The 72,089-nt window shown below is 38.9% G+C and overlaps 1 long non-coding RNA gene across 6 annotated transcripts; it reads left to right on the top strand.

Moving 5' to 3' along the window:
- The first annotated feature begins 7,726 nt into the window (after positions 1 to 7,726).
- Positions 7,727 to 41,844, top strand: LOC121826577 (uncharacterized). Of its 6 annotated transcripts, XR_013044792.1 has the most exons (9): positions 7,727 to 8,030; positions 11,547 to 11,628; positions 23,820 to 26,192; positions 28,113 to 28,201; positions 34,211 to 34,271; positions 36,227 to 36,338; positions 36,509 to 36,711; positions 38,282 to 38,757; positions 40,662 to 41,844. It is a non-coding gene; the product is annotated as an uncharacterized LOC121826577 (long non-coding RNA). The 6 variants fall into 6 exon arrangements; XR_013044791.1 differs by lacking the exons at positions 36,227 to 36,338; positions 40,662 to 41,844 and having other exon boundaries at positions 38,282 to 39,964; XR_013044795.1 differs by lacking the exons at positions 23,820 to 26,192; positions 36,227 to 36,338; positions 40,662 to 41,844 and having other exon boundaries at positions 38,282 to 39,964.
- The last annotated feature ends 30,245 nt before the right edge of the window (positions 41,845 to 72,089 follow it).

Here is a 72,089-nt window from a genome sequence, read left to right on the forward strand (position 1 = left end):
TCCACCCAGACCATACTGCCAGAGGCACTGGCCCTCACCCACTTCCCTCAACTCTACCTACCCACCCCCCTCCTATGGGGCCACATGCTCCATTCAGTGGCCAGCATTCCTCACATTCCTCCCTCTATCCACCCCTCCCCCCTTCTTCCCCCTCAGGGATAAAGGTTGAAGACCAAATTCCTCCTTCTTACCTGCCTTCCTGTCCTCCTCTCTCCTCATGGCTCCCCCTCCCCCCCCAATGCCTCAACCTACACACGGACCCGATGCCCCCAATCTTCCCCTGCTTCTTCTCATACTCGGTCTCGTCAGACCCCTGCCCTACTCTGCCCTCTCCGAGAGGTAGCTGGAGCCCATGGAACTGTCCTGTGCTCTTCTCTCTTCAGGACCCCTCACAAAGAGAAAAGCAATTGGGTTCCTTCTCTGCTAACCCCTTTGTTTATATCAGGCAGTTCTGCTATCTGTCCCAGCCCTACCATCAGACCTGGCATGACCTTTATGTGATCCGGGCCTCCACTCTCACTCCCAAGGAGCGAACTCGAGTTCAGGCAGCAGCCAGGCAGCATGCAGACCAAACCCACCTAGTGGACAGTACAGTCCCTGTGGGTGACATGGTGGTGCCAGCTACAGAGCCCTACTGGGACCAACAACCAGCTCAAAACGGCCTACAGAGAAGAGGCCTCGTGGTTCACTGCCTCCTCCAAAGTATGGTGATGGTCTCGGGACAAAACTGTTAATTTTGATAAGCTCTGAGAGATTATACAGCTCGCTGATGAAAGCCTGGCCATTTTTCTAAACCGGTTACAAGAGACCATGGTTCAGTATACTTGCCTTGACCCAGCCTCCCCAGAGGGAGCCATGATCCTGGTTACCCATTTCATTTCTCAGCCAGGGCTAGATATTAGGAAAACATTTTAAAACGCTGAGGAGGGTCCCCAAACTCCCCTACAGGAATTGGTGGAAATGGCTTTTAAAGTTTTTACTGCTTGAGAAGAGATAGCTTAAGTCAATCCAACAGACACAACTAAAAACAGAACGCTGTGCTCCAAGCCCAAGCCTTAGCAGCTGCCCTGAGGCCACCAGGGCCCCCACAAAGGGGACAAGCAAGTCTACCACAGAGGTTCCATCCCGCTGGACCTCAGCCCAAGTCAACTCTGCCAGAAGGCTGTTTCCAATGTGGCCAGCCCTGAACACCCCCACCCCAGCAGCCTAGAAGGCCATTTCCTGTCTGCCAACAGCTTTGGCACTGGGAAATCAGAATGCCCTCATGTGGGCTTGTCCTCTATGCCATGCCATGGAGGTCCAGACTCACCAACATCAGCAACTGGGACTCTTCCGGCCTTTGAACTCCTCAGCCTGGTGGAGGACTGACGAGGCCTAGACTTGGTGACTCCCATTGCCCTCTCCAAGCCTAAGGTGATGCTGCATTGGGTAAGTCCTAGGCTGAGTCCATTGACTTTCTTTTGGACATGGGAGCTACCTATTCTGTTTTAATGTCTCACTCGAGTCCTATAGTGCCCTCGCTAATTTCTCTCACAGGGGGTGGGGAGTGGGGGTGGGGGTGGGGTGAGGGTGGAGGGGTGGGAGAGGGTGGACGGGATCCCTTCCTTCCCACTTAAGACTCTGACACTTCTCTGCCTTCTTGCAGGGCGATTTTTCTCACACTCTTTCCTGGTCATGCCTGCTTGCCCTGCACCTCTGCTTGGTTATGATATTCTCAGCCACTGTGGGACCATACTCACCTTGGTTCCCACACCCTCTCCTGAGTCTCACTTTCTTTCACCCTTAATAGCCTCACAAGTTCCTACATAAGACTGTCCTATCCCTATCCTCCTTTATCCAGTGGATCCTCGAGTATAGGATGCTGTGGGATGTTCTGTATGTCAAATGTGTTGCTCTGATTGGTTAATACATAAAACACTGGTTGTCCAGTAGCCAGGCAGGAAGTATAGGCGGGACTAACAGAGAGGAGAATTGAGAGAACAGGAAGGCAGGGAGCTGCCATGACAAGGAAGATGTAAGGTACCAGTAAGCCACGAGCCATGTGTCAAAGTACAGACTAATAGAATTGGGTTAATTTAAGATATAAGAACAGTTAGCAAGAAGCCTGAGCCATTAGGCCAAACAGTTTAAATAATATAAGCATCTGGTCTGTATGTTTATTTTATAAGTGGGCTGTCGGACTGCCAGGCTTGGTGGGACCCAGAGAGAAAACTCTCCGGCTACAATAGGATACCTCAACTCCAATGGTGGCTACTCACCACCAGCAGGTTCTAATTCGCCTTAAGGACCCTTCTTCTTTTCCTTCCAGACCCCAGTTTCCTATTTCTGATACCCATCGCCAAGGCCTTAAGCCTATTATCACCTACTTGTCTTCTATCTCAGAGACTTTTAGTACCCACCTGTAACACCTGCATTCTTCCTGTGCATAAGCTCTCCAGGACTTACCATTGAGTTCCAGACCTCTCCCTCATCAATGAGGCCGTTATTCTAATACACCCAGTGGTTAACAACTCATACAACTCCTGTCTAAAATTCCTCCTGCCACCTCCCACTTACTGTTCCGGACCTGAAAGACGCCTTCTTTACTGTCCCTTTGCACCCTTACTCGTACTGGGAGGACCCTGACATGGACCCTTGCGTAGACTGTTCTCCCACAGGGTTTTTGGGACAGCCCCATTTCTCTAGCCAAGCCCTGGCTCAGGATCTCTCCACCTTTGACTCTGGTCCTAGCACACTCATTCAATACGTAGATGACCTCCTTCTCTGCAACCCCACTCTGCCTCTGCCCCAACAGGCCACCTCTTTGCTCCTGAACTACCTCAGCTCCCTGGGACATCATGTTTCCCCATCTACGGCTCAGCTGTGCTCTCCCACTGTGGTGTATCGGGAGTTCAACTCAGCCTGGGGCCTCAGACCCTCACCTCTGACAGGGTCCAGTCCCTACGGGATTTACAGCCCCTGACCACCACAGACCAGATTCTCTCATTTTGGGGCCTGATGGGATTCTTCCGTCACTGGGTCTGTAAGTTTGTCATTATAGCCAAGCCCCTAGAGAGACTCTCAAGGGGCCCCTCACCCACTCTGGAACTGTCCGACGCCGCCACTTCTCTTTACTTCGAGATGCCTTTGTTAGAAAGGGTTGTCGGGTGGTGGTGGTGGCGGCGGCGGCGGCGGCGGCGCCGGGGGCGCACGCCTTTAATCCCAGCACTGGGGATGCAGAGGCAGGTGGATCTCTGTGAGTTCAAGGCCAGTCTGGTTGGCTGGTCTCCAGAGTGATTTCCAGAAAAGGTGCAAAGCTACACAGAGAAACCCTGTCTTTCTCAAACTTATCACTTTTATACAGATGAAAGGTTGGGAGTGGCCACCAGGGTTCTAGTCCAAACAACTGGACCCCACCATCTGTGGATGGCAGCCATGCTTGAGAGCCCTAGCAGCAGCTGAAGTCACTTGGCAGGCTCTCAAGATCACCCTGTTCCAGCCAACTATGGTATACTCCACCCACCACCCCTCTGACCTTCTGAGCCATTCTCTCTCCCTCACTGGGCCCTTAAGAGTCCAAGTCTTTCACTTACTGTTTGTAGAAAACCTTCAGATTACCTTGGCCTCCAGTTCTGTTCTAAACCCTGCAGCCCTCCTTTCTGTTTCCTCCCCCTAGGGACACCTCCTTTCCTTCCTGCGCAGAGGCTGCCTATGGGAACCTCTCCACAAAAGGCCGAATTAGTCACTTTGACCAGAGCACTCCAGATAGCCAGCTGTTTTAGTGGAGGTGACCACTGTGCATGCCCCTGGCGGTTTCCTGATCTGTCTATAAGAGAAATTTACTTTGTTTTTGGAATTCATAAGCCAAGCCTATATAAGTGACAAAGTTATCTCATAGCGCATTTAAGAAACTGAAACCAGCTGGAGTTTCCTGTCCCTGACACAGGTATTGTTTTACCCAATAACCTTCTAAAATGGATTCATTATCAGATACAGTCAACACTGTAACTTAGGGGATATTAGGGAGGAAGGACTGCTATGGGATATCTTTCTGTATGTTGTGAATATGTGTTGCTCTGATTGGTTGATAATAAAGCTGTTTGGCCATTGGTGAGGCAGAATAAGGTTAGGCAGTACATTCCAACTGGAGAGCCATTAGGCCATATAGTTTGAAAATAATATAAGCCTCTGTGTGTTTACTTGTGTCTGAGTGGCTGCAGGACTGGGCAGGACACAGGAAAACTTGCAGCTACAAAGGACGTGTGGCCAGGATGTCAGATCAAGCCAGGGTATCTTGGTCTAATCAGTAGCAATTTGTTGGGTGTCAGCATCATGGAGGCATAAAATCATTTGGGTCTAATCGCCTCCTCATGTGTGTCTAGTGGTTCTCATAAAAACAGATGCTTCTAATGAAAGCTCCAATCTTTTCTTTGTAAACTTCTCTTAAAAATAATTTTCCGGCCGGGCGGTGGTGGCGCACGCCTTTAATCCCAGCACTTGGGAGGCAGAGCCAGGTGGATCTCTGTGAGTTCGAGGCCAGCCTGGGCTACCAAGTTAGCTCCAGGAAAGGCGCAAAGCTACGCAGAGAAACCCTGTCTCGAAAAAAACCAAAAAAAAAAAAAATTTTCCTTTTTTTCCCATCTCAGAAACATTGTTTTCTGTTTTTAAACTTTGCCCTTTCTTCAACACTTCAACAGCAGCAGGGTTTGTCCACTTTCCATGCACAGAATGCTTCGGTATGGACACCAGTCTTCATCTCCATTACCTCTCCCTAGAATATACTTCTGTCATTTCCTCCTGGACCTTCCTAAGAAGTAACCATAGTAACCATGCTTCTCTCACCCACCCCCCCACCCCCCGCCCCTGTAGTTCCTTTCTGGTTCAGAAACCTGTAGTTCAGCCCCTCTTAGGCACTGCTTTCCCATAACCCCAGAGATAAAATCAACTCCTCTCCATTATCTTCTAATAATGTGTTGTCTGTCTCTTCTTGTCTGTCTCTTCTTGTCTTTTTTTTTCTTCTCCAGCAAACAACAGTCATAGCCATGCTGACACCTCATCCCTTGGAGTACCACTTCCCAGTTCTGTGGCTAACTCCTTATATGACATGTGAGTCACTTGTGATGCTATGTTGTAGTGACTCACCCCTATAAACCCGTCTACCTAAGTCCCATGCAACGGCTTTGCCCTATGCCTTCACAGTGTCAATCTCTATTAATCATTTTGTCTTATTTCCCTTATGAACCATTATGAGGCAGTTACTGTCCACCTTCTATAATGTAAAGTTCAATGAATAGAGACTTTGAATTTTTATAGCTGAGTGTCTAATGCCAATAACACATCTAGAGCAGGTAGGAACTTAATTTGCATTTATTAACTTTATTCTACTATAATAAATGATGTTTCACATTTTGGAAAATAGCAACGAAGCTCATGAAGATAAGGGTTTTCTTATAGCTTTGGAAATTTATAATACTGATAATGAAAATTATATTTAAAACCTCACCATAATAATTTGTCTAATGAGTAAATACCATTAAGCAAAATAAAATAAACATAAAGTAAAATTTAAAAACTTAATAATATTAATCATTCACTTAGTTATGGTACTTAAGAATAAAATAAACTAAAGGGTTCATTTCTGAGTTTTGAGTGGCTGAATTAGCATGCAAGCTAAGTAAGCTTAAAATGCTTTTTAAAAATTAGCAAATAAAATAAAACAAAATCTCCAACAAAGACCAGACTGGATACTTATGCCATTAGAGTCCCATGAATGTATTAATAAGAGCTAAAGTTCTGTACCTACTGTCCCAAGGCTGTAATTTAAATTTCACAACAGTTCTCTAAGGTATAAATTATTTCCATTTTAGAGATGAAAAATTTTCCCATGGTTTTCACCACTCCAGTAGGACCTTGAAAAGATTGTAATCCAACCCTTTCCTTAAAAGTTTGGAGTTTTCATTTGTCTTTTTATACCCCCACCCCCACCCCATTACTCTGATGGGAGAGACTTTTTGGTAAAATGAAGCCTCCCGTGGTTTTCTAAAGACAGGATTAAAGACTCAGGGAAATAGCAAAGGGCAGCCAGACCACACACTCCCACCTCATGCTTCAGCTCTGGTTTGTTCATTCAATATAAGAAGCTGGATTTTTTTTTTTTAAATCGAATTGGGTGATAGGAAGACCATAGATCTTTCAATAATCGTTCAGAGTAAGCGACATCCAGAGCTGGCCTGGGGCACTGTGAGGGAAGCACCACAAACCTCATACAGAGTCAACACTGAGGCAGCTGAGGCCAGAGCATCACAGCTGCCATTTCACTGTGGGAAAGAGTTCAGAGGTCCCTTCTACTGTGCATTCCCATGAACTTGAGGTTCTCAGAGGGGCACTCTGGGAGCCGACGCTCCATTTTCTGTAGTAATGTGACCCAGAGCATGATAGATTGCTAGTAGTTAATCAACAGGTTATGATAAAAGGCCAAACCTGATTTATTTCTTTTGCCTAATACTGGCTGTATTTTCACACACAGACAGAGCTGGCTAGATCTCATGGAGGCTGGTCCAAACTATCAAAATGGCATTTTCCAGCTCCTATCTTACTGTGTAGAAAATTTGTAGAAATTATGGAAGTTAATTAAAGATTTTGAGTTTCAAAATAAAAGTAGCCTCTATGCACAGACATAACTTTTATTTATTTATAGAATATAAAGTTTATGAAAAAAATAAAACTTAGGAGAAACCTATTTGGGACCAACATAAGACGATACATTTCCATCGGAAAGACTGTGGATGTGGGTGAGAGTGGAATTTGTGTGTTTCAATCCTGCATTACTCTGAAGATGCCTTTGAACTCCATGAACCTGGAATATTTCAATTCTTCATTATCGGCAACTTGTGGTAAGATTTTTGTGGTTTTGGTAATGAAGGTGTCAATGATAATGATGGAAATGATAATGGTAGAACAGGAACACTTACTGATTCAAGACATGCCAGGTACAGTTCTGCTTTTTTAAAATACTTGTTAACACATAACAAACAAACAAACAAACAAACAAAAAACCCTCAAGCAGCCTGATTGCATAGGAAAACTTCTGATCTCCAAATTTTAAAACACATAAATTATGTAAGTTGCCCAATATTTTGAAGAATTAGGATTCAAATTCAACCAGACATCCTTTCAAGTTGTACAGTATACTTCAGAGAATGTATATACACATCTATAAATGATTTTTACATATGTGTGTAATCTAATTTTATACTACAATATTCTCAAAAATCAGAAGCCTGCCAAGCTTGGCATGAGTCAAAAGTTCTAACTACTCAGGAGGCTGAGGCAGGAGGATTTCTTGAGCTCAAGAATCCCAGGCCAGCCTGAGCAACATAGCCAAACACAGTTTGCTGTATTTCTAAAAAATATAGAATGCAGCACTATTCTGATGTGTAATTCAAGTAGGATCATAAAAGACTCATATTTAAAAAGGAAGCTTCCAGAAATGAAGGTGCAACTTTATGATTTTGACAGCTAATCGGCAACAATTGTGGTACAGGAAATGATGCATTGCTTGTATACCACAAGAAAAGCAGTTAGTGGGTGGATATGGTTAGTGGAAGAGACCTCTTCAGAAAGTAAGTTCTTCCACCAGGGTAGCTAAAGAACTGCCAGCTAAAGAAAAAAAATAACTTGTTTTCATATTTATTACAACTTTTTAGTACTTTTGGTCTTGTTATAATGTAGATTTAATATAATTAAACACACACATTTACCACTTACTTCCTGTTCTGTGCTATGTGTTGGGATGTGTATCATTTTAAAGCCACTGGATCTGGCGGAACCGGAAGTCTGTTGATTTGAGGAACAACAACGAAACGAGCCAAGCGTCGTGTTCTCCAGGATGAAGGCTGAACTGTTTTCACTGCTCTTCCCATCGGTAACCTCTTTGTGTGCTATCCCCAAAGCCAAGCATCAGGGAATCAGTATTTTTAAAATATCACCCACGTGGAAGAACAAGTGAAGGCAGGTAGCAGAGTGAGGTCTCCAGCCGACAGTTTGAAAGGGTAACAGGCTGTTGCGTGAAAATGATTGTTTTGTGGTCTTTAACTTAATAGCGGGAGGATGAGGATCGTTCATGACCCCTATGGAGAAAGAAGACACTCTGCTGTGGATATCATTCTATATAAATAAAACACTGATGGCCAGTGACCAGGCAGGAAGTAGGTGGCCAGGCAGGAAGTAGGTGGGACAAGGAGAGAGGAGAATTCTGGGAAGCGGAAGGCTGAGGAGGAGACACTGTAGCCGCCGCCATGACCAGCAGCATGTGAAGACGCCGGTAAGCCACCAGCCACGTGGCAAGGTATAGATTTATAAAAATGGGTTAATTTAAGATAAAAGAACAGTTAACAATAAGCCTGCCATGGCCATACAGTTTATAAGTGATATAAGCGTCTGAGTGATTATTTTATAAGTGGATTGTGGGACTGCGGGGCTTGGGGAACCTGGAGAGAAGCTCTCCAGCAACACACTCAGCAGTGATGTGATGCTGAAATCTTAAACGCTGTCTCTGAGTTTTATGGCGTGCTAGCTAATGAATGATAACAAACCATGTTTTCTCCTTAGCGCATTTTGAATATACTTCAGAGGCACAGGAGCATCTCTTGGCATGTTTAACTGTGCTAATTGTCTTCTGAAGTAGTTCCTCCTCTGTCAGTAAATCTGGGAAGAAATGACACTCTGCCCGTTAAGCCAATCACTGTCGATTTATAGGTTGGTTCTGGTCATTATTATTTAATTTCTCCATCACATGAAACTTTTCATTCTCATCTCTGGGTCATCAATAAAGCCCAAGTTAACTCTCAGCTTCATGAGACCAAAAAATTAAAGTGAAGAAGTCCCTGTGCTCCATGGATAACTGGGAAGTTTTTTTTTTTCTTTTTTAGAAGTTAAATAAATGTTGACTACATTTGTTCCAACCACACTGGGTGAACATAAGCTCTGTCTGCCCCCAAACTATGAAGTTGCTTTCTCTGTTTTGTATGTTTATTTATACTTTAATATTTATCTCTCGTTCTCACTAAACAGTTCTTAGAACAGCAAATAGTCAATTGGTATTTTGGGAAAGTACTCATTGAAAATGCCATGTGGCTTTTTTTGCTGTGTTTCTGTACACACATTGTATGTAAGGATGGAAATATATGTGGCTGTACTATTTCAAAAGCCACTCATGGTTCTACGGGTATTTCAGTCCACTTGGGTGTCTAAGTGAATTGGTAGGCATTCAGAAGTCACTAATTCTGTAGTTCTTTGGTGGTAGGCCTGTACACATGTTTACAGTAGGGATGGCATGCTATATTTATTAAGATGCAGACAGTCCCCCCCCCCCAGGACTTCAACAGCAAAACCACAATGATACTGTAGAAAGAGACAGCTCTTGTCCGTAGCTTTCATGCTATAGCCTTATGACACCCTTGGTTTTTTCAGTTCATTAAAAAAAAATAGTATAATTTATCTTATTTACCAATCTTCTGAAAAACATTAAAGACTTTCTCTGAAATACACAAATCCAAAGTTAGCTGACAAAACACCTCAAAATCCTTCCAGAGCTCTTTTGGTAAAACAAATTAAACCAGGGCTATATTTGGTCCTGACACTGACATCTTCAAACAGGCAAGGTAACATGAGCATTAGGAGGTTGGTATATAATCAAGGATAAGGAAAAAAAAGAACTAGAAAAGTGCCACTAAAGTTAGAAAGCAGTTCAGACAAGAATTGTCATTTTTTTCCCCTTTTAGCTTGTAGGGACTTTAAAACATCAGAAGTGCCAAGACTCTCAGTCCCCTGCGGTTGGGCTTCTAAGACTGAACCTTTAAGTCTCTCCTGCCATCCTCTTCATTCCCTCTGCCTCTTGTGTTGAAGTGGTTTTTCATGTGTGTACACTGTGTATTTATATGTATGCATGTACATATGTACTCTGTGCCCCCGAGGCTAGATTGCTATCAGCTTCACATTTGATGGAGACAGTGAAACGGAAGAGCAGAGCTCTGCTTTTGGCAACTGTCACAGACAGAGTGGCGCACTTCACTCTGTAAGGTAGAATTCTGCAATACAGAACTCACAGAATAAAACTGGGGATACTGCAAAATTAAACACTGACTAATAAAGCTGCAAAATAATGTTGATAATTTAAACTCAACACATGGTCCTTGCAGGTCAAGAAATCATGGAGTAGACTGTATCAGCCTAGAAGAGGTTGTGAGCACTACAGTTATAAACTTTGTAGCTGGACATCATGCTCCACTGAATAGAAATAAAGTATCTACGCACAAGAATTTAGCAGCATATTTTAATATAAAGAACATTTGATTATATTAATTATAACTTGGTCTGATCCATTTGTTTAAAAATGCACTTCATTAAGGAACTTGAGTAGATATTCGTTAAGATGAGAGTGTGCATTTAGAGTTACATTCACTGCATAAGATAATCATGAGTTGCTAGGGAAGGATTAGATGTTCATTAAAAACTACTGTTGGCAATTCAGTAAAAAAGGTGTATATTAATTATCCAAAGATGGAAACGTGTAGATGGAAAGTTGTCTGAGAAGTGCTAAATACATTCAGGTCCTCTTCTGATAGTACTAATTTCCTTATCTATCTATATCAAATACTTCATATAAAATTAATTGATTTTCTGGTTATAGTATAAAGGTCTTTACTGATTGAAAGTAATGCATCTTCAATTTAGAAAAATAGGAAAAGGCTAAGAAAAGAATTTAAATCACATTATTTCACAAATGTGAAAATTTTAATATTTTGCTTCTGTCTACTATATGTATGTATGTATGTATGTATGTATGTGTATCTACACCCATGATGGTGATTTTTTTAATAAGAAAGCTAAGCCCCTTTATCTCTCACTTGCCTTTTAATTCCTCTCTCTCCTCATCTCCCTTTCTCTCTCCCCCTACCTTCCTTCTTCCCTTTTGTCTTTCTAAAGGTTACAACTTTATTGCTGTCAAAATCTTGACCTAAAGTAATGCTCCCTCTCAACCTCTGAAACGCCTGGGACTACAGGCACACCCCTCCTCCACATTGACGTTGTTCTCGTCATTTGAGAAACATGCCATCAGAGCTATAGAAATGTGCTTGTATTAATCAACAAAGCGTAGCAAAGAGCACAAACAGAAATCCATCTATTACAACTCGGTAGCATTCCAGCTCTCTAGACTGGTCTAAGTGTCTGTCCAGGTAAAAGTGTGCACCCGGAAGCCAACTACATGATCAGGACCAAAGAAAGCTGAAAAGGGGATCCCCCCCGCATTGATTCCTAAAATTAATGTTAGGGTTTCTTCTGTTTTGTTTTGTTTTTATGGGACACCATTAGCTGGATGTCTCTTCCTTCTTCCTGTAGTGAGGTGGTGATTTTCATCTTTGATCATTACGAACTGTGGATTATAAGTGTGATCTGTGGTAAAACTAAAGTCAAACAAGTATAAAATGTGTTTGTTAAAGTAATGCGATCTTGATAATACTTGAAATCAATATGTGAATTACACTATTGATTTCTCCCTTCTCCAGCTTCCAGGAAAATGCCAGTCATCCTCTTCTAATGCTACTTTGTTGTAACTTTTAAAAAAGGCCAAGCCCAGTGGTTTTCCAAGTACTGCCCTTCTGTGTATATAGTCATTTGAAAGACAGTTCTGTGAAAAATTACGAATGCTTATTCGGTGGGACAACAGACCACCCTTAGATGGTAAATAAGTCCTAATGTGATGTTGTCAAACCTGAGGCTAATCAAAAAGGGGTAGGTTTCTTGTTCTTATGGAGTCCTATGCATGCCGGGCAGCACTGCCTTGTACCCTGTCACTGGAGCGCAGGCTGCTTCTGCCTGGTGCATTGATTAGCATGACTTGTGGCTTCAATACTGTCACTAAGAAATGAGAGACAGGAGACGCTTGTACCTGGACTGTAGCTGACTCAGTGAGTGACATACTATGCTCTCACTTGTGAGTTCCTGTATCATGAGGTTTAACCTACGAAAGTGTGTGTGTGTGTGTGTGTGTGTGTGTGTCTGTCTGTCTGTTTAGTTGAGTGTATCAGCCAGTTTTAAGCCAGAGAAGCAGAGCTAGTAGCAACAGGTTTATTAAAGGGAACAAGGTGAACTCCACAGAGGATGCCACAAGTACAGAGAGGTCTTGGGGAGCCTACACGGGCTGTCACAGGCCCAAGCTTCTGGCCGCAGGAGGACTTCTTTTCTCCTGTTAGTCAATTTTGATTAATAAGGAGAAATGGGTTCTATTAGTGATGTTCTTTCCAGGTAATCCGGTACTGTGACATTCCCTTCTCCAGTCTCCTTCATCTTCTGTTTCCATGTGTCCCCCACATACGAGGACAAACAAGTGAAAAGTCTTTTTCTGGGTCTACCTTAGTTTGTTTCATGTAATGACCCCAGTTTCACTCTTTCCCTGGAAATTCCGTTTTTCTTTATGATTGACTAAAACTCCATTGCATGTATATGCCACATTTTCTTTTTCTCTTCATTTGTTGATGAACACCTAGACTCATTCTGTAAGTTGGCCGTTTGGAGTAGAGCTCAGGAACTACGGATGAGCAGGTGTCTGTGGTTGTCAACTAACAACCTTTGGGTACATTCCTAGGAGCGGAGTAGCTGGGTGATACGGAGGCTGAACTCATTAGTATACCCACCAGCCTTGTAGAAGGGGCTTGCCCAGACTTGCAACAGCCTCTTCAGATTTTGTTCTGTTTTTGTATCCAATATTTTCTCAGTCTATAAAAAAATCAGCTTTCAATGAATTAAAAACATTAATGTAGGATCTGAAGCTCTGTAAACAGCTGTAAGAAAACAGTGAAGACACTTAAATATACATGTATATCAAGAACTTTCTGAAGTAGGACTCCAGTAGCTTAGAAAAAGATTTCAGTAACTGACAAATGAGATTACATGAAGTTAAAAAGTTTCTTTACAACAAAGGAAACAACAGAGTGAAGAAATGGTCTATAGGAGGGAGGAAAATCCTTGACAATTACACACCTAGAGGGGAGAATTTTTAGAGTACACAAAGAACTTAAAATGAAACACTAGCCAGGCGATGGTGGCACACGCCTTGAATCCCAGCACTTGGGATGTAGAGCCAGGAGGATCTCTGTGGGTTTGAGGCCAGCCTGTTCTATAGAGCGAGATCCAGGACAGGCACCAAAACAACACAGAGAAACCCTGTCTCGGAAAAACCAAAAAAAAAAAGAAAAGAAAAAAAAAGAAACACCAATAAATAGTGACTGATAAACAGCCAATCACTTTTCAGAACACAAAGTAAGGAGAGCCAGTAGAGGTGAAGGGAACATAGCTTTCTTCCTCATGAAAGCCTATGCTCTGCTCTTGAAGTTTTTCTAACCATAGATAAGGATGTCCGGGATGATCTTTGGGCCAGAAGTCAACTGGTTATGGATTTATTATTACTTTTGTAAATTCCCTTCATGTGACACCTCGGTTGATATTTAATTGAATAGTAACCAAAAATTTTGACATAGCACATCATAAAAAAGTCATTGCAAGTGAACATCTGGAGAAAGAGGTGACTGTAGAGTTTCATGTAAGAATATGAGGTCATTATTCTGCATTCATTGAAGACTACTACAGTAGCAAAACACCATGATGTCATGGATAACATCAAGGATAACGTGAATCATTGTATGAGAGGAAGAGAATGGCTCTTCAATACATACTGTAGTTAATTATGTAACATATTATATTGCATTTCATCATATAGGATGGATTGATATGTAAAGATATTTAACACAGCAAAAAAGTGATTCTTAGAACCCTGCCAAGAACTCACAAATATGTCATACTGACTTATCCTGGAAGTTGTTATGACAGTTCCTTTAATTGTTATGTTAACTAAGGTTTGACTCCCATTGGTCTTATTTTCTGTTCCTTTTACTCTACTATGATACAGTTTTCTTCTAGGCATCTCACACACAGTTGTCAAATTCATGTTAATAGTTAATTCAAATTGGCCCGGATCCTTATTCTTACTGCTAAAAATTTGGATTACATTTGAAGTTTAAATTCTACCTCTTAATTATCTCCCTTCTTTTATCTTACACCTCTTGGCACTGCCTTTCTCTTTCTCCTTTGCTTCTCATTAGCAACCCGCTGAGATGCACCACCTTCCTGCTTTGGCAACAAGCAAGGTAGCTGCAGTTTAGTAACTTGACTTTCTTTCCTCACTGCCAGCCAGTTGGTCTCCATTGTCCAAGTCACAGCTGCCATCACTGTTGTTGGTATCACCTGGTAACGTCGAGTGTGTTTCATGTTTCTTTCTGTGTTCAACATAATAACTGCCAAGATCTGGCAACACTAAATATATAGTATCAAGCATATCTTCCAAAGGCTTCCTGCATGTGTTTTCTGTATGTATGCTCTGCATACTACCTAAGCAAGAGGGAGGGAGTGAAGGACGAAGGGAGGAAGAGAAAGAGAGAGATAGACAGAACAGAGAGAGAGAGACAGAGACACACAGAGAGACATAAATAGGGAGACAAAGACAGACAGAGACAGAGACAGAGACAGAGATCGGACATCCATTATACCAGGTGAGGAGCCAAAAGCAAGCCCTTTCTGGGCCAGGTTATGCTAAACCTTCTCTGCTGGAAGTTTCTCTGCCAATCAGGCAATAAGTCAGAACTAAAAGCTACAGGAGACTAAGTGATGCAGAATTAATGAACTTCTTTGTGCCAAGGTACAAAAATAATATGTGAGCAGTAAACATTTTAGCTCTGGATTAGTAAGTGATTTATCAGTCATAGACAAAGCTGTCTCAGAGGTTCACAAAGCAATCGTGTTCACCAAGCTGAAGTACATACCTTCCTTTTTCATCTAATGAGCCGAGACCTCACCTTATTCTAACATACCTGGATATGGGTTTCAATTGCAAAACATAATGATTGCATGGTCTATTGGATAGGCAATATGCATTTTTGAAATTGTATAAACACCTTTTTACATGCCAACCTTGGTGATAATTACCAAATGTCTATATCTAGCAAAACAGGCAATTCAGAAATATGAATTTGTGCTATTATTTATGATACACATGTGCTACTTTTCTCTAAATATAGATATTTGGTAATTATCACTGAGACTGTTCATTATAATTCCAAAGTAGATACCAATGAAATAGAAATATAAGTTATTTGGTAAAAATGTAAATGCTAAAAAATTCTCATTATCTTTTAGCAGAGTACAGTTCTTAGTTTGCTATTCATATTTCATGTAATAATTTTGGATTAGCCATCTGGTTTGTTGAGGGTTGAAAATCTGTTTAACACCAACGCAGAATTTTTGTTAAAAACTAAAACAAGCCATACAGAAATCACAAATGTTTTTCAGGTATTTCACAATGCTAATAATGAATAACTTTTAAACATGGCATGTTGTCAGTACTTTTATCTTTATATTCTCCCTCTATTTGTGTAGACTTTCTATTGCATGCATTTTGAAACCCATCCTTAGGATGTGTCACTGTGAATGGTTGATACATGGTAAGTCTTATCAAAAGCCAGTGCTGGCCTATCTACATTTTTTTTCAGTACCAATCTTTCCCTTGTATGAATGGTTAGCTCTAGAAACTTAATAGATCATTTTCTCAATGATGTCACATCTATTCCTGAGGTTGAGTTGCCACCTCTCTGCTTCATGGCTGCAGATTGATTCTATTCTATTATTCTGTCTATCCTGGATGGGAGCAATTAACCCACAATGGGAGACTAAGAAGCAGGGGACAAAGCTTGTCATCATCGATCATTCCTTCATTCATATAAAGGCTTTGAAATGTGTATTGCAGGTGACTTCCATACATGGCATCAGGGCTTACTTTGAAATTATAGTAATCAAAACAGTATGGTATATGTGAAAAATAATTGAATAGATCAATGGAACATACTAGAGACCTATGAAAGGGTTCACAAGAATCAAGTAACTGATCCTTGATAAAAGAGTAAAGAGAGAACAGTAGGTGAAAGACAGGTGAATGGTGCTTTTCCAACTAAACATTTTAGCTTTATTAAATATTTATAGACACAAACATACCCTTAAGGTAATTCAAGATGAATCACATAATCAAATCCAAAATTCAAAAGTATAAGACACCTAAAATGTAATATTGGAGAAAACATAGATAATGTAAAATAACCTTTTAGATGTAGTCAATGCCAAAAGTATGATATATGTAAGAAGGAATATTAAGTTGAACTTTATTAAATTTACATTCTGGGTCTGTAATTGATGTTGTCAAAATAATGTAAAATGAAGCCACACATTATGAACAATATTTATAAAAGACTTATCTGATGAACTTTTTTCTAAAACATGCAAAAAAAAAAAAAAACAACTATAACTCAACAATAGAGAAACAAGCAAGATGCCTCACTTATGATGGAACAAGACTGGCAAAGAGCGTCCTCCTGACATGCCTTTACAAAAGTACCAGTGAAGATGTGGTGCCACTGCATGACTATTAGGCAGAAAATCTAGAAAAGAGACAACATTAAACACTGGTGGATTGCAGTCTTCGCTGATTAGAAGTCAGGCTGTAGCCACCTTGAAAGATGCCTAGGAAAAAACACAAGATGGAGAACTTGGTTTCTTTTCATTTGGTTTCAAAACAATATCTTATTTCACTTTTACAATTTTTAATTTATATGCAAAGTATTGGGTTTCATTATGGCATTTTCAAACACTTTGACATTTGCTTACAAAACTAAACATACTCTTTCTATATGATCGACTAATTATATGCCTTGCGTTAACTCAGAGGAATTGAAAATTTTATCTATACAAACCTGTAAATCGATGTTTCTAATAGTCTTAATCATAATTGCCAAAATTTGGAAGATAACCAGATGCCTTCCAGTAGTCAAACAGTTAAATAAACTACTATACAACTAGGTAATGAAACATTTTTATCACTAAAAACTGATTTTAAAGCCTCGAGAAGATACAGAGAAAATTTAAATTTCTATGCTACTGAATCAAAGAATCCAGCCTGAGAGGGCTATACACTGTTTAATTGCAACTATGTGGCACTCTGTAAAAGTCAAAATTGTTGAGGTCTGGGCATCATGGTTCATGCTTATATTCTCAGCATTTAGGTGTTGGAGACAAAATAAAAAATTCAATATTCTCCTCTGCTATATAGTAAGTTACAGAACATCCTATCTCAAGAAATAACAACCAACCAACCAACTAACTAACCAACAAAGAAAACACTAAAGAGATATTACAGAGATCAGTGTTTCCCCGGAAGTTGCTGGAAGAGAGATGAACAGGCAGGAACAATGGATTTCAGGTCATTGAAAATACTATGCATGATAATGTAATGGTGGGTCTATGTATTTACACTCTTTTCCATACACAACAAATACACAGCACCAAAGTGAACCCTAATGTACATTATGGGTGATAATGACATGTCAGCACAGGTTCCTCAGTTGTAACAAATGCACCACTCTGCCATGGGAGGAGATGAGCAGAGTAAAGGAGATGCCACATATGGAAGCACAGATAACATATGGGCTAACTCTGCATCTTTCTCTCAATATTGCTATAAACTTAAAATTCTTCTAAAAAGTGAATTGATATTTTATATACATATTTAGTAGGAGATTCTCTCTCTCTCTCTCTCTCTCTCTCTCTCTCTCTCTCTCTCTCTTTCTGTGTGTGTGTGTGTGTGTGTATGTGTGTGTGTTTATTCATGAATTTCCTTCTACCCATGGTAGGAAATGATGGCTACATGTTCATATCTACTTAATTTATGTCACATCACAGTGTCATTTAGGAAGGACTGTGATTGGACAACAGTTCTGGCAGCATTAGATCCATGCTGAGTAAGACATCATAACAGTCATGTTTCAGATACATTGGAAAACATTGAGAAAGAAAACTGGGCTGTTTTTTCACTTTGTTTTGAAAGAATATCTGACTTCACTTTTATTATTTTAATTGGCACAAATGGCATTAGTTATTTTTTAATTGAAAGTAGATTCTTCTGTCATACAATACATACTCACCACAGTTTCAACTCCCTCCACTCCTCCCAGCTAGCCACCACCTCCCATCTCCCTGGATTCACTCATGCTCTGTCTCCCATCAGAAAAGAGCAGACCTTCAAGAGACAACAACCAAACAGGGTGAAACAAGATACAGTGCTGTGGGATGTATTTCTGCATGCTGTGAATGTGTGTTGCTCTGATTGTTTGATAAATAGAACACCTATTGGCCGGTAGCCAGACATAGGCAGGGCAAGTAGATGAGAATTCTGGGAAGAGGAAGGATGAGTCAGGAGTCACCAGCCAGACACAGAGGAAGCAAGATGACAAGGCTGACCTGAGAAAAGCTACCAAGTCATGTAGCTAAACATATAGAATTATGGGTTAATTTAAATTTAAGATCTAGTGAGTAATAAGCCTGAGCTAATGGCCAAGCAGTTATAGTTAATATAAACTTCTGAGTGATTATTTTATAAATGGACTGTGGGACTGTGGGGACCAGGCGGGACACAGGAAAACTTCTACCTACAATACAACAAGACAAGACAAAGGCCCTCATATCAAGCCTGGACAAGACAAACCAATAGGAGGAAGAGAGTCCCAAAAGTAGGCAAAAGAGTGAGAGATACACACGCTCCCACTGATAGGAGTCCCATAAAAACCCCGAGCTAACAGCCATAACACATATGCAGAGGACCTGCAGAGGCCTGGTGCAGACCCAAGCAGGCCCTGAGCTTGCCCCTGCAGTCTCTGAGAGCCCAGATGAGCCCTGCTTAGTTGATTTGGTGGGCTGTGTTCTCCTAGTCCCTTCTATTCCCTCTGACTCCTACAATTTTTCCTCCTCTTCTTCTGTGTGGGTTCGCCTATCTCTGAGAAGAGGGACCCCATAGAAGTTTCCAATTTAGACTTTCTCTTTACTGTGGGTCTCTGCACCTGCTCTCATTGGATGCAGGAGGAAGTCTTTCATGACAACTGGATAAGGCACTGATCTATGAGTATAGAACATTAGGAATAATTTTATAGATTTTTTTTCTTTTTTTTTCCCTGGCTGGTATTGTTCTACCCTAGGTCTTTGGGCTAGCCAGTGCTCAGTTCCCAGCCATCCAGGCAGTGTTGGTTCAAATTTTTTTTTGTTGTTGTTGACTCTCCCACTTTTTCCCCATCCATCCTGTTGATTCCCTAATATCCCTCAACTCATACTAGTATTCTCCTTAAGACTTCTTAATATTTTACAATTTAGATTATCTACTGAATCTGTTGTTAAAGTGAAGAAAACACAAGATTTTCACATGTGAATCTATTTGGGTGGTACTGGGGATTGAACCCAGGCCCTTCTACACACTAGTCACTCTGCCACTGAGGGTGGCCCCAGCAATTTCATTTTTATAGAAAGAAGAACACCAAGCTTTGCTCCATGCCCTCTTATTTAATACTAGAACCTCTGACAAGGACTAGTTCAATGAACTACTTCTTCTCTTGGAAGAGTGTAATTTAAAAATAGATCTACAACTACATAATGCATCAAGAATGATTTTCAGTACAGATCCACAGATCATTAACCTTCTGAATTCTTTACCATATTTCTTCCCCAATTTTTTTATCTTAATTAACATTTTGTATGTGTGTGTGTGTGTGTGTGTGTGTGTGTGTGTGTGTGTGTGTGTGTGCATGTGTGTGTGTTTGCCTGTACAAGTGCACTTGGAGGTTAGAGATTAACATTGGCATCTTTTATTCATTTACTTTTATGTTTTTGAAACAAGGTCTCTCCCTGGACCTGGGAATCACTGTTTTGGCTAGACTGGTTGGTCAGTCTATCCCTGGGATCCGCTTGTTTCTAAGCCAGCAGTTTTTACATTGGTTCTATGGATTCAAACTCAGGTCTACACAGTAAGCACTCTTCTCTGAGTAGTCTCTCCCGCTGTGCTCTATGTTTTCCTTACAACACAACTTTTGCAGGAAGAGTCCATTTTTCAGGCTGAGTGAAGAGAAAAAGGATAATAAATATGCATGTTTGCTGAGTAAACCTTCCTTCCTGTGCTACAGACATCACAGGCTTCAGACAACATTGACTGTTTGACAAGAGACCACCAATTACCACTAACTTAGTGACTCTCTGCAGGTACGGCATGCGGAGCCCTCTGAGTGCATCAAAAGATTGTAGCCCAATGTCTCAGAGAAATATGTTGAAACACCCATGCTGTATTAGAGAGGCTTGCCTAATGAAAGACATTCAAAATCTTCATATTTGGATCTCCTCACCCCGAAACTGTTTTTTGTCTCTAATGCTTTTATTGGAGGTAACTCTTAAGACGGATTAGGGATATGAAGAAGCAAACATCCCTGAAAACTATGATCAAAGCTTTCAATATCTCAGGTGATGTTTGAACACACTTGACAATGAATATGAATGAATGCATTCTACCCTTCATACTCGTTAATATTTGTTCAGAAAATTTAATATAGTTAATGTACATTTCTGTGTTCCTTTCTAGAAAGTGATCTTATTGTCTCACCTAAACAAGGAAGCAATTAGAACAGAGGGAGACTGACATGACTAGGTATGAAGCAGCTTGATTACAGACCTGGACTTAAAGAAGAGGGCTCGACCGTTCAGTTTTCCGGAAGGCCTCCTGCCTCTTACGCTGTGTTTGTGCACTATTCTTTGCTGCTTTTCAAACAAAAGTTTGACGTTTTGTAGACAGGAAGAACTGTGTATGTATATGGTTTAAAGCGATGTAAAAGGCATCTAAGTATAGTCAGGTGTCTTTTTCAGAATGGTAGTCCCGGGCCACTATGTTGGTAATTCTTGGGTGCTTTATTCAGCACAGCTCTTTCATTGTGATTTTTCTCTGTCATTTTTGTGACCTGTAACTTCTACACTGAGCTGTTTCTCCAGATGCAGAAGTTTCTGATCTCTGAGCCTGGGTAAAGCCCTCTCTCCAGGCTTTGTTTTAGGGGAAGCTTAGATAGTCAGCTCTGGAGAGTCCACCAGGGTACAACTCTTAGAGATATCTGTATGTCAAAATATATTTTCAAAAAATCTGCAATCTCCAGTCCTCTGCCTCAAGGCTGCTAGATGCTATCTTTACTGAAGACTGTCCTTTTTTTTTTTTTTTTTTCCGAGACAGGGTTTCTCTGTGTAGCATTCTTGCCTGTCCTGGATCTCGCTTTGTAGACCAGGCTGGCCTGGAGCTCACAGAGAGCCACCTGGCTCTGCCTTCCAAGTGCTGGGATTAAAGGAATGTGCCACCAACACTCATCTGAGGACTGCCTTTTTAAATGTAGATGTTGGAATCAAAGTCTCAGGGTAAGACAGAAGCCATACTTTCACCCCAGCTAGAGGGTTGGTTTTTCCAGCATGTCTACCATAAGGCTGCATAGGCCAGCAACTTTAGCCCTTGGATGATTAACAATGAAATAACATTAGGAATACCTGTTGGGGTGACCACAACATCACACCACAATTGTCTGTATTCACACACACTGGTGCTAAATACTAGTGTTGGGAGAATAAAAATCCGAAGTCCCTATTCACAAGAAATACAAGGCTCTTCAAAGTGATCTCTTTGCAGCATCCTGGTGAAGCATCTCAGAAGATAATCTGATCTGCATTTCCTAATGAAACACTGCTGTTCACTGAATCCAAATGTGCAGCTAGCTCCCAGAAGTCAGAGCTTTTGACTCTGGGATGAATATTCACTCCATTTAGAGTAACTCAAGGGAAACGAGATAAAAATCATAATTTTATCACCCCTTCTAGTATTGTTCCTGTCTTTACACTACTGTCAGAATGCTTTTTACAAAGAAATGCTATTTCTTCCTTCTAAATTTGAGTGGTAAAGCTAGAATCTAAAACCCCAAGTGATATTATTGAAGCCACAGCAAAGCCCGGGACTCTACAATCACGTGGAGGCAGCATTTTCATAAGGTACAAATGTTCTTAAACTTTGTCCTACTCGCCTCCATTTTAGAGATGAAACTCTGCATACATAGGATTGAAATGGTCAGTTCTTTGGGATGCTGAGGTCAAGTTAAAGACAAGAGAAAGGAGACCGAGGAGTGGTGTATGCACACATTATCAGAATGTTCTCTCTCCTCTATTACATCTTCAAATCGAGTGCCATTAATGCCTAGAATTAGTAACCTCAAGAGGCAGCCTGCACTAGATAGGACTCTGCTCCCAAGGTACTGCATGATTATGTTGTGAGATATTTGCAGAGAAGTTTATTTCGGGCTGGGTGAAATTAGCATCTTTGTTTACAAGAATACCATCTCACTGATCAACTTAAAGTACATGCCTAATAACCAGCATTTCTCAGGCTTTTGTGTTGCCCTTAATTAGACTCTTCAAAGTTAATTAGGGGAACGAAGGGTACTTTCTGTTCTTTTAAGTCCCCTTTAACAGAGTCTTGCACATAAAGTGTTCTCACTCTTGTGGGTAGTTTGGCTTCTGTTTTAAACCTACTGGTTAACTGTTCATTGGTTAACTTGTCCTTTGTTTTCATAGTATAACCCACTTTATCATCCTCAGTGCTTTGGATGCTTACCTCTTCCTCTTCAGCCACCGCACAATTTAATTTTTAGATATAAGATTTTACATTAATCTTTAATATTTTATTCAAGGACTAGAAACTGGCAAAACTGAATTTTTGGAACACCAGTGTGCAGAGACTAGGATAGCGTTGACCACAGATATTTTGACAAAAATAAAAACAAAACAAGCTGAGTGTTTAGATTCGCATGCCTCAGCAAATGGGTAAGGGCTTGGTGGTGTCGGATATAATACAAATTTCATCTGAATCCAGAAAAAATCATTGGCTTCATTTTGATACCTATTCGCTTTTAAGTAGTTTAATAATTTGTATTTATAAGAACTTGGTGCATACAGAAAATAGGAGCACAGAATAAGAAGCTAATCCCAAGAAAGTGGGTTTTGCAGCCATGGCGCCTGCCTGCTTTGTGCCGCTAATAGTAATAAGAGACCATTAGAAGGGAAGCCAGTAGATAGGAAATAGTCTCTGCATTAGAGCGGGAGTCTGTCACTCTCCTGGCAACCCTGCCGAGAGCTCCACATCAAAGCCACCACACTGTGTTAATGGTGTCACTTATCTCCCAGCCTTTACACTGTCCCATATGCAGTGACTTTGCAGGGGGTGTGCATATGAGGGTGAGAGGGGAGTTGACAATGTGCTAGAAGAAACCGTAGGAGATAAACCGACTGTGACTTATCACCTCTAATCCTTGCAATGGAAAACATTTAGGAAGAGCAAATAATGGAGGTTTTTCAGAAACCCACTTTTGTAAAAAGCCCCCTGATTTAATTAGGGATCTAAAAATGGAATAATAAAAATAATTTTAAAAAGTCATGAGAAAATCCTTGCTATGTTTATATAATTGGAAGAAAGAAATCATGCTTTAAAACAATTTCCTTAAAATGACTTGATTATATTCTTGAAAAAATGTGTGTGTGTGTGTGTGTGTGTGAGAGAGAGAGAGAGAGAGAGAGAGAGACAGAGACAGAGACAGAGACAGAGAGACAAAGACAGAGAGACAGAGAGAGGGAGGGAGAGAGGCTTTCATTATTTTTTAGATGGCAATTACAATCATAAATATCTACATAACAAGTTGCTGAAACAAAAATGTTTCTATTAAACTGAAAGCAATCAATGATAATGTACCTACTCACTGCTGTCTCCCTTTCCTGGCTAATATTGCTGTCATTATATTTGTTTTTTGTTGATCTTTTATATCTAGTACTCACTGACTGATACTTCTTGACAGGTGGAGCAGCATGTCCAGGCACATGAGGCCAATGTCCTCTCTCTCATTGCTCACTGGGACTCTGCAGGACATCGCTGCTATCTGCCCTGTCTCTCTCAGTCCTTGGCTAGACACAGTAGCCTATGTCTAGGATGTCTTCTCAGTAATTGTCTTAGTGTTTGAGCTGGCTGGAATACTCCTGGAGCTGTCCACAGGCTTTGGGAGAATTCAGAGGAAGAAACAAAAATGGCTGAGTTGACCCTGGACATTCCAAATGTGAATAGTTAGTATAAATAGCACATCAAAAAATAAAATACAATCATTTCAAGGGAAATACTGCTAATTAAAGGATAATTAAAAAACAAAACAAAACCAACCATGTCTATTTCCTTAAATCATATCAAGACTATTTAGAGTAAAGTCCTGTTATTTCTGGAGGTAGAAACAGGAAATTTCAATACACTGTGATAGAAGCTTTAATAAGTGATTAGTAAAGAAATCGTAGCAGAGACATCTCACTGACTGCATATCTGAAATCCGGAGAGTCTCCGCCTCCACCTTGTGCTTTGTGTTTAATCTCAGTTCTGTTGCAGACCATGTCAGTCTCTGACTGCACAGGGCAATGACATTGATGCTTTCTTAACAGATTGGGAAAAGGAAGATTTGAAAAGCAGAGAAGGGCCAAGGAGATGGATGGGTCAATCAAATGCCTGCCGCCAGAAGCATGAGGGCGAGAGATCAGATTTCCAGAGCCCACATATAATGCCAGCCACAGCTGTGTGCACCTGCAACCCCTTGTACCGGAGGGAGGGGCGGGGCGGCACAGAACAGGTGGATCCCTAAAACTCACTGGCCGGCCAGCCCGACTGAACAGATGAACTTTGGGTTCAGTTAAAGAAACTGTCTCAAAATACATAGGTGATGTGTCATTGAGTAAAGACACCTGATGTCAAATTGTTTTAAGGGATGTCTTGAGAGATGTCTTAGCTATTGAGAGTGCCTGCTGCTCTTGCTCAGGTCCTGAGTTTGATTACTAGCACTCACCAGGCAGCTCCTAACTCCAATTCTAAAGGATCTTACACCCTCTTTTGGCCTCCAGGAACACATGCACACATACACATAAACACAAAGCTAAATCTTCAAGGATACCTGGTCCTTACCTCCAGCCTCCACACAAATGCCCACCTTCAAGCACAGACGCACACACCCACACTAACAATTGCATCATAGCACATACACATAACACCAGAAAAACAGGGAGGGCCCAAAAAGTCTGTATAGTTATGATGCTTCCATGTGGGAATGTAGTATGCAAATGAAGTGCATCTTATCAACTCCAGAAATCCATTTTTCTCCTCATTCTCTCACCTCCGCTAAACAGCACTGAAGTCAAGCCCTGCTGGAGCTTTACGGAGATGTGGCTTTGCACTTATTCTCTCTTTTTAACTCAGCCGCTCACGCTCCCTCTTTAGTGTCTCTTCATTTCCAACCCCCATCCTGGCTGCTGCTGCTGGTTTTAGGGGCAACTCCACAGTTCTACATGTATTCTTCCTTCTAAATCATCATCAGAGAGTCCCGCAGGTTAGAGAGTGTTCAAGTGTGACCTCTCCGTGCATGGCAATCAAGACCCTCTACTTGATTACTTTTCTGGAAACTGGATATCAGTTGGTTTTACTTTCTAGTCTGTCTGAACTTCCAGGGGACATCTCAGAAAGCACCAGGTGATGCTAGCCAATGCCCTAGTCCATCATCCCCAAAGCCTGCTGGGGAGGTGCTTAACATCCACAAAGCCTCTCCAGCCTTTTCCTCTGAAACTTGCTATCTTCCTGTCTTCTCCTCTCCCACGTGCCCCCTACGCTTCAGCCACAAGGCATGTCTCACTGCATTCTGAATATGCCACTCTTTGAAACTCTGTCTTGTCCCAGATGCTGTTTCTTTTCCTGGAGTGCCCTTCCTTCCCTTCCGTGCAGAGCAAACTCCCACTCACACGCAGTAGGACCTAGCTCAAATGCCATCTCTTCACTGAACCCCCCTCCAGTCCTGCTAAAGCCGCATTCTCCCATTCACGGGCACACTGGCCTCTTGTGGTGTCTGAGGGAGAAGGGCCCTCCTTAGAAATCCCTGGGCTGTGAGCTCTGGGAAGGTTGTGGAACCTTTTGAATTTTTTATTTTGATCGTTAATCAAAAGTTCAATATCTCATCTGGAGGAGTGATGGATTTCTAGCCCCTTCCTGTGTATCTTCCTATAGTCTGACTCCATCCAGTCCCTCTGTCTCTGAGCCTCAGTGTCCTCCAGGAAGGACTTGCAAGACAAGATGGGCACAATGTAAAAACCATGTGGGAAGTTTTGGAGAGCCTTTGTCTCTGCAAGGGAACCCCTTTACGCCAGCCAAGGTATGTGGCTAACACTCTCACTAGATTTTACTGTATTTTAGAGTATTGTCCAGAGAGAATTTGGGGGCCTTATTTTCAATTAAAAGCATGCTAATATTAAGTACTTGTGAAAAAAGTTGTATCTCACTTTGACACAGAGCAATTCCTTAAATATATATTCATGGATGTACATAATTATATTCATTAATTGGCTAACGTTCAGACTTGAAAACATAATGCAAGTACTATTATATCGAATGAACAAGTTTGTTTCTGTATTTAGGAATATATATGTATATACATGTGTGTATATAACAAAAACTAATAAAAAAAAGTGGCCCTGATTTTGAAAGAGAGCAAGGGCAGATATATGGGAGCGTTTGGAGAGAGGAAAGGAACGGAAAATGATATAATTATATCATATCTCAAAATGTAAAATGAATAATTATGAAAGAATTATACTTATAATAATACTAACTGTAAAAGGAGGAGTGTGTATAACACATTTGAAAGATTAGTCAAGTTGGTTAAAGAAAAAGAAAGACGCCTTGAAAAAGCCTTGGGATGAATTGTTGCTCTTCAGGTAACAAAGGATCAGAATTTGCTCTGCAGATGTAAATGTGAAAGATGCAGCCAGTGAGCTCCAGAACACGGCCTTTCCCACGGATGCTGCAGTCTTTGTAGCCAGCAATAATGCGTGCATCCTCCATACACGCTGTGGTGCCTTTGCATGGCGGTCCAGCCACCTCTGTGTGTGAAAGGAGAAAGTGAAAGAGGTTAACAGAAAACATCTGCACCTGATAGACTCCTCCACCTGCCTTCTTATCGGCGTCATACTCCCCGGGCGACCACAGTTCAGTGTAGTATCATTAACCATTTTTCAGAAAGTAGATAATTATGACCTAGAAACCGTCAGTAACATTCCCTTAAAACCTAAAGATTTGTTACAGAAAGAGCCAAAAATTAGCCCCAGGTTAAAGGCCCACCCAGTTCTTCGGACTTGTCTTAGCTGCCATCAAATTACTGATATGAATTTGCTTTGAATAGTGTCCGCACTCTGGTTCTGATGTTTGTGTTTCTGTGGGGACAAGTATTAAGGGCATATTGACAGAAATGTACCAGCCTTCCAGGAAATAACAATTTGTATGAATTCTACTTCTCATGTACTAGGCCAAGCTCTCTGAAGAGCTGTAGAGGAAATAAATCCATCCATCCATACACGTGTATAAATACTTAACTTTGAGAACGGCAGGAATGATGTCTCCAGTGTTCCCGACACACCTCAGCTTGGGCCTGAGCGTGAGTGGTTTCTAGCTTCAGACGTCAGATGTTCTGACTGTGTTCACTCAGTCTTTGAGTCAGTTTCTTTGCTCACCTTCATCATTCTAATCACATCCTCCGTTCTGGAAGCCATCAGATCTTCCACTCCAAGGATGTAATTCCTTTCAATCGGAAGCTATCAACAGGCAAATAACAAGCAAATGTACAGAAGAACAAAACTTGGATAAATATGAATTTCAGGTGCTATTTGCGGGTTGAGTAGATAAAGAAGGAAAGAAATAATTTCAGAGTACACATAATCATTCAAAGCACAGTTTGAGGGTTTTTAGGACATTTGATCAGTTACTCAAAATTTCAGTAATTTGACCTATGTCAAATTCTTTCAGGGCTACTGACTGAACATTAATTCTGAAGCCATATGCCATTTGAAGGGTAATGAGACAACAGTCTTTTGGAAAGAGAAAGGTTCAGTTGTCAACCTCCTTTATAAAGACAATATCTTTATCATTTCTTTAAGGCTTTCACATACTGTAATTTAATCATATTCACCTCAACTGCTCTTCCTAACTCCTAAGTGAACTACCCACCTCCCTAGCCCCTCCAATCCCCGCCTCTTAAATAGCACACCGAGTTCAATTTCTGCTACTCCTCTACTCCTAGATGTGGTTTGGCTCATCCCTGGAAGCCTGATCAACCCACCAGACCAATTTATATAAAGAAAACTCTTTCTCCTCTAGAAGCCACCAACTGTGAGTATCCCTGCTCCATGCTAGAACACTGATCGGTTTGATCTGGTGCAGGCCTTGTGCAGACAAACACAGCTGCTATGAGTTCATGAGTGCAGGGCTACTGTCCTGTCCAGAAGACACTGTGTTGCTCTGGTCCTTTCCATCTCTAGTTCTTTGATTCTAGTTGCTTTTTCTGTTTTTATTTCATTTTCATAAACATCTATTAATTTTGTATAAAATAATGGGTTTGTTATCACATTTCATACCCATATATATTTTGATCACCTTCAATCTCCTATTATAACATCATGCACGCCCTCCCACTGTTCCCTTCTAACCTAAACCCTCCTTCCACCTTTACGTGTTAGCTCTATTGTTCATTTTTTATAATTATTATTGCTGCATCTATAACTACATATAAGCATACACATACAACCTGCTGAGTCAATTTAGTGTTGATGGAATAAATGTGTTTTTAAGGCTCACCGTTTGGTATTAAATAAACAATTAAGAGACTTATTGCAGAAGACTGATTTTCCCTCTTTCAGAAGCTGGAATTGGCTATTGTTCTTCATCTAGGTAGGGGTGGGACAGTGTGAGATTTCCCTCATTCTCATTCACATGTCATGGGAAAAGTCTCATTTAGGTCGCCATATTGTTGAAATTTCATAGGTGCAGCTTCCTTAGCCTGAGTAGAAGACACAGTCACCCTGCAGACCTCCTAGCCATCTGTCATCTGTTACTGTCGTCTTCCCGCTGTCTTTCACATGTTCCTGGAGGCCTATGTGTAGGGGTTGTGTCGTAGATTTATCAGCTGCGGCTGGACACCTCACAGTCAGTTGTTCTCTGCAGCTTGATCTACTGTGGTGTTCTGTGACGGTCTCAGTCTTTTGCAAATAACAGCTTCTATGATGAATGGGTGAGTTATACTTACAGTGATATATTGTGTACCACAATAAAGCTTGGCAGAGGATCAGAGGACAGAGCCAGGCACTAGATTAGACATAGAGGCCAGACAGTGGTGGCACACACACTTAATCCTATCACTCGGGAGGCAGAGATCCATCTGGATCTTTGTGAGTTCAAGGCCACACTGGGAACAGAGGCAGGCAGTGGTGGCACACAGCTTTAATCCCAGTACTGGGAAGCACACAGGCCTTTAATCCCAGGAAGTGGTGGCAGGGTGGAGAAAATTATATAAGGTGTGAGGAGACAGGAACTAAGGCAGTTCAGCTGAGATCCTTTGATATGAACTCAGAGGATTTTAGTCAGAGGATTCGTGGAGTTGGTGAGGTAAGAGGTTGTGGTTGTGGCTTGCTATGCTTCTCTGATCTTTTAGCTTTCACCCCAGTATCTGGCTCCAGGTTTTTTATTAAAAGACCATCTAAGATTCGAACAACATATACTCGTCTACAAGTATCAAGATAAATATTTAGAATATTGTTAGAATCATGGTGGTTTAGGAAAGGAGCAGTAGTAGGTTCTTCTCTCGGTTCCCTGGCCTACCCAGCAGAGCTATTTGTCTGGGTTTACAGTATTACACATGAACTCTCTCTCTTCTTGAGTAGGCCTTAGTCCAATTAGAAGGCTGTTAATTACAGACAAAACTCAAAGGCCAGTACTGCACCTTTGAAAATATGGATAGATCTTGCCATGCTTTTTTTCTTTCTTTTATTTTTTTAAACTTTCTCTGACATAAGTTTGTGAAGTGGTTCTGGATTCATTCATTCATTCATTCATTCATTCATTCATTCATTCATTCATTCATTCAGTGGATGACCTGAGATCTAGTGACTCATTGAATAATATGAAAATGGGTTAATTTGGAATAATGAGACAGAATGCCACAAATAGGGTAACAATGACTATTTATTTCACACAGTTCTGCATACTATCTAAGATCTAGGAGTTGGCAGATTTGGTTCTTGGTTAGGGCTATCATCCTGGGTTGCAGAAAAAAGCTATCTTTTTGGTTTATCCTAAAATAGCAAAGAGATGGCACTCTGTTCTTCCTTTTATAAGAACACTAAACTAACTATGTGGGCTCTGGCCTCATGGACTCATCCAAGCTTAATCATCTTCCAAAAGTATCATCTCCAAATACCATCACATTGGGGATGGGTTCTTCAGTGTCTGGTTTTGGAAAGGCAATCATTCTGTGAGTAACAAAGGACCTTTCCAGAACTCTCTCAGCCAGAGAACCAGCCATTTTGTAGGAGACCAGTCTCCTGTTACATTGAAATGATCACATTAGCTTTCTTCTCATTGGATGAGAGTGTCTGGTGTAAATAACTAAGTGGGGAGGGTCTACTGGAGCTTCTGGTGTCAGTTTGTGATGATTGTGTGGTTCAGCTATGATTGTGTGGTCCCATTATTTTCTTCCCATTTGTTCTTCCTCTCCAACTTATTAATATAAATTCTATTTTGCATGAAGAAAATAATCAACATTCCCATCAATATGGTGCCACTGAAGGAGAACTATGGATATAGATTTATTATTCAACTGTCTATTGGAAGTCTTTGCATCTATTTAACAGTTTAATAGCTGAATTGAAACACTACATTGTCTTTAAAACTGTGAATTCAATATAGTCTTATGGTCAATATGAGGGTGTAGAGGTCCGGAAGGTAAAACAGCTTTCCATTAGTCAGTGTGTCATATACGAGAACTAGAATTGAGTTCTCTTGGTTTCAGGACTTTATACTTCACCCAATCATTATTGCCATGCTTTGTTTTCCCCCCAACTTTTTTCTCTTCCAAATTAGACATCCACTCCCCTTAGAGATTCTGGGATTAAATGTGAGTTTCAGGTACATTTGCCTGGGTACATCAGATTTGACCACATTAGTGATGAAATTAGCACTTGTGTATGCTTTGGAATTAAAATGGAAATACTCCAACGAACCAAAATTTGAATATTCTTTTCTATTTTCTTCTTTGGTTGGGAGTAAACCTCTATATCTGATGAGTTAGAAGTGGATCTAAAATAGCTTTACATTCTCTGAAGCAGCATTTTAAATATAAAAGCACAATGTAGATGATTAAATTCATTTGGCCATATTTTTCATGGTCTTAAAATATGCGATACACAACATACACACTTAGAGCAACACACATGAACTTCTATTTTAGTACATGTGTGCATATGTTCATATGTATGTATATTAAAATAGAAGTGTGTGTGTGTGTGTGTGTGTGTGTGTGTACTTAAGATATCAAGATATCATGGACCATGTATGCATCAACTTAACTCCAACCATGAAGAATACAATAGAAATAAAATGTGAAAGAATTGCACATTCATGTAACTAAATTTAATTTTGGTAGGATCATTATTGGTACACAGGAATGAACTATTTTGACTAAGATAGGCTTCCTATCTTCCTTTATATCTTATACCCAAATTTAGTACCTCTTGATTGAATCCAGATTGTAAAACAATTTTGAAATGATAGAGAGTAGGTACTCTGGAGCAAAGTTTTAAAAAAGCATTAGATTTTATAATTAATTGTTCATAAAATTTCAATATAGCAAGTGCCTAGTACCTGACAGATTTGCTGACTATTGCAGAAAACCCATACATACAGGTAAGTCCGTAGCAGTACGGATGAGTACAAAGGTATTCAATTAACTGTTTTGTTTCATTGTTTTTCATTTTTGTTGGCCTCCTTCTCATGCCTGTCTTATTCACTGTACTCTATATATGTTGGCCTTCTTGACGCAGTTCACGTTGCCCCTGTCTGAAGATCCTTCCTGAAGAAAGTGTGCCGTGTTTAAATCCTTGAGTTCTTCTGAGGTGTATTCAAAGTGCAGATCCTACAGAAGACTTTCGACTCTAAGTAGCACACTGTCGTTAATCTTGTAGGCCTTTGCTTTTTCATTACATCTACATTTAAAAAAAATATATTGGCTTGTTTGCTTGTTTTTATATGTTTTGTTTTTTAGTCATCTAAAATCCGTGATAATGGAGACCTTGTTTGGGTCTCTGCTTATTTCTGGGGCACAGATATGTGCCGGTACTGAGGAAGTGTCCCACCAATGACTTCTAAAGGGGTGAGTGATTTCCTGAGGAGAGCAGTCCTTTTGTCCTCGAGGACAGTTGGCACGCGTTGGGACATGTGCCTTTGATGTAGTTCTGGATCTCAGCTGGGGTTGCTATTCTTTTTCTAAAACTTCTTTTTCTTCAAAGAAGTTGAATTTGAAGAATTCTGTAACTTTGGATTCAGTTTTTTACTATCAAATTAAAGCTGAAAATGTTGCCAGGAAGGAGGGTAGCCAGATTGGAGGGGGAGGAGGCGAGGGGTGGAAGAAGGGGAAGCGGAGAGTTGGGGGAGGAGATGGCGGAAAGATCCAGGAAACCTGAGGAGAGGCAACAAAAACCAATTAAAGTTAATGAACTACAGCTAAGCTTTTTTAGTTTAGTTTTTTCCCCCCCTCACAGTATACCAGCCTCAACTTGGAATTATTTTTCTTGGAGAGACACTGTAACTAGATTATTTCCTCACTACCCCCACCATCAAAAAAAAAAAGTATCTTTTTAGTCAACAAATGCGTGAGGGTATGTTTTGCGCGTGTTTCTAGTGGGTTTGTCGCTTGGCCTTCAGCCTTGGTCCCACCACCCACTGAAATCTGGCAAACGCCCAGGATGTCACAAATTCTGTTCTCCTATATCTTCACATAAGCTGAGAGTCGGCCCCACTGAATAGTTATCTGGAGGCAGGAGGCGGAGGTCCAATTGTAGTATCTAATATTAGAAATAGAGACGCCTCCAATGGTTTTTGGCAGACTTAGCCTAGAAAGAGCGGCTCTGGCTCTCCCACTCAAACGTCTTAAATAGTTTATATATCTGCTTGATTAATTTGGCTAGAGACATGGTTGCAGTTAATGTCTTAGGTATAAAAGTTCAGGGAAAGATTCTTATCTCAATTATACCCATTCTCTAGAACAACTCATTCTGTCAAGCCAGCTCTGATAAATGTTAATGATAATGAAACATTATCTTATAGTTATTTAATTTCTGTTGCCCGTAGGACGTCCACAAAGCTGAATGTGAACGAGATGTACTTCATCAGCATGTTCTCTTCATTCAGTATTTTGGCGAAGTATCACATTCAAATACATAATTCCATTCTAAAATGCAAAGAATGATATAAAATGATTTAAATTAATCCAAGAGATATTTTAAATCTGAGTTTCTGACATTCAGGTTTCCCGTTTGAAATATATCTTCAAATATTCTATGTACATAACAACATCTTCCTGAACCTCCCCACTGTCTCAGGCTGAAATCACAAAACTTTGAGTACTTCTCAGATCCTCATTTTGTCCTGCCCATTCCTTTTTTTTTTTATTAGTAACTGACACAGAGTAGTTCTTTTTCTCCCAGAGAAACCAAGGATTATGAAGATAAGAATGTCCTTACTGAAGAGATTGGAGAATGCTAACTTGTCACTGTCTCCCAAGTTTCGTTTCCACTTCTCATTAAGAGATTCTGTTGGGTACTTCTTGCTCATTATCTCTTGTGGCAGTCACTCCTTTGTTTGGAAACCCTTGTTATTAGAAAGGTCACGGTAAGCGGTAAGCAGATACTGTGGTTTTGATCTCAGCTCATTTGGTGGTGCTTTCCTTCACTGATTCCTTCATCATTTAAAACACTCAATAATCACTTGTTGGAATTCCACTGTTCACAGAGTTGACACTCACTGAAAGCTTGAGAGCATCACAAAGTTACTCAAAATCAATTCTGGGATATTAATTGGTAAATAGAGAAAACGCTGCATTTTTTCCCAAGGTAAATAGCCCTACTTCTTTCCCCAAGATGGTCTAATTTTAAACTCTATTCCGATTCTCACTTTCCTCTAGAAAAGCCTTTTATGTTCCTATCCCTCTTAAAATGTACATCCAAATATGAGTGGGCCTTTTCACATTTAAAGAATAGTAAAAGTGTTTCCTCCCACATTTAACACATGTCTTTTCTTAATATAAAAACCTTAAAATAAAAGTGGACTTTTTTCCCTGGTGTATTTCAGTGTTGTCCTTCTTCAGCTTGTGCTGCCTGAACCATTTGAAGCCAAGATGTAACACAATCAGGTCAGAAATTCTCCAACTTGTGTCTACATAAGTGTATCAACAAGCATTAGTATCATGATTGCTTTGTATATTTTCCCGTTTTTATACAGTATAAGTTTTCTTGTCGAAAGATTATTATTGTTACCCATATAAAGAGTGCTTAAAATAATGTGAACAAGAAAAAAGTGTCATATACTAATAAAGAAAGTATATGAATAAATCAGAAAAATAAATGAAATGTACAATAAACACAAATTCTGCTCTCGGTTATAATAAAAACATAAACTGAAACTTCAATAGTGAAACATTTTAGCTAATCAGTTATTTCATTTTCCAGTTTTGTCTCAATATTAATTGTAAGGATATCAAGTACATGAAATCCATGCTTACACTTACTGTATAAATAATTATGGTCCTGCAAGAGCCAGTGGGAAAACACACAAGAAGAGCCAAGCATTAATACACTTTCCTAAATCATGTCTTTAGGGATTGAACAAGAAATGGCATTAATTATAAATGTGCAACACCTTTTAGTGTCTTTATTCTAATAAAGTTTGAAAGTAGTTACATATCCCACAATAGGAAAGAGTTAATGAGTGATGATGAAATTCAGGAAATATTAAATCTACACCACCATTTACAGATATTTAAACAACGTGAAGGAAGTCTCAGGAGAATAAAAGAAACCTTTAAATTGTGGGTCAACTGTTTTTTATGAGTTCAAGGGCATCTATTTGTTTATGTTTATTATTGTCTGTCTTCGGTGCTTAGAATAGTGCCAGACAAGCTCTGTATACACGCTGATCCAGGAATGAATACACAGTGTGTTTGCACCTACAAGCACTCTTGCACACAATGTGAAAGCACATGCTGTCAGTTCACCAGAAAGTTCCCACTCACGTGCTCATCAGTGCAATTTTTACTTTTATTAACATCAGTAAGTTCCTATTTTCTATATTTCACAACTAAGCTATGCAAAGTTTACAAAACCAATAGCCTTGCTCTCTTAACAATATCCACTTGAAGACTGGAGATATGGCTCAGTGGTTAAGGTCACATACTGCTCTTACCAAGGACATGAGTTCAATTCCAAGCACCTATGTTGAGGGTCTCACCCTTACTTATCTCTGGCTCTGGAGGGATAAAGTGCCTTTTCTTGGTTTTTGCAGGCACATGCACTAAGTACACACACACACACACACACACACACACACACACACACACACACACACACAATTAAAAAATAGCAAACTGAATTTTTAAAATAATTTCAACCTGAGGAAATGTTTTTCACTTGGCCTCATGTAGTTAAATTCTGCAGCTGTTTTTGATGAATTTGGTGAACTTCTCTGTTAATCAAACAGTTTCTAAATAAGATAATTCTTTGCCAGTGCTAGACCATTCTTTTTAACTTTATCACACTTTTCAAAAATAATTTGATTTAAAACTTCTTTCACGGGGCTGGAGAGGTGGCTCAGAGGTTAAGAGCACTGCCTGCTCTTCCAGAGGTCCTGAGTTCAATTCCCAGCAACCACATGGTGGCTCACAGCCATCTGTAATGAGATCTGGTGCCCTCTTCTGGCTGGCAGGCATACGTGCAGGCAGAACACTGTATACATAATAATAAATAAAAAAATGAAAAAAAAAAAAAAAAAAAAAAAAAAAAAAAAAACTTCTTTCACTTGTATTAGAAAGTGGGAATCAATCTGTACTCTCTTTAATATATGGTATTTTGCCATGAAATATAAACAATTGCTCCTGGGAAGCAAAAGTAACATGTGAAGATTTCATACTAACTTCTGAGACAACTTGTGCCTGACGAACTTAGTGAAAATAAAGTTATTTCCACTAAGACTTTAGTAGTGCTCACATAATCACCTAATCTCTACATTTTCATGGCCACAGTACTTTAATATTTCAATAATTTCTAGGATTTTGTTTGTATAATGTTAAATGCAACATTTTCTTCTTTCTAGGATCTCCATTTTCTAAGATGAGTAGTAAAACATCCGTTTTTCTTCAGAATGTCACTGAAATGTCTCTTAAAATTCACCAGGGATGGGTTTACTTTCACACCAACATTGTTGAGTAAGTCGCCTTCTGCAGGTAACTTCAGAGGTGCGCTTCAGGTTGCTGAGATGATCTTCATCTATTTAAATAGTTGAAGTGCAGTCACATGACAAGATGCTTTCTTACCATGCCTTTGCAAATTTCCGTTCTGACTTCAGTGTTTATTTTGCTCTTTTTATACATTACAGTGATAATCCACAGAGAGGATAAGCCTCTTGTTCTTCCTGTCCTGTCAAACTGGCCATCGTACCCACATCCCTGGAAAGTATAGCTGGAACCCGGCTGCACTTTCTGTAGCACATTTTACATGTCCATCCTATCAGAAGAATATGCTTTATTTTAAGTTTCTATTCTGAAATGACTCCAAAATGACAGAAAGTTTGCAAAAATGGTGAGTAGCTAACATTTCTCTGGACTCCTTATATGATAACCACCCTCACCTCTAACTCCTTTTCTTAAATTGCCAGAAGTAGGGGAAAATGCATTGCCCATGTACATCTAACTGCTTCTGTATCTCCTTGGCAATGTTCCTATGTATGACCAGTTGAATCAGAAAACTGGCATTAATACAGTAATTTATTATTGCAATAAAATAAATAGTAAATAATAGTAAAACAAAACATGCAATTTTTTTTCAGTTTTTCCAATAATGTCCTTAGAAGCACAATATTGTCTTCCGGTCCAGAATTGCTGTTATACCTGGTTGCTGTGTGACTTTTGTCTCCTTTATTCTGGAATAGCTTTCATTTGTTATTTTTTTTTCATGACTTTGTCATTTTCAAAGATACAGGATAAATACTTTGGTAACACTTTCCTCAATTTTTGGTTTACCTAATATTTCTTCAGAATTGGGCAATACGTTTTTAGCAGGAATTACCACAAATGTGATGCGGGTCCTCAGGAGGCACATGATGCCTATTTATGCCATTACTGGTGAACTGACTTGCTCACTTGGTGAAGGTGGCGTCTGTCAGCTTTCACCCATAATGTTAATATTTCCCCCTTCATAATTAATGAGACTCTGTGGTGAGATACTTTTAGATTTTAAGAATATACTATTTCATAAAATAGTCATACTCTGGTTTTAGTATCCAGTGATGTCTTATGCCAGAATCACATATTCCAATAGTTATTGTAGTATAGTAGAATTTTAATTCTGTATTTTTCTCTATTCTATAGTTAATACTTATATAATGGTAAAATTTTCCTCCTTAAAATAACTACATATTTGTTTTATAATGACCTTGTTAATTTTCACAGTAATTAACTTTAGTGAATTATAAGGCATTATCATTATTTATTTTGATATATAATTTCTCCTAGACCTAACTAATTAGAGACACATTCAGTCCTGTAGTGTGTGTGTGTGTGTGTGTGTGTGTGTGTGTGTGTGTGTGTGTGTGTGTGTGTGTCATGTCCTCATTTGAGGGAATACAGGTGTGATTTATTTATCTTTGTCCGTAGTTGGAGGTGTCCAACCTCATATTTTATAAACAGGCTTGAGTGTAGGTGAGGTTACTGCTACTAGAGTATCATCATTTCTAGTTTACTTCAGTAAACACATCTAAGTATGTCCACAGAACTTTACCTATCTGTCATCTATCAGTCATTTACCTACCTTATATCAACCTACCCATCATCCATCCCTCCCTCCCTCCCTCCCTCCCTCCCATCCATCCACCCATCTGTCCGTCCATCCATCCATCCATCCATCCATCCATCCATCCATCCATCCATCCATCCATCATTTATCCATGAGCTAAAATAGGCACCTTCAGTTAAAACATCATAATTCCTTTCAGATTTTTTTCTTTCCACAGTTGTAATTTGTTCTCTGACACTGGCTAATCCATTTGGTTTGACCAGGGTTTATGCCATAGATGTAATTATTGAGAACAGAGTGAAACACAGACTTTGGAGACAATTACTGAGAGTATGAATATCTCACTTTCTTTTAATAGGTTGGTAACAAAGACTGTTGGGGTCCAGCCCCTCTATCGTCTTCTCCCAGGATTCCAGAAGAGATGTTACCAGCAGCAAGAATTAATCTGAGGGGTTCATGAGTAAATCTATGTAGAAGAAACTCTTTAGTCCATTCACTTTACTCTTCTGAGTCAGTTCTCTCTCTCTCTCCATGCTTCTTTTCTGCTCTTGAACTTAACTCCTTTCTTGCCCAATTTCTCTCTACAATTTTCTGCTGTTATCTCTGAGTTCTATCTTAATTCTCCCATCTCGTTTTTTCCCCTATCTTGTTCTTCCCTTCTAGCTCTTCTCCATCTTCCATCTTGTTCTTCTAGTCCTCTCTTCTAATCTCCCCTTCCTCTCTCCCCAGTCCAGTTTAAATAAACATACATTCTCTGACTCTGCTGCTTTCTAGTCAGGTGGGGGCAAGCCGGCTTGGTAGCTAGGTCACCTGCGTCACAGCTAGATGTACCTCGTAAGTAAAAGCCATTTAGTTCTGGGTGAATTGTTAAAGGGAGATCTAGAATTAGAGATAACACTTGGAGGAAAGGAAGGTCAAGCTTAATTAGCCCATCCTCCAGGCCTTTACTAACAGATAGTCTGTATGCTTATCTGTCTGCAGTCAGTTCTTAGAAAGTCTGGGAAATATTTCAGATAAGATACTCTCATCCAGAGAAGGTCCTGGCTGGATGTTGCTAATGACGATAATTATAGAAAGGCCTGAAATTATGAATCTGGCTGTGCGACTGCTTTTCGCACAGTTGGGAGATGTATATCCAAATACTTTAATTGTAAAGGAAAATTGTGTCCAATGAATGATTACATTTTTCTGTAAATGAAAAAGCTACAACAACACACGAGAAATTCATAACAGGAAATGGCTAATATTCAAAAGCCAGTATCACCAAGGCTCCTTAAGCCTTGGCTTTATTCTCTGGAAAGGCTTTTGGCTTCTTCCAGGTATACCTTTATTATAATCAGCTGAATTCCTACTTCATATTCTGTGGCCTGCAGCATATTTGTGTCCTCTCCTTTAATCATTGGGAGTTAAAAGTAGCCACATACTTGGATTATCTTTTTTTTTTCAAAAAAAGATTTATTTTATTTTATGCATATGAACATTTTGCTTGCATGTATGTATGTATACTGAGTGAATAACTGGTGTTTTTGAAGACCAGAAGAGGGCATTGGATCCTCTGGAACAGGAGTCACTGAAGAATTTGGCCACCATGTGGGTGGTGAGATCTGAACAGGTGTCTTCTGAAAGAGCTATAAGTGCCCTTACCTCCTGGGCCATCTCTCCAGCCCTTGCATAGTTTTTCTTGAAGATTATCTCCAGATGGAGCTGTTATCTTCCCACTGAGAATTTTGCCTATACAGTAGCCAGTATGGACCTCTAAATGGATCACATGTCCCATGAACTCTGCAGCAGTGTTTTGAGGGATGGACAGAGGGAACAGTCTGCTCCTGCCCAAGCAGTCAGCATCTAGATCTGCTTAGAATTTTAAGGCAATAATAAAACAACACAAAAATCAATCTGATTTATATTATAATCCTGCTTCATCAACTTCAATCACTTTTTAGTGATATAATATTCTTCTATGTTGAGTTGGAATGTTCTTACTTTGTCAACTGGGACATCGTTCAAGGTAATGTAATATGAAAAGTAGCTAGACTGCATAACTGCCATTCTGTCTTTTTACATGTGTTTAAGATAGAATTTCGTATTTATCTAAACTTTTAGTAAAGAATTCTTTTGCCTGTAAAAATCCCATCAGGTCTGAACCTGTCAATAAATTTCTACTAATATATTTTTTTCTACCTGGGTATGGTGAATACACCCTATGAAAAGACATTCAATTTTTAAGATGTATTTTACTCTGATTTTATGTATGTATGTCTGTATATGTATATGTGCATATTAGTGCAGGGTCCATCAGAGGCCAGAAGCATCTAATACCCGTGAAGCTGGACTTATAGGTAGTTGTGAGTCACTTGACATGAGTCTTGGAACTGAACTATGGTCCTCTGCATGAGCAGTACAAACTCTTATCTCCTGAGACGTATTTCAAATTCATGTGTATTTTACCTTTGTATATCTCCTGGAACCCTGTATTAAGGAAACATGACTTAAAATACTTAAGAAACATATTTAATCTTTAAAAGTAGTTTAAAGAATGATTATTTCAAAGTTCTCCACTCCCACACAACTGGCAATAGATGTTTTATTGTTGTTGTTCACCAATGAAATGATGGACATGTAGAACAGATAGAGAACATTCTCATGTCCTCATCTGAGATCTTTGGTAGAATCTTTAATTGTCCTTCAATGTCATTCAAGGAAACATCACACACATCTTTTTTTTTTTTTTCCTCTAGAGATGCTATTGGATTGAAGAACATCTGCAACCATCTGAAATATGTTTCCCCACGTTTTTCTTTAATATTTCTATAGATATCAGAATTCTCACAGTTTCTGTGAAATGATTTTCTGAACAAACATCATTTATGCCTATGTCTTGAGTAGTGTCAATCTGAACTGAAAATGTGTCAACTTTTTAACATTCTCAAATTCTACATTTAAAATCACAAAGAATCCCTTAAAAGAGGTTGGGTCATGATAAAATTTGTTTCAGAACAAAGTGACTGGTAAAAACCTGAAGTTCTAGAAGAAATAAAGAACACAGTCCTCCCAGCTAAACAACTACCTTCTTCATTGGGTTGGCTGTGTCTGTTTGATGGACTCCATCAGGACTACACTTGTTGGCTGCTGATGTTTCTTCATTATAAGTGGAGGGGGGGAGAATCCTGGGACTCTCAGCTGAAGCTCCAACTATTCCTCTCAGTCATTTGTAGGCTAACAGGCATAATTGCATATAACGCTCTTTAAACTGTTAATTAGATAATTGCATTTTAAATGATTTAATTCTCATAAATTTAATCCTTTTCCACGAGTTTATCAAAACTGAATTCTGTGAAGCTATTTATGTCCTCAAACTGCTTTTTGAAATAGAAGCAAATATAAATGTTTGTTATATTTATTGGGGAAACCTCATTAACTGGATCTTTTCTATATAGTAGAATTGGTTTACCAATTTGGGTAGAGATAGAGCTCAAATTTAATATCTTTTTATATTATGGGTATACAGTGTAAACTCACTCAAAGACTTTTAAGCATATTGAGTGATAATTTAACATTTAAAAAATTGACAACATTGCTTTGATTCCAATGGATAGCTTCATAATAAATAAGTAAATAAATAAATAAGAAGTATTTTATTAAAAACATTAAGCAGTCTGACTCACTATTAATCCTGGTTGTCTCTGCCTTTATTTATTTGCTACTTGTATATTTTACTATCTGAAGATAGGATTCAAACCCTGCTCTCCCATTAAGAGGGATTATGAAGTTGATGAATTTGTTTATATCTGGCAAACTCAGTCTTAAAAATGAAAGTTCCTGTCCATTTCATAGTGATATTGAAAGACCACATGAGCTGAATGCAGTTGAAAGATTTTTGTGATTTACAAATCTGTGTAATATTAAATAATGTTTTTATTGTTTATTCAAATGCAAAATAGACTATTGACCTAGCCGCCTTGCAACTTTCTGCCTCTTAAAAATGATAACATGGTACGCTATTTCTCAAACCCAAGAACTAGAGTTACCAGGAAGGTACTTTCATGCTAATGGTTTGCAGCTATTCCAATTCTCTGGACCTCTTTGGGGGCTTGAGAATTTGCACTGGTGACAATCTCCCAGGGAATGCTGTAGGCACTAGTTCAGGAAACATACATCATGAACCATTGACTTACAGGGTCAGAGAGATGACTCAGCTCCTCTTCCATCCTACCAGGGTTTGATTCCCAGGACCAACACTGTGTTCCACAAATTCATGTAATTCCAATTCAAAGGGATCCAACACCCTCTCTTATGTTCTCTGGGGGCATCACACACGCATATGATACACAGATATGCATGGAGGCAATATACCAATACACAAAACAATACAAAGGAATTACTGTCTTATAATTCAAGACTGTGCCCATCAGACAAATATGACATGCAAATAATAACATTGAACATATTAGAAATAAATTGTATTTGCCTGAATACATGATCTCATTATGCTTTTTTTCTAGATTTCATCTCCATGTCCAATAAATTAACAGCCCCATGTAATCAAAGGCATTAATATTTTATGATAATTAGTATCATTATTTTCTATTACTGCTTTCCAGTTCTAACACACCATTATCAGTTCCATAGTTGAGAGCACAGAAGTTGCTATCTCTTGAACACAACAAACCTATCAGAACACACTTGATTTTATGCATTTGTGATTTTTTTAATTGAAAAGGAAAATTCTGGACTGGGGAGGTGGCACAGCCATTAAAACCACTTTCGCACAAATACAAGGATAAGAATTTGGATTCCAGCATCCAAGTAGTGAGCCAGGAATCCCACAGACAATGGAGATTTCACCTCCACGCGGTCTTACACCCTCTTCCTGTCTCTGCACACACAAGGGCACATACACTAGTGTATATACACATAGAGACATGTAAATAAATAAAATAAATATCGAAAATAAAAATTTAAGCATTCAGTATTTTTTAAAATTCAAGAACTCTCCAAGAAAGGTCATATAAGTCAATGGAGAGGGGTGTGACACAGATCTATGACATTAATTAGTGTTTATTCAGAGATAAATCTTGCCTGGCTCTTCCATCTTCTGTGGACATTGTGTAGAACAACACACACATACACACACACACACACACACACACACACACACACACACACACACACACATGCATGTACATGCCTGCACACAACATATTTTATTTCAAGAATTTTATTTCTTAGATTAAAAAGTTATTATTGTTTGCCAGTATAGAAATTCAGCTTTGCTTTTTAGAAATCTTGGACTATAATGGAAAGAATATTGCAATTGATTTGTGTTAAGTTGTTTTTGAAGTGGCATCATTGAAGCCTTGTATCCATCCCACCTAAACCGATGAAGAGTTGCCACGTGTCTCATGGATTACAGCTTAAACTGTAAAATGATACAGTTCACCCTCAAAGAAGTTCATAGTGTTTATGAAATAGATATATAATTCCTATCAATCCAAATCAATAATACACCTAGATTTCTCCTGCTAATAAGACTATTCTTGATCCAAGGGACTCAGTGAGGGGAAGGTATCTTGAATCCCAAGAGAATAAGCCATATTTAAAATGCCGAACAGAATTACAAAAAGACACCAATCAAAGAACCCCCGTAGAGTTACGGAGGAGGAGAATCTGGCCTGTGACTCAGGTTAGCAAGGAAAAAATGAGACAGAAAAACAAATATCGTCTGTTGTGAGAGAATAAATACAGGAGTTACATAACTACAGTAGAAGTCAGTTTTTATTATTCTCACTGTGCCTGAGTCCAAGATGCTCAACCTGTTCCTGAACACGTTTTAATTATCATGGCTTTTAACTTGTGACCTTTTCTTTACATAATGTCAGTGTTTAGCACATATCAGTTTTTGTTGGATTTTTGTTTACATAGAAAAACCAATTCTAAGTAAGTACAATTTATAATCTACCACTCAATTTCTTTACAAAGCTTTTTAGAGCCTTTGTAATATATCTCAACACTAACCTGGTGCCTAAATATAACTGTCCCTTGTGAAGGAATGGCTCTTTTTCTCTTTGTCTGATTAGGCATGTATTTTATAACGTAACATTTGAAATCTAGCTGCTTGAGCATGTGTGAGTTTTTCATCTTCTTGGACTCTCTATTTTCCAAGTAATTTCTTTCTTCATTTAGATTAAATGTACATTTGCCTGGTTGACAAACCAAATGACTCAGAAAGGCATCTTCCTTGATTACTACATAAAGATGGATAAAGACAAATGATTCACACATTCATGTGCTTCTTTGATGATAAATGTCAAAGACCCATTTTTGCTTCCTTCTCCAAGCTATGATGATAATGACCACCAACTTTTGCTACTCAGAATTAACTTTGCAGATAGTTCCTTAGGGGAATCACAGTTATGCATTACTTACTCAGAAAAGCTTACCCTCATTTGTCTAAGGCCTAAAGTGCAATTACTTGGCTGGTAATTTTTTTTATTATTTTTTCATGGTTATTTATATTTATAATTTAGTGGATGTTTGTATAAAGCAAGGAAAATTCAAAGGTGATATTTAATTTCATTGTCAGTAGCTCTGATTTTGTTATGTATATCATTAATATTCTAAACATCTATTACATCAAATGTAAATGGGCTTCATTATGTCTATTCTGAATTGGCTGTAATTTCCATTTCTCTCTGTATTTTCTGTCTGCACAAAAATTGGATGGATATATACACCTCTGCTAAGTCCCTTAAAGTTTAAATTACATCTCTCTGACTTTTTAAAAATGGTTTTAAGTGTTAAGGTTTGTCGGAAGACAGTGGTCTAATGGGTCTGTTGGTAATCACTCCGTCAATCAATACATGTTTCCCCTTGCTAACCTTGTGTCAGGTTAATGTGGTATATTATGCTTCTCCCATTTGTGGAGAGTAGGCAGCCTTCACAGGGTGCTCAGCCATGACCTGTGCTTTGTCATTTTCATCTGTGGCCTTTGAGGGGGCCCACAAAATAGCAATCAGCTTGTAATCTCCCAACTGCAGTAAGAATGGGTTAGGTGTTAGCCTTTCACTGTTACCCCAGTACTAATTTTTATAGGGTGGGGCTCATCTTGTGAGGTTTTCTCAGATCCTGCCAATCATTGTCAGGAGCTTTTAAATAGAAACACTTTTCAACACTTCAGAAGCTCTTGAAAAAAAGACTTGCACATTTTCTTTTGTTGTCTCCTTAGGATTCTCACTGCTAATGACTACTGCCAAGATGTATAAATGGAACGGTTCAGCTAGGAGAAGAATCTGAGGTTTAAAATGCCTCTTGCTCTATGACAACTTTTCTTTGATTTCGTGATTGAGTTGGGACAGAAGCTACAAGGGAAAACTGATCCCTCAGCTAGCGCAGATCACAGAGAGCAGCTGGCTTCTTAGAGTCCTTTAGCTTAAGGCTCAAGATCCAGAAACTTAAATTACTTGGGAAGAAGAGTTAAAACTGATGAAACTGAATATTATGGCATTCTTAAAATGAGATGTTTGGTTTTTATAACGTATGGACATGCAAAGAAAACAGATTTTCTTTTGGAATTTGCAGAGAACTGAAGTTATTGATGTTGATACTTTGTAAAGGGCACAGTAGTCCCTGTTCATGTGGCAGTGGTTTGTCCTGGGGAACCCTTTAGACCAGAGGAGAAAGGACAGTTAGTTCCATGAGAAATAGATGTGATGGTACTATGATTCTCAGTTTCTTTATCTCATAGGGCTTCTATTGGATTTAAGAGCATGAACTGTACTTAACCAAGTGTTTTATTATAATGTGTATAAAATACATATAAAATTTTATATTTTAATTGTATTAAATTGATTTTTAGAACTATTGGGTAGATAATTCATTGAGGAGAAGAAGCATTGGATATCAAAATCCTTAGACTATGCCAGCTGCTTTCATGGGTGCAACACTGTCGTTCTTTTCCATAAGAGCATTTGGGATGTAGGTCAAGGCATAATTAAACTGAAAGTCACTGACACTCTTGGGCAGTCAGTGTTCCATGGTCTGATTCTGGATAATAAAAGGAGGTGTTATTCTGTCTAAAGAAATCCGCAGAATGCATGATTCATCTTAAGGACTGATTTTTATATCTTTATCGACATAAAAAGTATGCGACTGTCTTTACAAAAGTTGTCCTATATGCAGAAACCAAGATGGGCATTGGAGTCTTTCTGGAATCTTGCTTGAATCAATTGAATAAAATATTCATGAAGATACATTTTGTGTGATGCTCCTTCTTGAGCTGAACAGAGTTGATGCAGTGCTGTCCTGTAATGGCAGAGGAATTGAGCAATCGATAGTGGGAAGCATTGGCTCACCAACGTGCAGACCCTAAGTAGCCAGGACTCCCAGGTATAACTTGCTTAAGAGGAGGTATTGCATGATGCCACAGCATGATCAGTAGGTGTATTAAGTCTGTAAAGTCATATGGATTATGGTGCTCCTAAAAAGAAGAGGCCACTTATGGTGAAGGTGAGGAGAATAAAATAGAATGGACAAAAGCTGGAAAGCCCAATGGTACATTATATAACAGGCTGATTAGGCCTTTCCTGTATAACAGTTCATTTCATGGATTTAACTTTTATTTTATTTTAGCCTTTTCTACCCAATAACCTATAAATTAGTAGTAATGTAGGTAATCAACAGTATAATAAAGCTGATTTTTAATTAGTGCATATCAAAAATAATTCTAACTAATGAGATCATAAAAAATTTTGATGAACAATTAATCACTGACATGGGTTTTGAAAGGTGAGGAACACTGTCTGTGAGAAGCTGTGACAATATTTAGCCAAAGATATTAGCAAAAATGCTGGTTTCAAAGAGCCAGGAATTGGTGAGCCACCATGTCACCCAATGAGTACGCTAAAGACAGGGAAGAAAGGGAATATAAAATAGAAGAGGCAGGATGACTTTACAGTGAAGAAGATCTTAGGAAACAAAGGGAAAATTCAGAGCTATAGGCAATAGGAGAAAATGGACACATTTTAAGTGAAAATGGCATATTGATTTTAAAATAATAGTATTTTGTAGAGGTATAAGGAAGGCATTGAGTAAGAAAATACTATGTGTAGGGAGGTCATTTCAGAAGACTTGTAAAGGTCTAAATAGTTGGATTCTGGTGATAATGGAGGCAACACAAATGGAGACAAAGTCTTAGATCTGAGAGGCTGGTATCATTGACTCCACTGCACTTTGAATATCACAGCTTATAGAATGGAGGGGTGGGTATGGAGAGATAACTTTTAGCTCTGTACATGAATGAGTTGGAAAATGATGAATGGCACACATCAATAGAAATATTAGGATTAAGAGCACATTGCTAGATGGATATGGGTGTTCAATTTGTTGACGTTGAAAGTACAAAGCAGAAACCAGATGAAGCTGCCCTGAAAGAAGCTGGAAATCAAGTGTGAGAAAAAAATTAATAGAAACTGACAGAAAAATTAAAATGCATATGGAGAATGCATGCATCTCCAGCAAAAGTGATACAACTAAATTATACTTAAGTATGTTTGCAGTGTGCTGTGGGGTGGTCTGTATGTCAAATCTGTTGCTCTGACAGTTGTTGGTCAATAAATAAAACACTGGTTGGCCAGTGGCTAAGCAGGAAGTATAGGCGGGACTAATAGAGAGGAGAAAAGAAAGAACAGGAAGGCAGAAAGACACTGCCAGCCGCCGCCATGACAAGCACCATGTAAAGACTCCAGTAAGCCACAAGCCACGTGGCAAGGTATAGATTTATGAAAATGGATTAATTTAAGCTATAAAAACAGTTAGCAAGAAGCCTGCCATGGCCATACAGTTTGTAAGTAATATAAGTCTCTGTGTTTACTTGGTTGGGTCTGAGCGGTTGTGGGACTGGCGAGTGACAGAGATTTGTCCTGACTGTGGGCAAGGCAGGAAAACTCTAGCTACAACAGTGTTTCTGTCTTTATTATTTTTGAATACTTTTTTTTGTAGCAGTATAAAACTTGACTGAATGTTTGTTGTTGATGATTGCATGTATAAGGACGGGGCTTTGGAAACGTTGGAAAGTGTAAATTTAATTGGACAGGAAACTTTATTGTTCACATATCCTAGTTATGGTTACTATTACTATGATGAAACATGACCAAAATCCACTTGGGGAGAAATGGGCTTATTCACTTCCACTTCCACATCACTGTTCATCATTGAATGAAGTCAGGGTGGGACAGGGCAGCATCTTGAAGGCAGGAACTGATGCAGAAGTCATGGAAGAGTCCTGCTTACTGGCTTGCTCTACGTGGCTTGTTTAGCCTGTTTCTTTACAGAACCCAGGACCACTAGCCCAATGGGGGTGTCCACATACAATGGGCTGGGTCCTTCTCTATCAATCACAAATTTTAAAAAAATGCCCCACAGGCTTGCCTACAGCCCGATCTTATGGAGACATTTTCTCAACTGAAGCTCTTCTCTGACAACTCTAGCTTGTGTCAAATTGACATAAAACTAGCCAGTACACCACCTAAGAGCAAAAATACCAAAACCCCCAGCAGAGACCGACATGGAGGTCACAGTGCAGAAGAGCAGGGCTAGTGGAACTCTTGTGTGAGGAGAGGATAGTCTTGATTGGTTGCAGGAAATACACTTGCATGGTTAAAAGTGGAAGAAGCTTGTGGTTTTAAAATACTGTGCAGAAAAGCAAAGACATCTTTCAGTTGCCAAAGTATGTAATATCGAGGATAACACTGTCGCTAGCACATTTCTCAGACAGAAATGTAGGTTGTAGGTTCCTGATCATTCCAGAGTCATGTTCTCCATGTCTGTGTAAGACACAAACTAGTGATTTCTATATAAAACCCTAAATACACCTACACACCAGCAGCCATCTGATGGTAGCTAATTCCAATAGCAGTGACATATCCATCTCAATAATTGATAGTAATGATAGTGGAAATCTTAGACAGCTGAATTGGGACAGAGAGATTAGTCCATGCTACAGTAGCAAATATGACTTGTAACCATAGTACTTTGTGGTGGTAATCTAATTGTACTGAAATATTATTTTGATTGTATGTTAATAAATAAAGTTGTCCGGGGGTCAGAGCTATTAGAGCCATAGCAAGAGTGTGGCGGTGGTGGCACACGCCTTTAATCCCATAGATCTCTGTGTGCTCAGGGATACAGCCAGCATTGGAGACATATGCCTTTAAGACCTAGGGGACTGTACATTCAGACAGTGACGAGGCAGTCATGTGTTTGGTTTTACAACCAATGAGAAGGCAGAACAACATACTATAAAAAAAACGAACAGACAGGAAGTAGCCCTCTTTCGGGAAGCTGGGACACCGCAGGCGGAAGGGTGAGATTTTAGCTCTGAGCTCTGACCTCTCGGCTTTCTCTTTTACATTGTTTCTGTGTTTCTTATTTAATAAGACGGTTGGTAACATCTACAGTACTTAGTTCAAGAAAGATCCTGGGTTATTGTCTTCTGTGCCTTGATTTCCAAAGAAACCAAAAAATTCGAAAAGAGCTTAAAGTAGGTGTCTCTACTTTAGACCATCTTAGTTTAGAAGTGAATCATGTACCTCTTCTCATAGCCTTGAAAGTTCAGAACTTGTTACAAAGCATGAATCTAACTGTAATACAGGTTGGGAAGTATAGGTGTCCGTGTGGATATTTGACTGTTTGTGTGACAGTCTCACTATCCATTGACAAAATGACCCTTGACTTCTTTTCTGTTACCCATAAAAACAAACTAGATCCTTAGCTAGGCAGGAAAGTCTAAATTTTGTTCAGTCACTGAATTGTTCAATCCATCCAATAGAGGCATGTAAATCCAGAAATCCTGGGCTCAAGAAAGCCTCTGAATCAGGTCCAAGTGTGTCTCTGTTCATTCCAGCATCCTATGAACTTGAAAGACAAATTTTATCTGCCCTTCACCCCAGACAAACAATGGGGCACTTTAATTAGAAAGGGAAAGGCCTGGAAATAGCCCACAGTCCTTGGTTCATAGCAAGGGATGAAGGGTGGTCAGGGGCAGGGGCAGGGTGGGAACTTCCTTAATTAGGTCATGATTCTGCTCGATTCCTCCACCCATTGTTCTTAGTGATCCTATGTGGAGTGGATGTAAAGGAATGTGCCTACTTTAACTGGAGCACCTTGTCTCAACTCACTTCCTGCTCCAACAGGCTGGCAGCCAGAGTTGTTTTAAGTATGGAGCAGACATGAATTATTTTTTCAACCAGTCATTCTTTTTTTGGCAATGCAGTAACTTTATAAACTTAATAGTTTTCCAATCTATATACTTCCAGTAAATTTCACAGCCCACCCAAAATTAAAATCATTTTTGGTCAGTCACTGCCCACTGATAGTCTGAGTGTCCTTGTTCTCCATCTCATTTTCTCTTTCAATTTTACTCATTTCTCTCTCAACTGTTATCTTGAGGCTATTAAACTTAACAGGTAAGAGTATATCCTAATTTCATTTCTGCAATAAATAACTCTATCAACTCATAATATATATTAGAAGCTGGCCACGTATGATATGGATTTTGGGAGAAGTAGTGGAGATGTTAGCAGAAATACAGGAGTCATCTACATGTTTGATTTTAACGCCGTGTGGGGAGATATCTGGGTTTGGATACATTATTGTTACTATTATGATTATTATTTTTTTACTTTTAGTAATTAGGAAAAAGAGGTAGGTATGGTGGATACTAATGCTACTGGTAATGCTTCTGTTAGGTAGAGATGGGGATGCTACTGAGCAGCTCACGGTGCAATAGGGAACCCAGTCCAACACAATATTGTGTTGCTCCTAATGATAAGGAGGTTAAGATTGAGAACTTTATCCCTCAGTACACAGTCCTGAAGCTTTTATCACTACAGAATTTTTCAAGAGTTTTTAGAAGGATCAAAATAGGCTGTTGCCACCTTCAGTTTTACTTAGAACAACCAGGATTTAAACTTTTAGAAATAAAGCCATTATCCAGTGGTAGCTAAACATCTGGCAGGAAACCAGATATTCTAAATATTGATACACACACACACACACACACACACACACACCTATATTTCAGTTGTTTTGGTGTGAATCTGTGATATATACCATTGAAGCACTTCCAACTCATCACAGGTATCTAACAAGATTTAAGATTCAATTTCCCCCAGTGTTTTAGTCCATAAATGTTATTTCTCCAGTTAACTTTCAGAGTACGTGTGAGAAGTCAAAGGGCTTGGGATGAGAAGCTAGGTGGTGAAGAGTTGGAAACAGAACTTACCTCGCATGGGCAGCTGTGATCAAAGGCAGAAAGTCACGAACAGAAAGGCCATCATTTCCACTGGAAGGGATACTACAGCGCTGTGCCTGGTGTAGGAGCTGTGGGCACGCCTGTTCTCTGTATTCCAGAAGTGGTTGGTTTAGATCAACTTATAATCAATCAGTAATTCTCTTCTAGGGTTTTTAATATCCTTGTGGAAACTTTCATCACATTTTAGAGTATTGCTCCTGGAAAGGACCAGAGAAAAGTGTAGAAGATGAACTGTTTACCCAACTCAGTCCTATGTAAAAGTCACTTAGCCTCATTTGTAAGTAGCATTTTTGGTTTGCTTGCTTCTCAGCCATTGTCAATGTTTTATTTTATTCACCTGTTTCCTTCAAATTCTAATCTTGTCTGAAAAATGGAAGGGGTAGTTAAAGGGTACTTTTTGTGATTTCTATGTCCCCAAGTACAAGTCTTCCTAAAAAACAATCACATTTAACGGGAATGAATGGGAAGGTAGTAGGGTTTTTCTTCCCTAGCCTTGTTTCCAGTCCACCTATTTTGACAATTTTAGATTTGAGAAATACACATTACCACCTGTTTATACCTGCGTTCTTACTTTTGTGAAGAAAGGCAAAATTAAAGAGGTTTTCCTTCTTATTCCTAAGTTTGTTACAAGAAGAATGCCAATGTTTCCCCCTCATCCTTTGTGCTAACGTTATTCTATCCCATGCCTTTTTTGTAATTATGAGTAATACCCCAAATATTTTAGAGCACAGTGTTGAGTCATCAGGAACTATAAATACTTTTGTTCTCAAGAAACAATGAAGCCGTCTATTCTTTCACATCTATCTTCTCCATATGCCGCTTCATTTAAGGTTAAGCTTTTTTTTCTAAATTTATTTTTAATTTATTCTCAAAAAATCATTCCTTTACTTTGTCCAATACCCAGTGCAGTTATTTCCTAGTAAACACTTTCATTTTTTCTGATGTTTCATAAACGTATCTAAATCTAGCTCATCACGCACCACTAGCTAGCTACACCTAATCACACACACAGGTTTGAATTACTCCATTCCTATTTAAAGCAAAAGAACAAAAAGTAAGAATGGCAGATGTGTTCATAATTAATATCCTACTGGGTTAATCAGCAGATGCTTGGGATTGCTGTGAAACTTTTGATGTATTCAGAAAATCACTGGCTTGATCTTCAGACCCTTTTAAACACATGCATACAGGAGCTACAGCTTTTAGGATCTGTAAGCCTCATAAATAAGGTACTCAATGTATTAAATCACAGAGAAACTGAGTGCTTGGCTTGGAACGCCTCAGTGACGTGCTTGCAGTCATATTCCTAGTCAACATTGTGCTAATATTCCTGGTTTACTAACATTATGCTCAAAATCCCTTGTAGACAAATAGCCCTGATGTGTGACTTTCTAAAGTTGATGAACTACAAAATGCAGAGGGTTAACAAAAGAATATTTAGAACTTGGAATTAGCCAGAACTTCCTCACTCACAAATGTGGAGAAATAAGAGGCTTGCTGTTCCACTGAAGAACAGGAAGAAATAGAAGATTGCTCCTGGAAAACCCATTATTACAGCTAGACAACCTTGAGTTGGAAGCTGTCTCCCCAGAGCAACTCCAGCAGCCAGCCTACCAGCTCTGGGCCTTGGTGCCTTCATCAGTATATGCAGAATCATCTTTCTGTCTTCAGCTTTGCAGTGTTAAGCTGCACATGTCTTATTTCACAGACATGGAGCTGTTATGATCAAAAGACTGCACTCTACAAAATGCCAAGTTGTAGAATAATATGGTTTGCATTTTAATTTTGGAGTTAATATAGTCAGGTGTGTGCCTGGCACACTGGGGGTACTTGTTAAATGGTAAATGAAACAATTCTGGCTCAAAGAGTAATCTTTGAATTTAACTAGAAATAGAGTCAAAAGGAAAAAGTAATGAACAGGAAGGGGTTCATCAGCACTTTTTAAATATCTTTATGTCTAGGAAATTACAATGTTTCTTGCAAGTCAGAATGATCACTTTAGGTAGGTTTCTTACTGCTTAATAATATTTAAAGTATTTTGTGTTTGAGTAGTAACATTACTATCAGTACAACTGAGTTTTTTTCTTTACCAATGATACTATTATTATTTTTTTTGGTTTTTTTTGGGGGGTTTTTTTTTTTTGGTTTTTTTCTGAGACAGGGTTTCTCTGTGTAGCTTTGTGCCTTTCCTGGGACTCACTTGGTAGCCCAGGCTGGCCTCGAACTCACAGAGATCCGCCTGGCTCTGCCTCCCGAGTGCTGGGATTAAAGGCGTGCGCCACCACCGCCCGGCCCAATGATACTATTAACAGTAATCTCAGGTAGTGGAATTTTCCTCTTCTGAGTCTTTCAGGGGACCATGGAGAAGGGAGAGTGTGGGGTTAGACATATTTACTATGTTGTGTTGTGGGATGGAGTAAATTGGGGCTCACAAGTGCTATTAGATTAGGAAGGGAAGTATTGAATAGCAAATGAAAAACACTTCCTTGGTAGCCTGAGATGAGAAGGGAAGAAAGGATCATAGCTTTTTTTTCTTGTTATGTTTTCTTTTAAAATGAAATACGTTGTCATGAGGAATACTTTCAAATCCAATTGAACAAAACCACACTGAAAACATGTATTGTTTCCAACAGTCACTAAAATATCAATTTATTTTGCTTGATTTTGTCTTGTCTATAGGTTTGGCTTATAATTGCAAACAATAAGATGATAAAACCTAAGGTTCTTTCATTTTCCATTAGATGAGATGACAGCTGCAAGCATTTTATACTGTAGCCTACAAGTGTCTACAGTGTGAATACAGATTGCTTTATTGTTTTTTTTTTTGAGATTATAACATGACTACAACATTTCCTCCTTTCCTTTCCTCCCTCCAAGCCCTCCCATATACACCACCTTGCTCTCTTTAAATCCATGGCCTCTCTTTCATTAATTGCTGTTACATGAGTGTGTGTTTGTTCACATACATATTCCTAAATATAATCTGCTCAGTCTGTATAATGTTTCTGTGTTTTCGTTTGGTATTGGATAACCAATTTATGTGCTCTTCCCTGGGTAAGAATATTTCTTCCTCTATCTGCAAGGTGCCTATACTTGTTGGTGCATGGATACAGTCTTGCAGTCTTTGCTACATTCTCTTTGACATGTCTATTGTTTAATTCCTATTGAGGCAACCATGTTGATCAGACTTTATAGGTATAGTTCTAACATTCCTAGAAGACACAGTCCCACAGAAAACTCCCTGTTCCTCTGGTTCTTACAGTCTCTCCACTTCTCCTTCCACAATGCTCCCTGAGCCTTAGGTGCAGGAAGAGATGTTTTGTAGGTGTACCCCTTGGGACTGGGCTCCCCAAATCTGCATTTTGATAGATTGTGATTTTCTGTAATGGTTCTGTCTGTTGTGAAGAGAAGGTTTCCTTTGGTGAGGGTTGAGATAATGCTTATCTGTGGGTATAATGGCAATCTTAATGTAGTCCAGGATGATGCTGGTTTAGTAAAATAGTTGTTGTAAGTTTGCCTCCCAGCTCCATCCACAACTTCACTAGCTCTAGGCAGTTGGCTGGGTTTCCAGAACCAGACATAATTTTCCTCTTGTTGGTCGGATCTTCAGTCCAATGAGGGAACTGTTGATTACCATTAAGGTGTGTGTGCCAGTATTGTGCCCTTAGGGTTATAATGCCATGATGGTCACTGATGTGGTTCATAGGAATTATAGCTGTGCAAACTGCTGGTTGCTTCCATCCTTTGGAAGTTTTCATGGTGCCTTCCAGTATCATGAAATCTAGTTCTCAGGGAAGAGGTTTTCAGGTGAGCTCCTGTTCAGGTGTCTCTGGGCCCTGTGTCTGAAGGACATGGTATTTTTAGCAGTAGGGACTCACCTCCCATCTCTTAGGGGCCATGAAGGGCAATAGCAATAGTCTGTAATGGTTATTTCTTAATTCTTTTGTTTTCTGTTTTTGAGACTTGATCTTTCTGTGAAGCACAGTCTGGTCACCCTCCAACACCAGCCTCCCAATCAACTGGGTTACAAGCACATACTGTCATATCAAGTGGAAATTCTTATTATTTCTGACTGCATTCTTATCCTTGTTTGTAGTCAATGGGTACCACATTTCCATTTTGCACTGTGTCTTACACATTCTGGGGATAGTGTCACAGATGTGGCAGAGTCCTCAGACCCTTGGTGACTCTTCTTGGCCTGTATATAATTTTCTCTGGGAATAAACCTGACAAAGCTTGTCATATTCTTTCTGTTTATTGAACATTTTTCTTTGTGATCCCGAATGTGATAAGTGGACACCTGTGATCACATCTTCCTAATGCACAGTTCTTCCTTCCTATAATCTTTGCTCTCTTTATCAACCCTGCAGACAACCTTTTCTAGCCCCTCTAACTGAAGGATATCACTACTCTTTCACAGTATTCATTTTCTACCAGTCCTCCTGTGTAGTGGGTAGAAATTCCAACCTTGATCTGGAAGTTCCAACCCCCGTTGAGGCTTTGGTAACTCTCACGCCTACAAGGTGGGGCCAAGAGAAGACCCTGAAGACCTGAGATCCGGATGTACCATCTCTCTTGGTTCCTGGACCCTGGACACTGGAAGTAGACTGAGCAGAGTTCTCCAGAGAACACGGCCGGACTGCACCACTCCTTTCCTAGACCCTGCAACCTACCTATCCCTTCATTTGTAAGTTACGCCACTAAGTAAACCTCCCTTTTAACTACATGGAGTGGCCTTAATAATTTCACCAATACTCCTGTGTCATTATTACATAAGTTAATTATTATTATGTACTTAATTTTTACTTTTCTTTTGTGTCCTTTAATGTAACACAGCTACTCCACTAGATGGAATGTTTCAGTGCATGGCTAGTACACATTACGCGCATGTTAAACAAATGCATACTATTTGCTTATCCTAAAATGCTATGGAAGTTCTACTCTAGCAAATGTATTAGTATTTAAGAAGAATATTATTGTGTCTGTTCTAGGAAAACTTAATCTAATTGGAAAGAAAAAAGCAAATATAAGATTATAAATCATATATAACTTACAAAGTATCATAACATTTCTTTACTGGTCACGTAACAGAAGGATTTACAAAAGTTTAGGATGCTAAGAGATTACCATTGCTCATCTGACAAGGGTACAAGGAGTAGAGTATATCCTGGAAGGATGGCCAGGGAGTAATGGTACATAGGCAAAATTTGTGAACTTGTAAAGCTATATTCAACACTCATTTTTAGCTCTAGTTGGATACTGAAAAGAAGTAGCAATTTTTTGGGGGGTGGGGGAATACTTCAATATGTAGACTCTTGGCGTCACATAAATATACTGGGTTATGAGCATTGATTCTAGAAAAAAAATCAAGACAGTAAGTACTATATATCCTCTTGTTGGTTTTGTGTGTTGGGGGCATATGTGCATATGTGTACAAGTGCATTTACAGAGACCAGAGGAGGCTGCCCTGTCTCCTACTCTATCATTCTCTAGGTGTTCCCTTGAAATCAGGTCTCTCACAGAACCTGGAGATGGGCTGTCAGCCAGCAGAACCCAGCAACCCTCTTGTGCACCTCTGTACCACCAGGACTGGGGTCACAAGTACACATGAACATTCTCACCTTTTCATGCGGGTTTTGAGGGTTTGAACTCAGGTTATCCTGCTTGCAAAGCAAACACTTTTATCCACTAAGCATCTCCTCTGCCCTAAGGCATTTAGTTGTCCCAGGTTCTTGAGCAGTGGGGCTCTCTTAACTAAAACAACACCTGCCACCAGAAAAGACAGTGCTGTGGTTTAAATGTTTGTCTCTTCCCAACCTTGGCTGCCCTTGAGATGGCACTGTACCAGTACTGAGACATGGTATCTTTAAGAGGTAATGGACGTGTGAGATTGCTGCCCCCAATGGTAGAATTAATGTTGTTATGGAAGAGTGAGCATAGTCCCTGCTTACTTCTCTCCCATGATGGAAACAGTGCTGTTAGTGCATTGGTCTTGGAACTCCCAGACTATGAGAAAGTAGATTAATATTTGCTATAAATTCCCCAGCCTGTTATCTTCAGTAGTAATATCACAAAGTGGATCTCGACATTATGTGTTCAAGAGAAGTCTATGTGAGAGTTCGAAGGGACAGTAAAAGGGAAAAATCTCAGCAAGGATGGCTTCAACTGCCCAGACTCACCAGGATCTCACAGGTCCTACATAGCATCATAAAGTTGGCCACACTTTGAGGAGTTTGGCCTTCTATACCCTTCATTAGGTATCCATTGACTCTGGATTACCCAGATAGAAGAGGTTCTGCTGTGAATATCACTCTGTATAAATAAAATGTTGATTGGCCAGTAGCCAGGCAGGAAATATAAGCGGGACAAGCAGAGAAGGAAATTCTGGGAGCAGGAAGGCTGAGTGAGGAGACATAACTAGCCGCTGCCATGAGTACCAGCATGTAAGATACTGGTGAGCCACAAGTCATGTGGCAAAGTATAGATGAATAGAAATGGGTTAATTTAAGATAGAAGAACTAGATAACAAGAAGCCTGCCATGGCCATACAGTTTGTAAGCAATATAAGTCTCCGTGTGTTTACTCAGTTGGGTCTGAGCAACTGCGGGACTGGGTGGGGGGTGTGTGTGTGAGAGAGATTTGTCCTAATCGTGGGCCAGGCAGGACTGTAAACTCCAGCTACAGGGTTCTCTTAGGCACCTCTGCTGAGGTTGATTAACAGACCCTATGGGACTATGAATTTGAGGCTCTTGGAGCTAAGAGATATGAACAGCAGCATCCACAGCAGGAGACAAAAGGGATACCTGATATCCAGGAGGGATCCCAGTAGTTTCTGTAATAGGCATCTGGCTGGTACAGCAGGCAGAAGTGTGAACAGAAGTCAGAGTGAGCAGTCTACATGTCCTGTAGTAATTTCATTCTTAAGAATATAAAAGAATTCATTTCAGTAAATGAATGGCTATAAGTGAGCTGTGTTATAAAATATCTACTATTTAAAAAGATGCTATTCATGGATGAGCATCAATACATTCCTTTGTATTGTTTAGTAAAATTAACTATTTAAGAGAAGTCGTACTAGGACTTTTTAGAAAAGAAAGTTGAATCATAGAGGGCAGGTTTGAAGGATGAGCCAGCAGAACATAAATCTGTGGATTATTTGATAGCACCCTTCCCCAGTATCTGAACACTGAGCATACTGAAGGTATCACACTTTTCAAACATGATGTATTTTAAATTCAGATACACAGTTTAAATTTATAGCTTAACTCTCTCTCTCTCTCTCTCTCTCTCTCTCTCTCTCTCTCTCTCTCTCTCTCTCTCTCTCTGTGTGTGTGTTTGTGTGTGTGCAAGAGAGAGAGACAGCAAGAGAGACAGAGAACTAGAGAGTATGTGTGCACACATGTGTTTGGCATATCAAATAAACTAGTTAACCTCTGAGTTCATTTTCCTCATCTAGTCAATTGCTCACATGTTTTTATAAGAATAAGCAACATGCCGTGCAGACATATGACATGTAGTTAGACACATAGAACTTGTTTGAACTCTTTTTCCTATTCCACAAAACCTGGTTAGTCTGTTTGCTCTGTTCAGTATGTGCGATCTTTGCTTTTCCTTGATTGCCCCGACTCTTTTGGAGGCAGAAATTGTTCTTCATCCTCCACTTCACTTCCTGGCTGTCCAGTGGAGGCTGAGAAAGCCTACATAGCTGAGTGTCCACCATGATGAGAGTGCTTATAATCAAAAGAGAGAGCAGGGGGACAGATCCACAAAAGTGAAAGAGCTTAGCCAATGTCCACTGATTTACATAAAATGCCTTCCTTAAGCATATAAGGACTCATAATGGAAAAGTAAAAAATGCAGACTTATACGCTACCTAGTTTTCTCCTTTTTTGAAAGCTTAAATATAAGATATAATCTCTAATTACACCTTGCCATTTACACAGATCTTTGACAATTTTTCCAACATCTTATACAGAGTCCTTAATCTTATTTTTTTCCTTTACAATTGAACCACAGTTGACTGGATTTAAATCTGCTAGGACCATACTTGGGGTTAAAGATATGCCATAATAGGAACACTGAGTGAATTCCTCTTTGTTTCACTGTATGGAACTCATGAGACCTGTGATTTTTTCCATTATTATCAGTATTTTCAATGTTCATTTTCTACTCAGTTTGGCAAAATAATACGGGCAAAGAGCAAAAAAAATTCAAATAATTATATAAAGTCTGCTCTTCCAGACAAAGATGGCATGACTGCCCAAACAGAACTCTTGGCTGTCAGGCAGCGCCACCACACATTAGTGCAAAATGCTCGTTGATCTGCTGATGTATGAAAGTCTGGATTTGGCATACAAAAGGCACTATGGAGTGTCGATGTATAATGCATGAAAGTGTTGGCTGCTCAGAAGCTGAGAATCTGAAAGTCAGGGACAGCCTGTATGTATATGAACAAAGAAAAGAGACGGATATAGTATGTCCTGGTTGACAGTGCCCTGTATATGTTGAGGGAGATTTTAGAGTGCAGTAATGGTGAGTCCTTGAGGTTGAGTGGGTTGTCATGGGGATTGACCCTCAGTCACAGTGCATGCCTGTTGTGGACCTGGCAAGAACACGGTGTGCTCAGGAAGGATGGATGCGGAGCACAGAGTATGGAAGGTGTCAGGTTCTGAACTCAGTAAGGAAACACCTGTGCAGTTTGCCAAGGAGTCTATTTTGTCAATCATCAGGTGTTTTGTGTTTTTGAAAACGGAATATGTTTGTTCCTTTTTTATTGTTGGAATGAAATACCTGACAAACAGCTACTTACGTCTTCCTTCTTGTTCCCTGTGGATTAAGTGATACCTTGTGTCATGGCAGGAAGACACGGTGCAGGTGGAGGCAGTCAGCTGCTCTCGTTGCTTCTCGGTGAGAAAGCAGGGTGCACTGAGCCCTGGTGCTTCCCTGGCTTTATTATTTTTCCTCAGTCCAGGACCCTAGACCGTCGGGGTGGTCTTCTCACCCCAATGTACCTAATAGAGAAAATCCTTTACTGACATGCCCAGAGATTGGTACCCATGATGATTGTGTCTGGTTGATAATAAAAATTAACCATCATGTAGGGAGACTGTCATCACTTGAAAACTCAGGAGGTGACAGATCAAAAGTCCAGATGTTTATTTTCACACAAAGTGGGCAATACTAAGCCTTAGTTTCATGGGGTGAGGTTGGCTGCAACAGGTCAGCTTCTACAGTTTTCTCTCAGGGAGTTGCTTCCTAGCTTTTCTTTTGTCTTCTTGGTGAACTCTAATCACTGAATTGCCTGTTAGGCCCCGACAGAACCAGAGACTTGCAAGAAAATAAACTATTAGAGAAGTGAAGTCAAACGTTCATCATAACTTGGTCACTATATGGGCTTCCGCTTGGTAGAGTGTGGGTTGGGAGGTCACAGGGAAGACGGCTAGATTTGATGTTCTTGAGAGAGGGAGAGAATCTGGCGGTATATTTAAAACTTCCGAAGGAGAGAGGTTAGTACCACACATATTATCTTGCATACAATTGGGGCTCAACCAATACTTACAGAATTAATGTAAAGCTCCAGCAATTCTATGGATTTTTATGCACATTTTAGACTATAGCTCATCACTAATGAATAGAATTCAGTGGAAGCCCCAGAAGGGGGCCTATATCTGTGATTCTACTCAAACTACTTTCAGTGTTTAGCACACACAGAGATTAAAGCTATAAGTCTCCATTTTCCACTTCTCTGCTGACATTACTTTCAAAGTCAATTGTACTGACTAGATGAAGATTAGTGAATTCGTCTTTCTTTAAAATTTTTGTTAATTATATTTTAAAAAGTGATCTTGATCACCTTCACCCAATACTCCTTTCCTTTACTTCTAGGAGATCCATCTTCACCTTTCTGCATCCTCTTCCAACTTTGTGTCATTTTAAAAAATTAACCCATTTAATATCCCCCCTTGGTATGTGGTTGTCTACTGAAACATGGTTAACCCATTAGAGGCCTAATCCTTAACAAAAACTGACCCTAACTTAGAAGCCATCAACTGAAGATATCTTAGGAAATACTTTCAAAGTATAGGCAACATAAAAATAAACATTTTCAGGGGATACTTATATACATACATATACAATATGTATACATATACTGTATATATACATATATATATATATAACTGCTAAATTGAACATATCAATCTTTGCAATCTCCCATGTAAATCCATTTTCTCCTATTCTCACTCAACTAAGTCAGAAAAAAAACCTTCAAACTCATTTGTCATTTCTTTATTTTTCTTTTCATCTGTTTAACATCAAGTTTATAACAAACCATACATTTGGGGAGATGGCTCAGTGGTTCAGAGTGCTTGCTTGGCAATAATGAAGACTGGAGTTCAGGACCCAGTGCTCATGTACAAGCAATCTGGGCATCTGGTAAATACTTGTAAGGCCAACTCTGATGGGCACAGAGACAGAAGGATTTGGGGGGATCGTTGACTTTCACTGAGCCAAAACGAAACAAAACAAAACAAAACAAAACAAAACAAAACAAAACAAAACAAAACGAAGCAAAACAAAACAAAACAAAACAAAACAAAACAAAACAAAACAAAACAAAACAAAACAAAACAAAACAAAACAAAACATGAGCCTCAGGTACAGGGAAAGATCTGCTCTAAAACATAGTCAGACAGTGATAGAGATGGACCATTATCACCATCTTCTGACTTTGCATGTGTGCACAGGCTCATTTAACCACACATACATGCACATACCCTCACACAAGTACACAGATACTTTTATTAATGCACATATTGTCATATCTTTAGCTTTGTATAAGTAGAATAACATTATATGTATCTTTTTACATTGGAGGTAAATATAACTAATTGATGCTCCGTTGCTCTCCAGAATTCCAGTGTGTGTAACACCCATGGATTTATTTTGTTTTTGAAGTTTTTTCCCTTGTATATGGTTAGTTTTAGCTGTATCTCCTCCTGTGTAAATATGAGTCTTCTTTTTGACTCAACTTGCAATTTTATGATAGTTCAAAATTGGAGGCTCCTCTAAATATCTGTCTTGAGAATGAGTGAACATAAAATACAATGTTGTTCCAAGAAGTGGAGTTGTACACAGTAATAAACAAAGTCAAATTATAGATGTATTAAAATATAAATGATTTTATATTAAATAAAAAATACCAACACAAACACTATTTATGTCTCCACATATGTGTGGTCCAAGGATAAGCAAAAATAATCTATATGTGTAAAGATCTGGATATCAGGGGAGCATGGAAAGGTTCAACATCTTATTTATACTTTAAGTGGCGTGAATGGATATTAAAGTTGTTGAACTTATGCTCAAGATCTGTAAGTTTTGTGTTTCTTTACATTTGAGCTCAAAAATTGGCTTTATGGGACATAAAAATGTAATAATTTAAAACTGTTTCAAAAGCAGTTTTCCTTTGTAAAGCTTCCAATACTGAATGCATGTATCATCATCCTGATCATGTCATGTGTTTGTCAGACGTGAATTGGTCAGATTTGTGTTTTATACTCGCTGAGAAAACATGTAATGTTATTTTATTGTATTTTCAGTTCTTATTTCCCTGGAAATTACTGTAATTTATTCTTTTGTCATTTTTCGTTATCTATTTGTACTTATTTTCTGAATCAACTGTTCAATTAGTTTGCCTGTTTTCCATTTTTTCTTTCATTGTTTTAATATTTATTTTTACTTCAAAAATTCTATTAATAGGGTGATATGTAATTCTTTGATACATACATACATTTTGAAGTGTTCAAATTATGGGAAATAGATTGATTGTCTCAAACATGATTTTGAATAGCAAATCATTTAAATTCTTTTTCAGCTTTCAAAGTGCTGCTTCATCATGGTTTGTAGTAGAATTCTAGAACGTATTGTCCGATGTGTAACTCTGAGCCCTCTGACCGACATTTCCTTACCCACCCCACCCCCAGGTCTGCTTGTCTTTTATGAACTTGTTTCTTGTTTATTTTACCATTCTATTCTATTTCCTTATTTTCTAGTAGTATGGAAAGTCTGACTCATAAAACTTTGTGATAAGTTGTATTATTTTCTTCTTTAGATTATGTCTTTTACCTTCAGGAGTGATGAGTTTAGATGTAATTCGGTCTTCATTCTTGCCTTATTCTCTATTAGTTAATAAAATAAAATCCTTTAGTTTGCTTCCTCGTAAAGAAAGTTGGTTTGCTTTGGCTCATATTCTGGCCTAAATCTACCTTTTGCGTTAGGTAGATTAAGTTATTTTACTATAAAATTCATAAAACAATTTTCTTTTATTATTTCATAAAACTGTCAGTTTTCAAAGTTTGATATCTTATAACAAGGGATCAATATTTGGTCGTGGTTGCGCATTAAGAATCCATTTTCCCTTGTTCTTCCATATCAATAACCAATTGCCCCAAAAGTTTTTCATTGTATTTTCATTGTATTCATGTAGCTCTTGTATTTTATAAATATTAAGCATCACCTCAGTTATGAGTCAGACTTCCTTGTATATGGAGGTTTGGGTCTAACTATTTTGATCAGCCTATTCCTCATCTTTGTGGTAATATAACCCATCTTAATTTCAATAAGTGAAACTAATCTCTAATTTGGGTTGAGGTACATTTCAGCTTCTCATTTAAGAAAAGTCTAGCAATTCTTAACCTGTTTCTCTTCCATGTTTACTTTAGAAAACCCACTTAGAAACTGAATTTTGATAACAAATTTGTAAGATTTAACATCTTTACAAAATATAAACATTCTAATTTATGAATTTATCTATGGTACTTGCTGTCTTTAACTTAAATGACTTTTTATAATTTTCTCTATAATGTTTTAAAGATTTTTAAAAAAAATTTCTTATATGTTAAAAATGCTAACATCTAAAATTTTTATATATTCTAAATTCTTGCCTGGTGTATCAATTTTACATTTTCTGTAGAACTTTATCTTAAAACCTTACCAAATTTGACTCTTAATCAATAATAATAATAATAATAATTATTATTATTATTAAATATTATTTATTATTATTTAGGATTCTCTAGATATCAAACAATATGTTTCCAATTAATAAAGACTTTATTTTCTAATTTCCAATGTACACAATTTGATTTCTTTTTCTTCTCTTTTTATGCTGGCCCCAGCAACTAGTACAATTATGAACTGAAAGAATGATATTTGGTGCTGAAGAGATGAATAGATGGTTAAGAGCATGGACTACTCTTGCAGAGGGCTTGCATTTGATTCTTAGCACCTACATGGTGGCTCAGTGTCTGTAAGTCCAGTTCAAGAGGATCTGACGCCCTCCTCTGACCTCAATTGGGACTGCAGGCACACAATGCACAGACACATGTTCCCAACACTCATACACATAAAAATATAAGTAAATAGATCTTTTATTGGTAACAATTACAGATACCTTGTTTCTGAAGCTATAGGCTAAATCAACACTTCCATATTAAGCATGATGATGATTATAGTTATTTTATTTTGATTTTGGATTCTTATGTGACGTGTGTGTGTGTGTGTGTGTGTGTGTATGCACACATGTATGTACTGGGCACAGTGATTGTAGCTATTGTCCTCCATACCCTAGGCAGGTCTTTGTCTTTGTTATTAAGCCTTTATATTCTGGAAGGTCATTTCAAGGAGACTTTGAGAGCACTGTTCAGTAAATCCCCAGACTTGATCCAGTGACCTTAATGCCATATGTTTCATGTTTGCTGAGATTTTTTGCTCAACAACTCCTTATTTTCTTGTGACATAACCAATTCCAGGTGATAATTCATCTCACATTTTGGGTTTTGCTGTGAGAAGGTGAGCCTGCCTACAGCTAGAAAATGGAAGTCGCGCTGTTTACTATCAAATGACAAACTTTGGTGTAATATTGAGAAGACAAAAGTCTCTCTTGAATCTAGTAGTTTATATGTATTGGCATAGTTTATATGCTTTACAGGCATGGGCTCTGTAAAGACAAACAAGAAGAATGAAGTTCTTCATTGGGAAGAACTACAGGGGACTCAGACAAAGATGAATAGCTCCCCTTGGAAAGGTTAGCCTTAGTGAGGGCCAGAGCAGCTTTACAGGGCAATATCTATCACAAGGAGAATAAAAACATGACGTGAATCCTGGCCATGGTAGTGAATAAAATACAAGGAATCCTGTTAACTGGAGTTCACATGAAGAATGAATTTTAGAATATATGTTTGGTATTTTCTTATATCTAGTCATCTCTTCAATTAATTATCCAGGGTATTATTAGATATGGTGGAATCTATTACTTATGAGCCCTATATACATTTTTTTCTGGAGCTGAGGACCGAACCCAGGGCCTTGCACTTGCTGGGCAAGTGCTCTACCACTGAGCTAAATCCCCAAACCCGAGTCCTATATTGTGATTAAAGGATTCTGGAAAATATGGCTTCAACTCCACTGTGCAGTACTCTGTTCCTAGAGGACTTGTCAAATGGGAAACTCTGATTCTCTCAGAATGAGGTGGAGCATGAGACCTCATCATTTCTAAAACGACTAGTTCCTGCTCTTCCAACAGAGAAACAACCCCACACATAAGGGAAGTTTGAAAGAACAATCCATTGCCAACAGAAAATAATTTCTGGCTAATCCTTCTAAAATACTCAAGACAAATATTTTTTCTAGCTTTTTGAAATTTATTGTTAATTATACATGTAGATGCCATTGAGTAAATGCTGCTAAGTGTTAAGTAGGGTCAGTCAGTCTGTAGAGCTACCGTATTCTGAAACATTTTGAAGGTGCCACCTAACCATGTAGGATGCTGAGAATTGGATGCTGTCACTGTTCTTTTGACCATTTCATGTAATTCGCTCAAGATACTCACAGAGAGTCAGACAAACATCACTTTTCACCTATGGTATTCCCAGGAGAAAGTTAATAGAAACACTAAGTGGAGGAGTTATTTGGAACAAGCACATTTCTATCAATTCAGAGTTTATGTCTTTATGTCCTCATATATTTGAGGCAAAACCTGAGCAAGTGTTTGTAGGAGTGATAGCTTTTGCTGTATATTATATCAAAGGAAGTTTTATACCTCCTGAGCTTTCACGCAAAGTTCATGTGATTCTAAAGAAGTAAATCTTGCGACAGAAACAGAAGGGCAAAGGTATACTAAAATATCATCTGTGTATGCTTATTCACCTTTCTCTGTGATCAATTCCAGGTGATAATTGTGAAAATGAATTCGGGTTTCTTGAATAAGTGATTAATAAAGTCACTCCTTAAGGTTGGATTCCAGATGCCCATTTCTTCCTTTAGAAAACACATTCCTAGTTTTTCCATATGAATGGGTCACTGAAGTCCATGATGTCTAGTCAGTACATTACTACCTGGAATTACTAACATGTATGAGATGTGTACCTCCCTAGCATTCTGGGTTTTTCTGTCTCTACATGAATGTTTATGAACTTTTTCAATTTGTTTTTATTATTACGTTAGATATATTGGTCATTGTTTTCTACTATAGAGAAAAATCATTTCATTTATTTTTACTAGAGTTGCATCAGAATGCATATGTTTTTAAAGTGATGATTAAAAAATACTCCCTTTAATTCATCAAATAGCATTTCTTTTATATGTGAATGGCTATATCTCATTAATGTGTTCTGTGGTGTATCTATTTAATTAATATTTATGTATTAGCTACAATATGTATTCTTATGGTAAAAAGAATTGTATATTATAAAATTGAATGTTTTAAAGCATTCAAATAAACCAAAAATATTTCCCCAAAAATGTGTTGAAAGGATGTAACAATCCAGCATGTGATTTTAATTAATGTCCAAGTAACTAAAAATGTATTTAGTTCATAAAGAAAACATATTGACATCTAATTATGGATCATAGAATTTGGTGCAGCAAAACTGTGGTGCATCTGTTCAGTGAAAACATAATCATGGGGAACACAAAATAGCACAATATATAATGAAAAATGAAATAACGCACAAATAAAAGCATTAAAAAGCATGGTGTGAATCTGAAGAGTCTGGATTTAGTAAGGCGGACTGAAGGGAGCTGTGGACTGTTGTCATCTCCAGGGTAATGCAAGGGGACATGTTTGTTTCTGTCGATGGAATTCAACCGTGAAAAGGAGACAAGGGGCACTGATGATCAGTCCAGTTTCGTATTTTCACACCATGAGTACTAGAGATTGCAAGCTTTGAGGTAGATTTTTTTAAATTAGTAATGACCATGACTACAAGGCCAAGAACGTTGACTGCTTTCTACCACTTGTGTGAACCACGGTCCTCTGTCCACACTGAAGTAGCTCAGCCCTGGCCCACGTGGGGTTTCCGCATCCTACGCTTGGTTTCCTGTCTGCTTCACTGAGCTCCTGATGGATCTCAGACCTGTTTTCTCTACCCCCACAATCATTTTCTACTTCGTAGCAGTAGGGAAGACTTGAACTTGCTTTGGGATCACTTGGACAACTTATAAAGCTTAGTGTACTGGGCCCCCAAGGGTTCTGACTCAGCTTATCTGACAAGAGTAATACGACAAATTTGAACATGTTATATTTGGGAATATATATATAAACATGTCCATATCCATATTTGCATGTAACAACAGTGAAAAAGAGGCCATGGATTTGAAAGAGAGCAAGGAGGACTATATGGGAGGGTTTGCAGAGAGGGAATGGAAGGAAGAGATGATTTAAACATATTATAATGTTAAAAAATAAAAAGAATAATTAAAAGAATGTAACCAAAGTTGAGGACCCCCAACAAATATTCTTGACCAAATGTAAATGGTTGTACATCAAGAAAGATTATGTTATCAGGATCATAATACAGATTTCCAAATAAGGAAAAGTAAACCAAGGAAGGCTAAGAATTTGCATTTCTATAGGGCCGGAGTTGATGCTAATGATGCGGGTACAAAGACCACAGTTTGAGGAACACTGCCCTGACATCTCAAAAATGGCCTTAAGAGCCGTCTTAACACAGCATTTCTGCTTTCAAAGGCCTTGTTAACCTTCCCTGGACTTCAGTGCCTACTTCAACTTAAGATACTTAGGGCCTGATACCACGTGCTCCTTTCATCTATCACGTGTTGCTATTTTACCTGGGCACTTGATTGTTTAGCACATAGAAAAACTCAGTAAATATTCTATACATTCCCAATAATCATCTCTTTTCTTATACCCTTTAAATTCACTTGAAAAGTCCTTTTACTTATCTCTATGTGTTAGCACAGATACTGCCCTCTGTCGGAAATGGTTTTCTCATTAGCATAGGGTAGAGGTAGGGTAGGTAATCTCATTTCTCTGAGCTCTTTGCATTTCATTTCTTGTACATTAATCTCTGCTTTGTGTACCTTTTATTATTTTTACTTCATTGCACAACAAAAATCTTATTAGTTTGTAATGCATTTCAGAGCAGGTTTAAAGTTTTATAATATTTTTTAGAAAAACGTTTTTGAAATTCACAAAAATATACTAATTATTATGCAAGGATTTCTGTCATTAAGCTGGTCATAAAATGGTATTTACAAAAATGATACGCAATTAAATATATATCTTTCTGTCACTATGTGGCTAGTCATTATTTTAGCTGCATACCTTGTTACATTGAACCTCATTCTTATCTTATTCCCATTTTATAGGTGAAGAAACTGAGGGCAAAAGAAGGTAACTAGATTGTCTCTTGTGGAGGGGAGTAGCTCAGGAATGACCCCAGACAATACATTTTCAGAGCTGAGAGATTAATTTCCTGATGTCTTGGATAGCAAAGACTCTACAAAACAGAAATACTTAAAAATATACACAAAGAACAATGAAAGTTATATGTGCAATCCTGATGTTGCAGATTTAAAAACTGATGCAAGACCAAGTTCCATTAAACCATATGCGGGAGCAGGGTAGCCCCAGATGTTTTTCCATTTGCAACTCAATCCATTTCATTGATGTGATATTTTATGTGTATGACAAAACCACAGGAACCCTGCACACCCAATGACAGAAGGCTGAGACAAATCTTTAAGTAAACACTCTCTGCATCAGCACCTGACTAATTGTCCAAGAATTAAGCAAAGTCAACTCTACCTATGTTTCTCAAGCACCAGGTAAAGCTGTACCATAGCTTTCATTCTCTCCTTAAACTTACGTTTTATAAGCAGCATTGGTTTATTAGAGTAAGACAGACGATACTGAAGCAGATCATACTGGTGGCCGGCCAGAGTTAGTATGTTTTCAATAGAATCTTTTGATTAATTATTTGAAAAGTTTATACACACATTCAACTCATTTTGATTATATTAAATATAATAAAATTCCTACCCTACTCCCTATGTCAGTCCCAGATCAACTCCTAGTGCAACCCCCACCAGTCACCTCCCAAATGTTTTCTTTTTCTGTTTAAAATAAACCACTGAGTCACATTTGTCCTGACCCTACTGTATACTCAAGCGCGTGAGGCCATTCACTGGAGAGTAGCTCATCTACCAGATGCCACATCTTTAAAGAAAACTGACCCTCCCTTAGCGGAATCAATCCACTCTCAATAGCTCCCCCATGAGGGTGGAGGCTTGGGAGCCTCTTGGTCTTCCAAGCTAGAACGTTGGCTGGAATGATCTTGTGCAGGTCTCCTGAAGGAAATCACAAATGTTGTGAGGTCATGAGTGCAGTGCTCCTGTTATGTTCAGAGGGCACTGTTTGTTCCAAACCTCCAGTCTTCCTATCTTTCTACGTCCTCTTTTGCAATGATCCCTGAGCCTTGGTGGAAATTCTGTGATTGACATGTCTCCTTTGTGGATGGGCCCTATGAACACTTCTTTCTGTACTTTGACTAATTGTGTTTTCTTTATGAACTGCACAAAGAAATTTGTCTGATGAGGTCTGAAGGCTGCACTAGTCCATGAGTCTAGAGATACTGGTTTAGAGAGCAATTCGATACCCTGTCTACTTAGCAAAATAATAGTGGTAGCTTCCCTGCTGGAACTCTCAAATGGGTTCTAGGCAGGACCAGGAATGCACTTCCTCCATTACATCAGGCCTTACACTCAATCAGAAAATGGCTGGACACCTCCTGTTGTGGTTTGAATGAGATGCTCCCAGGAAATTTCAGGAAATTGGATACTTGCTCCCTAGTAGGTGGCTCTTTAGGGAGGATTAGGAGATGTGGCCTTGCTGGCTTTGAGATTTCAAAAGCCTCTTGCCATCACCATTCCCAGTTTGTTTTCTTTTCTTCCTGTTTGTGGATCAAGATGTGAGCTCTAGGCTGCTGTTCCAGCCACTGGCTAGCTTCTGCCTCTGCTCTGCTATAGCAAGTTTTAAACCCCTGGAACCATAAGTCCAAAGTAAACCTCTTCCGTAAGTTGCCGGAGTCATGATAGCACAGTAATAGAAAAATCACGAATCCAGTCCTGCAGCAGTCTGGCCACCACTGCATACATGAGCTTACCTTGCCATGCTGGTCATTACAGCTCACAAGGATCACAGCTGTGTAAGACGATGGATGCTCTCCCATCCTGCAGCAGCTTGCACAGCAACTTCCAGTACCACTAGAGCTAGCCAGCAAGTAGGGTGGTTCCTGATCAGTACAATTTGATTTCTCTGTGTCCTGTGACCAAAGTGTGTGGTGTGGTCAGCAATACAGTCTTAAGAATAATTTTAGTATGGTAGGAAGGTACACAGCAACAAGGCCTTAACAATAATGATAACTTCTTTGAAAGTTAATAAAGGATATTTTAATTCAGTAACCAAATCTCTTTTCTTTGAAGAGACATAGAGATATGTCCTATAGGTGTTTCTTTGAGATAATGTGCTACATCTTTAAAGGAAGAAAATGCAACATACCTCAGAGACTTCTCAAAGTTAGCAAGTTATAGTCCCTGAAAATATGTGTTAAAACTGTACAAGCATAAGTAAAGTATACATTTTACATAATTATAATATTAAAGCTTAAAACAAAGAAGTTAAAGAATATAAAGTTCCATTTACAAACATTAAACTGAGAAAAGATCCTTATTGAAACTAAATTTCAACCAATAAATTTAAATGCAACATATATGAATATATATACATACACACATGCATATATATACATATATATAATCTTTGTTTACTGTGTTGATTGTCATTTAATCATCTTAATTTTTATGTTTTTGGACACATGACATTATATTCTGATTCTGTGAAGGCAATACAGACCCCCATCTTAGGGTAGGGCCATCATCTTAGATCACCTGCTGTACTCAGTTCCAGGAAGGAATTCAGGAATGTGCCATGGCAACTCGAACAGATACAGAGCAGTATGCTCCTACAGACATTTTGTCTGTGGTTTATGGCCCTTGAAGATATCTAGATAATCCTGCTGAGCAGCCCAGATAATCCTGCTCAGCAAGTTGTGGTTCCCTGCCCAAAAATCTAAATCAATGGTTTCAAAAGTAGTTTCGCACCCAAAGTCTAGTCCAATAGCTTCAAAAATTCACCTTGCCCAATATCCCTTCTACCCGATCCCAAATGTTAAAACATGTCATTCCTGGCTTGTGGTTTTTCCTTATAAAATCTCTACACCTGGGCTCACAGCGCTGCTGTCGCATTTCCCTCTATCTGTGGTGGCCCTGGTTGAACCTGACAATAAAAGGACCCTTATGTGCTTGCATGAGAAACCAGCTCCTTGGTGGTCTCTGGGGGTTTTGTGAAATGGGTACAACAATTTACAATTAGTATAATAATTTCTCCATTTTAATGAATTATTTTCCCTTAACTACTATTATTTACATGAAACAATAGTTTGAAAAAATGTACAAAATTGAAAATAGAATAATAAAAATGATAATTAAATGAAAA

This window comes from Peromyscus maniculatus, chromosome 15 (assembly GCF_049852395.1).
Source record: "Peromyscus maniculatus bairdii isolate BWxNUB_F1_BW_parent chromosome 15, HU_Pman_BW_mat_3.1, whole genome shotgun sequence".
Lineage (NCBI taxonomy): Eukaryota > Metazoa > Chordata > Mammalia > Rodentia > Cricetidae > Peromyscus > Peromyscus maniculatus.